General features: G+C 40.6%; 3 protein-coding genes across 5 annotated transcripts; all 3 read right to left on the reverse strand.

Moving 5' to 3' along the window:
• Positions 1–18,927: 18,927 nt before the first annotated feature.
• Positions 18,928–26,840, reverse strand: LOC104061340 (histamine H3 receptor). The gene is made up of 3 exons (XM_009563270.2): positions 26,446–26,840; positions 23,955–24,121; positions 18,928–22,296 (listed from the first exon to the last, which is right to left on the reverse strand). The coding sequence occupies exons 1-3, from the start codon at positions 26,690–26,692 to the stop codon at positions 21,511–21,513; spliced, it is 1,200 nt and encodes a 399-aa protein (XP_009561565.2). The 5' UTR covers positions 26,693–26,840; the 3' UTR covers positions 18,928–21,510.
• Positions 26,841–29,490: 2,650 nt separating this feature from the next.
• On the reverse strand, positions 29,491–37,974 carry LOC104061339 (histamine H3 receptor). Of its 3 annotated transcripts, none has more exons than XM_054060480.1 (4): positions 37,569–37,974; positions 36,682–36,952; positions 33,878–34,044; positions 29,491–32,965 (listed from the first exon to the last, which is right to left on the reverse strand). In XM_054060480.1, the coding sequence occupies exons 2-4, from the start codon at positions 36,926–36,928 to the stop codon at positions 32,174–32,176; spliced, it is 1,206 nt and encodes a 401-aa protein (XP_053916455.1). In that variant the 5' UTR covers positions 36,929–36,952; positions 37,569–37,974; the 3' UTR covers positions 29,491–32,173. The 3 variants fall into 3 exon arrangements, with proteins under 3 accessions (XP_053916455.1, XP_053916454.1, XP_009561564.2); XM_054060479.1 differs by having other exon boundaries at positions 36,682–36,970; positions 37,569–37,641; XM_009563269.2 differs by lacking the exon at positions 37,569–37,974 and having other exon boundaries at positions 36,682–37,202.
• A 2,072-nt stretch (positions 37,975–40,046) lies between these two features.
• On the reverse strand, positions 40,047–59,851 carry IMPACT (impact RWD domain protein). Its single transcript, XM_009563268.2, has 11 exons — positions 59,708–59,851; positions 57,965–58,093; positions 57,322–57,374; positions 56,266–56,328; positions 53,177–53,262; positions 51,370–51,498; positions 50,992–51,086; positions 47,874–47,947; positions 46,640–46,730; positions 42,121–42,255; positions 40,047–40,251 (listed from the first exon to the last, which is right to left on the reverse strand). Exons 1-11 carry the CDS (start codon positions 59,741–59,743, stop codon positions 40,180–40,182), a joined length of 963 nt encoding a protein of 320 aa, XP_009561563.1. The 5' UTR covers positions 59,744–59,851; the 3' UTR covers positions 40,047–40,179.
• Positions 59,852–61,588: the final 1,737 nt, after the last annotated feature.

Below are 61,588 nucleotides of genomic sequence, written 5' to 3' on the forward strand. Positions count from 1 at the left end.
ATAACTATCTCCTTTTGCTAAAAACACTTTTGGAAATTGGAAGTTTGTCATCTGGACAATAAGGATTTGGAGGAAAAAATTTGGTGCCTACTTTATGTTTTAAGAAAGGTAGGAAATTTCACATGAGAAGAACAATCTTGACATCTCTACAGTTAATCTAAAACCAGATTGGCGACTGGCAGTTGACTGCAAAAGCACCTTCCTTAAAGCACACATGCACAACAGTTTTGTGTTGGACTCTCAGATCTCAAAACCAGTCCTCATCTGAGAAGGAGTTGTGCTCGGCAGAAATATTGGGGATGAGAGAAGAAAATTACTTCTCTACTGCCTCTCTGCTGCTCCAGCCCTGCAGTCTGCTTGGGCTTAACTTAGAATCATAGAATCATGGAATCATACAATAGTTTGGGTTGGAAGGGACCTTAAAGATCATCCAGTTCCACTCCCCCTGCCATGACCAGGGACACTTCCCATCAGACCAGGCTGCCCAAAGCCCCATCCAAGCTGGCCTTGAACACCTCCAGGAATGGGGCATCCACAACTTCCCTGGGCAACCAGTTCCAGTGTCTCACCACTCTCATGGTGAAGAAATTCTTCCTTATGCCTAGTCTAAATGTGCCCCTCTGCAGTTTATATCCATTGCCCCTTGTCCTATCACAACAAGCCTTTGTGAACAGAACTTGTTCCGATACAGAGCAGGAGTATTCACGTGTTTGCCCAACATTTTATTGGCTGCAATTATCCACTCTGGACAGACCCACAGGTCCAGGTTCACTGCTGTTTGTTGACTGTTGTCTATGCTGAGAGCAGCAAGGAACGCTTCCCAGCTCCCTAACTGGGTATCCCAGTTACACCCTGGGTGAGACCAGTCACACGCTGCTTCGTGCAGGCTTTGCTTGCCCTGGGAAGTGAGCACAGGCTGGGGGTGATGTGCTATTCCTGGCCCCTTTCCCAGCACCCTGCAGCTCAGCCCCCACACTCGCTGGTCCCTGGCCGGACTCCCTCTGCCCTCACACCTCCACATGCAGTGAGAAGGGATTAAGTGAGCGGCCACAGGAAATGTCAGAGGCATCCTAAAGCTGCTGCTGGGGGGGGTCTTGCTGGCTATCTTGTTTGGACTGGCTGAAAAGAGGCTCCGTTTGGGACGGAGATTCATTGCCCTGGTTCTTCACCCTTTGTGTCTACTTCATTTTTGCAGGCTGTGTGCCAGGCAGCTGCAAATCCTCTGAACTTGTCCCCAGCCCAAACCTGTCACTGCAGGGAAGCCCTTTCTGTCCCGTAACTCAGCTAATTTCATCACGGTTTCCTTACTGGATAAGGAACAGACTATCACGAACGAGGCACAGCCCCAGCAGGGCACAGCCTGGGCGCTTGCAAAATGTGGTACCCATAGCATCCCTAACCCCCACCCACAGCATCCATATGGAATCGTTGCGTGAGACAGGACTGCTCAGAGCCGCTTAAAGCAGCAGCTCCCGCAGAGGGTGTGAAAATGTGTGCCGGTTTGCAACCCCATCTCCTCGCTGGTGGCAGCCGGGGGATTTCTGCGGGACAACAGTGACATCCAGTGGTCGCAGAAACCCAGCCGAGCCGTGTAATTCTTGCTGTAGCCTTTACTCGGGAGCATAGAGACGCTTTGCCTTCGTTGAGCAAAAACAAACGAACAAAAAAAGATGCGCAAAGTACTGCCAGGCTGGTGAGACAGAAGCCTTTTCAGCAGCAAATCTGCGCGTTACTAAAGGCAAGTGAAAAAGAAGAGCCACAGTTCAGCCAGGGAGTCTTGGGATCAAACACTGCGCAAACAATGCAGACTGAAATATGTGAGTGAGCTGGGAGAGAGGATGTCTGGAAGGGAAAGGTCACCTCCATGCCTCTGGTTATTAACCCCTAAAACCAAAAAAAAGTCATCGGGCGTAGCCCCACATCAGCAAAATTGCCTTGGGGTTATTTTTCCTTCCCGTTGTTTCCAGCTTCACAGCTGTGGTTGTTATCTTCCAGCCATAATCAAGGGATTTTCTGAGAAAAAACAAATGCTGTGATTCTCCTGATATCTGCCCACTCCTGGAACCTTGGCTCCAAAACAGTGAGTACCAGGAAACAGGCAAAATCAAAGGGTCAGTGATGCTGCAACCTCTCTGACTTCTTTTTCCCCAACAGTCCAGCTTTAGTGTAAACGATGACAAGAGCTACCCTTACAAAACCGACCTGAGGCTAAATCTGCACTGGAAACCTCTATCTGTGGAACCACATTGGTTTAAGCAGTGACATTTTTATTCCTGTTTTTCGTTCCTAGTAAATCCCTAGAGCAGGATTAGCTGTAGTAGCAAAAGCTCCTGTGAAGGAGTGATGGGAGGCAAGTTAACAGGCAGTAGTCTCCACTCACTAGCAGTGCCTGGGGCATTTCAAGCTCAGCTTCAGTGTCCTTTCCTCCTCACCCTCCTCCCTCTGAACCACAGCCCATTGCTGTGCCTGTGCTGGAGGGCTCTGCGGCTGCATCAGCTTAGCTCTCCTGCTACAAAGCATCTCTTCATCAGCAGCACTGCCTGTAAGATCCCTTATACAGAAACATCCCAGTATTTTCAAAAATATTAATCGATTACAAGTGCTTCAATGCAATTTAACCCAAATCTTACACCCAATTTTCCTCTCGTAGGATCTTTAATAGTAAAAATACTCATCAGGTGGGAAAATGCCATTATAAAGGAGGGAGAAGGGCTCCATGCATCTGAGTTATTGCTTGTGCATTAAAGATTAAGGACTGGTGTAACTACATGAGAAGCCACTTCCCAATGTCATCATCCTTGGCTGCACTGTAGATATCATGGCTCTATCATTTAAATAACTTACATGGATGCTGAGAGAGGAATCCATGACCCATGAATGTTACCAAGTGGCTTCTTGTTTCCTGAGAGGAAAGAAAAATAGATAGTTAATTAAAGTAACTAGTAGCTTTATTTCTAACTTTCCCAATAGCTCCAGGGCTGTTCAGGACTGTCAGTGAATTGGAAGAAAACCAATAACTAATTGAAAAGTAAGCATTCACTGCTACAGGTCATCTCCTGCACCCTTCAGCCACAGAAGGGGAACACTGTTCTTGTAAGATCTGCAAGCCTGGGGTTGGTTGAAGATATTGGCAGAATGCCAGCGTGGCCACCTCCTCCCACCACATGGTAGATCCGAGGGAGGATAAGATTCCCCCTTGGGGCCTCCAGCTACAGCAGGAGGCTGCAACCTCACTCCAAACCATTGCCTGTTTCTCCCATTTGTGAGCCACTCACAGTGGTGCCTGGGACATCTCCCCTTGCCCCAGCCTTACTCCAGCCTAGCTCAGGACGCTTAAGAATCGCTTTCTTTCCAGAAATCCTGGTGGTGGGTTCCTTACTAGCAGTGAACATATAGAGGTTGCCATGGGACACTTGAGCAGAGCTGGAGCTGTCTTAGATGAGATGGCACTAGCAGATGACCGATGACACACGAGAGCCTGCACAGGTTACACTTCTAGAGGCGAGTCTGTGCGTGCACACCCAGGACATGAACCCCTGCTCCTTTTCAAGGATAAATCCCACTGATCTCATGATGATAAAATGGTTTTTATCATGGCCACTTTGATTGTTACTGTTGCTGGCTGCCCAGTAGATATGCTGGGCAGAGGGATGTGTTGTCCATCCTCATCAGGGAGATGCTCCAGTCTCAGGTCACCCACAACTGTTCCATGTGTGGAGGGCAAGGAGGAGGATGGACTCTTCTTTTCCACTTCTCACTCTGACCTGGCCTGTAAGCAAAACCTTCTCACTCAAGTTGCTTGTTTAACAGTGCTGGCTACTGCTGCTCTCTTCCCCCTCCAAATCTAACAGAGAAAATCCCACGGGAAACCAGCTGCTGCTAGGTGCACAACAGCTCCAGCGAGGGTCCTGGGTCAGCGATAGCAGTGGTAATGTGCCAGGACTCCTGGAGACAGGGTACAGCTGTCAGCACAATAGGTGGGTGCCAGAATTACACCAGTGGCTCATTAACCCGGAAAGGCAGCTCTGCGCAGCGGAGGAGGCAGGGATGGCCGAGGAGGGGGAGGCCAGGCTGCTGCTCAGGTGTCAAAGAACAGGCGATAATTGACAGCTCCATGCTGGCAGGCAGCAACGAAGGAGAAATCTGTAGACTTGTCCTCCCAACGTGAGGAAAAAGCTGTGTGGTTCTCTAACAACCTCACTTCAGCATCATCTTCCTTTTCATGTGCGTAACAGCTAGCAGCAGCATCTCTTGTCAATTGCTGACAAAGGATCCCACCTGGCACCATGCAGATGCTGCCTCATGAACAACAGGACACCAGGAGAGCGGTGCTGAGTGTTGGAAGATTTATAGGAATCGAACTCTTTGTAAAAGAGAAGAAATGTGGGTGGCAAGAACAAAAAGGATGGGAATATAAAAAAGATGGGGAGGAAAACCTGCTGTGATGAAGTACAATAAGAGAAAAACACTATAGGCAGTGAGATGATGGCGCAGCCTGGCTGATGTGGTGAATTGTAGTGACGTGCTGGTTTTGATTCCCACTCCTGGTTTGGTCTTGAGCTGATGCTGCTTATTATCCTTCAGAAACAGAAGTGGGGCTATAATAAAACCAGAACCAGAGTGGGGCTTCCACTAAAACACCGGTAAAGTTCATCACCTGTCACTCTTTACCACCACAATCCTACTGACTCCTGGTATGTTTAGCCCAGCAGTGCTTCACAAACTCGGGATATCCCACTGGGGTTTGGGCAAGGAACTTGAAATTATTCTTCTGTAAATAATAACTTGCAATTCTTAAACACGTCCATATTGAATTTGATCAGGTACAGGATGATGCTACAGCAGTTCTGTCCTCTCCCTAACTCCCTGCAGCCAGCAAAAAATCTGCAAATCTGCTGGCTTCTGCTGTTCTTTTCTTTCAATTGTAAACTATTCCAGGATCTTCAGTCACAAATACTGCCTTCTAGATAGAGATCTGAATTCTCACAGATAGCTCCTATAACTCTTTTTAACTCATAAAACTTTCAAGTGGTTGTCATATTCCTTCCTCCAGCAGGGCCCAGTGGGTGAGAGGAAAGACTTAGCATTTTACCTAGTGGCGCTTTACCCAGATACTTCTCCATCCTTTCTTCTCGTGGATTTAAGTTCCAAATGTGCTGAGGGCCTTTCCTTCACTCTAAACGTCAGTGAGTATTACTGTCAGGTGCCCACTGCACCTATGGCCTCAGTCACAGGTCTATAATATGTCTTCATTTTTCACCTTTTTGTTCTGCAGAAGCACAGCTCCTCTTGCTCACCTGGCAGACTGAGTCATCTGACATTACATTTGCACCTTCCCAGAGGCCAGCAGGCTTCAGCTACTAAGCCATCACCATCTAGCCTCCCCCTGTGGGCATAATATGCTAATTTATACCCACAATCAAGCATCTGTGATACCATTTGTGCTGCAGATACTGTGGAAGCAATTGATGATTTTCCAGATCTTGTGTTAACTGAGGAAAAACTGATTTATTTCTCCACTGAGCGGAGCAGCTACTAAAACCAGTGTGGGTGAACTCTCCTTTGTCAATGTGCCTTGGCTGCATGCTAATAGTTTGGAGTCTAGGTGACTCATTCATTGGAGAAACTTTGCTCCCTGAATTATTCACTTATTCAGCCTACTAAGCCAGATAATAGGAAATGGCAAAACCTTTCCTTACCTCTCAGGAGGTATATTAATATCTTTTAAACATTCATACTCTGCCCAAATATATATATATATTTCAAGACCTATTTGGCCCTACAGACTTTTACTTTAGTCAGTTTGATACTCTTTTGTTCTAATTTTTGCTAGGAATAGAGCTGTCCTTCTATAAGAAGAAAGAAGACTGGTTTCCATTTTTACAGACATCTTGTGTGCGAGGATGCTCAGTATTTACTCCCTATGATGGGAAAAACCCTAACACCATTGCTCTTTTTCCTGCCCTATAGACATTGACTGTGTCCAAAATACGAACACTTCAAATTTATTTTAAAACACAAATATCTTCATCTACATGATTGAATCCTTCAGCATCATTTACATTGATCTCAGTAGATTTTCTCTGAGGCAAAATCCAAGTCACACTTTACTTCTTGTGTCTATTTAAAACAGATCTCATTATACATTTGTAGCTCTCTGCCCTTTTCCTTATGCTGATCCCCATTTTGAGTTCATTCACTGTCTTACAGTCTTTTGTTGCACCAGGGTCAAGCTTCCAGATGTGCAGACCATCTCTGCCTGCCCTCTTCTTCCTGAGGACCCCACTCCTCTGTCTCCTTTGCTTCCCATTGGAGTCACAAGCAGCAAATAAACCTATTGCTCCCTCCTCTCTCTTTTTCACACTTTCTTTTATGCGGATCCCTTCTCCTGGAGCATGCCCTTTACACCACAACGCTGGTCACTCACTGGGTAGCTAAGCTGCTCCCAGCCTCTCCAGCAAAGATAAATCACCAAAACCCCACATCAGGGAGATTCAAGCACCAAAGAGAGAAAGAGAGGTACCAGAAGTCCATCCGTGTGGTTCCAGTGCTCCACTGCCCTCTGGGTGAAGAAACTTCTCCTAATATCCAGCCTAAACCTCCCCTGGCATACCTTCCTGTCACTCCCTCAGGTCCTAATCCTAGACACCTCTTTAAGACCCAGTTTTCCTATGATCCCTGAAGGTTGAAAAGGGGTCACAGATGGCTGAAGTACTCTTCATCTATATTTTATTTTATTTTATTTTATTTTATTTTATTTTATTTTATTTTATTTTATTTTATTTTATTTTATTTTATTTTATGAATATCAAGTTCCTTAACAGTTTTTCAAGCAAGGGCCAGACTGTTCTGTGATTACACAGCACCTTTCACAGTCAAATCTTTGTCCAGCTTGTCTGTAAGTCTCCAGTTTTCAAATCGTGATAATATCTGATTGCATAACTCTTCTTTTGTCCTTCCCTTGGAGCACCAGGTCAGGAAGTCAATCAGCTTCCAAGTTACCCCTTGCACTGTCTACTGCAACAGTCTCCTGTCCCAAGTTCCTTTCTAAAACTAATAAAACATAGTAGTCTATGGAATGTCTTTACTCATACTGGGTTTTTTTTTCCCCATTTACTCTTACTATAGAAACTTAAAAAGGTCACCTCTAATAATAATGATAATGAGATTAGGCATAATTTTGAACATATATTAGGGCAGTTTCTGATCACAATAAGGTGAACCAGATATTTTTTTTTTTTTTTGCTGCTGAGGCCTATTTTCTCCGAGTCATTATTTACCTCTGGCTCTTCACGATCCTGCTGTGCTAATACTGTTTCAACAGAGATTTTTAACATTTAATGAAGGCACTACGTTAGCTTTTAACCGACTGATTGTTACATTCTGCATTGCTGAACTTAATTTTTCCCCCTCACTTTTTTCAACCTAAGCATTACATATCATCCCAACCAAGTCAGTCTCTGAATGGCCCACATTTAAATATCTGCAAACTTTCTTGTGTTTTCTCCATTCAGGGATAGTAAAACAACATATGAAATGAGTGTTTTTGAAGGTTAGTGCTGAATGACACACTGAGAAACAAACACCACAGACTGTAATGGATGCTGGAAAGAAATGCCATGGCGAGTGCAGTTTTAAGAAGAATTAACTCTTCCAAGAACAACAGGAGACACACAGAGACTATGCAGGGCTCATGGATGTGAGCATGGGAGAGACTCATAGAAATTCCTTCTTGCACACCCAGTGTAAGTCGTAGCAATAACCTTTGTGTCTGCTTGCTCTTTGTAGGGTAGAGAAGCAGTGAAAATCCAAAGCATATATATATATATATATATATATATATATATATACACAAACACATATAGACGCTGGTAGAACCAAAATGAAGAGACTTTCCTTGGTGGTATTCAGAGTTCTATGGGTCCTTCCTACTATACTATGGAACTCAGAGCAATTGCCATTCCTTTACAGCAGGTGAATAAAGGAGAGATAGAGTTAAATTTTCTGATATCCACTTTAACACATCTTCCATTCTGGGACCTTAAGTATATCCAGGTGGTATCCAGGTGCAATTGTCTGGACTATCTCCACTGGACACATTTGCTAGGTTAATAGTCTGATTGGTGGGGGTTTTTTCATTATAGAAAAATGCGTTCTCCTGGCCATTCATTATGGGCTTCCACTCCTCAATTTTTCCCTATGTCCCCAAACTGAATAACAGCTAGTCAAAGGCATAAATAGAAGAATCCCTATTTGACAACTGAGAATACTTATAACATAGTTTATACAATATGCTTGACCTAACTGGATTTTCCAAAAACCACAGCAAAGGGATAATTTAAAGCATGTGATATTCTTCAGATGAACATACTTGGGGGGTTTCCTTTTTGTCGTTCAGAACACTGAATTTCACCACAAAATTTTAAAAAGTAACCTGAATTTTATGAGGCAGTTATAAAAGAAGGAAGCCAGAGTAAGAAAGAAAAATGGCACCAATATACAAGAGCTTGAGGACAAAAAAGTTACTGTCGGGCACAAAGGCATTTTCCGATGATCAGCCCAACAACCTCACTAAGGCTGTTCCAGATGTTAGTGCTCTCAGAAATGTTATTGTGGCAACTATGACAGCCTAGATATAGGTTAGCAACTAAATGCTTCTAATAGTAGTATGGTCTGCCAATATCATTAGTGAAGCCGGCCAAAAAGAGTGCTAATCCTCAACAACCATCTTTCAACAAAAATGAGATGCTCATACTCTAGACTTGGTCTTGTGCATACCAGAAGAACTATAGAAGACAACTGATCATAGAAAATAATTTTTATAAAGTTGTTTATCTTAAAGGCGAAACAAAGCAAAAATGTTTTGCAATTTAGATCATTGACCTCAAAGACCAAAATTGCAAGTAATTCAGCCAAAATGAATATCAAATACAAAGAAAATGCACAGCTTTCCTTAGACAAAGGGAATACTCCTACAGGAAGGATGAAAAAATATCCTGCCTTAAGTCAGGAAAGCTCCACCACAGAATTTTTCAAGTCTGTTAGTAAATCTCTTTGATAAATGGTCAGTTTGTGGACAGTGCCATAGGACTGGGGAAGAGAAAGAGTTTGATCTGCAATTAAGAAGGTGAAAAAAATGACCCATGTTTCTAGGCCTATTAGAGCCACTTGATTAGCTTGCTAGGTTTTAAAACAGCACTCTGTGGGGAGTCTAATTAATGATGCAGAGATAGAAGCAATATGGGATAAAATGCAATATGGGTTTACTGAAGGTAGACCTTGCCAGGCTCGCTCAATTTCTTTTTTTGAAAAGGTAACTATGAAGGCTACAGGGAGGTATTTCCCATAAAAATAGGGAAGCATTCATGTCTTTGTATGAGGCCCAAGTGATACCATATGGAAAACTGCGTACAATCCTGGTCATCCACATTTCAGGGAAATACCTTCCAGCTGGAAGAGGCACAGAACGGTCAGAGGGAAGGTTAGGAAAATCGACATACGATGTCTGGCTGTTCTGCCTTGTGAAGGGTGGCTGACTGGGAGTAAGGCTGCAAGAAGCAGCATGAGGAAAGGAAACCTATCTTAAATAAAGCACAATACTGGCACAGAACCTAAGTATACAAAGTGTTCAAGAGTAAATTTAGACTCTAAGGAAAATGAGCTGTAAAGCTTCGTAGCTCAGGCAAAGGTTTCCAAGAAGAGTTGTGAGACAGAAAGTTAATTACATCTCAGGATGTACAGTGGATATTTGAGAAAGGATGGCCCAAAAAAGAGACCAGAGAACAGAGAACTGTCAGACACTCAGGAGTTGTCTTTATTTCTTCAGTTCCCACCTGGTGCTTTCCAAAGACCATTGCTATGGTTTTACATAAAATACGTGCTCTGAACCAACTTTCAAGTCAAATTATTCAAATTAGATCATGTTAAGAAATACAGCATAAAACTAGCATTATTACTAAATTTGAAAAATGGCAATTAAATGTAAGGTTACTTGAGAACCAATATAAGTGGGTCATTATAATACTTCACATAATTTGTATTCAAAATTTCCTGTAATTAAATGACAATGAATATTAAATTTAATTAATCACATTAATAATAAATGTAGGAATATAAATAAAGACTGGCAGCAATATATTGTTATTGGTATAGGTATTGGCTGGATGTTACTAGCCATTAATATGGACTTTCCATGTGAGTAAGAGAAGGTGCAAATTGTTTCCAGTTAAATCAGCTGGCCGAGAGTCAAGCACTCTCCCACTTTTTGGTTTGGTTTCCTTGTCCATAGCACTGTAACAGGGCATGACATTTTCAATCAAAACTTCCCTAGGGCTGACCAGGTTGCAAAATAAATTGTGATGAGTCATAGTGCTCTGTAGGTGCACAAAATCTGGGAGACACTGACGTAGTAAATGGAGTCAAAGCGCTGGGAAGAAACAGAGAACAAGGTTGTTTTCATGTTATGATGTCCACTACCACTTTTGTTACTTGCTACTTGGTTTAATGTTCAGTTTTCACCAGGCACCTACTATGTTATCAAGTAACTAATGCACAAAGTAGGACCTGTCAGCAGTGATGGACAGGATGTGAGGTGGCAGGAGGTTTGGCTGGCTGCTCACAGAGTGCCTGGACCCATAACTGCCCATTTCACCCTCTGATGGGGCAGGGTGCAGCTGGGAGGAAGTACCTCACTGTGGTAGATCCTATGCATACTGATTCCCAGTTTGCTGCTTCAGAAACATTCCCCATCATTTAAAGTTTGTGTGTCTTTAGAAGTCTCAAATAGGAAAATAATTGTGAATTGTGCTTGCTGTGCTTTCACTTACTATTCACTTTCTCAGAGAACTAGAAGAACTGACACAGAGCAAAAAAAAGATCAAAAAAGGTAAAACTTGTTTACACATTTAAAGTGTTCTGTCTTGAACTAGATGACCTTCACAGATCCTCTCCAACAAAAATTATTCTGCAATTACATGAAGTGTTGCTACTGGCCCCTTCAGCCTCTTTTCACAGCTGACCATTACCACAGAAGCTGGAGACAACAGGGATCAGGAGAGCACCATTCAGGGCCAGGTACTATCTACCTACAAGTATGACACAGCAAGACCAGACATAAGAAAAGTGCTTTCAGCATCCCTAAACCCATTAATGTTTTGGGGAAACAAACTTTAGTTAACAGTAATTTCAGTGACACAGATCACTTTGAGAGGGACACAACGCATAATCGAGTCAGCTTTGAAACATGCTGGACTTGAAGCAGCACTTGAATCTCTGCAGCACAAAGAAGACTTAAAATGTTTAAAATGCCTGAGGGGTGATCTGCAAAGCTGCAGCTAAACTGCGTTAAAGGTTTAAAGACAATTTATTATTTTCTACTTATCTAAATCCTTAAATCACCTTAAACTCTTAGCTCACCTAAGATCTTAAAATAGAAGAACTTAAACTCCCTGTGTCACTGTATCAAGAATTAATCTGATCAATATTTGTTAAACTTAAGTATGCAAATGGAAGTATAAACTTTATAGCATTAAAAAGTTGCGAGTTTTTAGAAATGTCATGACTGCATGTGGCTCTCAACTTACTTCACAAAGGCGGTCTGCATTTGTGTGAAAGTTGAAACTTGAGAGATAGTTTACTATCCATATTGTAGACATCCCTTAAGTCTGGGGACCCCCCTTTGCCATTTATGATGTTGGGGACCACTAAAAAGGAAAAATAAAACGATAGCATTGCAATTTTTTGTATGACTCAGGGGTGCATCCCACAGCAGTTGAAAGTTGTATGAACAACTGAACTCTGTCATTTTTCTTCCTTTAGTGGAGTTTCAGTCACATATTGCACAATGTTTACCAATATTGTAAAACGTAAATAGGCTTGCAGTTAGTCTGCTTTCTATTTTAAATCTTCCCTCATTTTCAGACAAGCTTTACTTTCCCTTCTCAGTGTTAGGTAGTCACGTGCCCCTTGTACTTCCTCCTGTGTCATGGTTTAGCCCCAGCAGGCAACTAAGTACCATGTGATGGCTCACTCGGTCCTTCCCCACAGTGGGATGTGAAGGAAAATTAGAAAGAAAAAGGTAAAATTTATGGGTTGGGATAAAGATAGTTTACTAGACGAGCAAAGTAAGAGAAAAAATGATAACAATAATAATTATAATAATAATAAAAGAATGTACCAAATGAGTAATGCACAATGCAGTTTTCATCACCTAGAAACCAGTGCTCAGCACGTTGCAAGCAGGAACTCAGGACATCCTATTATATCACCTGTTGTAAATACAAGGTAGCTCTGTTTCTTCTTTCTGTTCCCTCACCACAAGTGCAGGGATGGTGAGAGAATTTGGCTCTGTGTGTGTCCAGAGTAGTTAAGAATGAGCAAAGGAAAAGAATGTGTCTTTAAAGGACTAGCAACTCCAGCTACTGGAGCCACTTGGGACACTGTGGGAGGGGAAATTTGTGGCTTGGAAGAAAAAGGGGTTACAGCACCTTCATGTACCCCAACAGGGCAGCAATTATAGGGCAGCCTAAGGACCACCTTGTTTGCTCAGACAGAGGTCTTCCAGGCTTGCCCTAGTCTCTGCTTCACCCTTCAAGCAAACACCTCAACCACATTCATTCTTGAACAGTAAATAAACAGATTGTAGCCTAGATACCTCCTCAAGGGTATTAAAGAGAAGTGCATTTTTGCTATAAAATGGAGCAGGAATTAAACAAAAATTTGCAGGCAAGAAAAAAAATTTAAAGGGTGGGTTTTCGGTGAAGCCTGAAACTTAGTGAAAAAAACAGAAGAATCAGATGTCATCGCCCAACTTTGAACTCACAAGCCTGATGAGAGTCCTAAGTTAGGTAAACCTGTCCTTGATGCTCGTCACATGCAAAGATTATTTAGAACTGGAGGCCCTGCAGGCTGGGCCATCCAAGTCCCTATGCACAAGGCACTCAGCTCCTCAAAGGTACTTTTTGGGCATGGTGCTGTGCTGCCTACCTGACATCTCTGCCCTGCTCTCTCTGGGGCAGGGCACAGCTTTCGAATTTGTCTCATAGCTGTGAGGTCCTTTTTGCCTATAAGAAAAGCTAAATTGGATGCTGAATGCCTTGACTGTCAACAAAGCACAGCTGGTGGCAAGATCCACCAGGGCAGTCTGAAATGCAGAACTTCTCTTTGCAGTCTGCTGCCCCACTGGAGGCTCCCCAGCATCCCTTCAGGTGGCTGGGCCATAATGGCAGTTTTCCTTTCAATTAATAAATCTAAGCCAGGAAGAGCCATGGAGAGGCAGGAATTATGCAGAGCAGTCAAAGGGGATAAGGCAAAGGCTAATGGCCTGAAGCGAGAAAGACAGACAATCCAAGATGAAAAGATCCTAACAGCAAGGTCTGCTAAAAAGCACCCACAGGAACTCATACACTGGTGATTTGTGCTTTGGGAGGATCAGGAGGACGAAGGAGAGTAGGCAATGGCCTATATGAACACTTCATGACTTCAAGTGCAAGAAATAAACAGGCTTGCTCCAGGAATACTAATCACTACAGAGAGACTTTGAGTTGGTCTGCTACGGGTGAGGCAGCTCCTGCTCCCTGACCTAACCATAAAGCTATGATATTATCATCAGCACAAAAGTCCAATGCACACTCTTCCACTCTGAATATTTCTTCACACTGCTGACACATCAAAAATTAGAGAAATCATTTTTTTAACCCCGGCAATCTAATAAACTTAACCCATATTATTAACAAACTTTTTAAAAGACACTTACCTAAAAACCTAGCAAATTTAGGGGTGGAGAAGATGTAGAAAGGTGCTATTGATCTTGTCAGATCACCTCCAGACCAGAACTGGATATAGCACATCACCGAATCGCACCGAATCGTTGCTCTGCTGGTTCCCTTTCTTATGAAAATCACATCCAAAGAAGTCTGCTCAATCTCTCTGTGGTAAGCAGAATCATAGAATCACTAGGTTGGAAAGGACCCACTGCACCATTTAGTCAAACCATTCCTAACAATCCCCAAACCATGCCCCTCAGCACCTCATCCACACATTCCTTAAACACCTCCAAGGAAGGTGACTCAACCCCCTCGCTGGGCAGCCTGTTCCAGTGCCCAATGACCCTCTCTGTGAAAAATTTTTTCCTGATGTCCAGCCTGAACCTCCCCTGGCGGAGCTTCAGGCCATTCCCCATTGTCCTGTCCCCTGTCACTTGGGAGAAGAGGCCAGCTCCCTCCTTTCCACAACCGCCTTTCAGGTAGTTGTAGAGAGCAATAAGGTCTCCCCTCAGCCTCCTCTTCTCCAGGCTAAACAACCACAGCTCTCTCAGCTGCTCCTCATAAGACTTGTTCTCCAGCCCCCTCACCAGCTTCGTTGCTCTTCTCTGGACACGCTCCAGAGCCTCAACATCCTTCTTGTGGTGAAGGGCCCAGAACTGAACACAGTATTTGAGGTGCGGTCTCACCAGTGCCGAGTACAGAGGGAGAATATCCTCCCTGGACCTGCTGGCCATGCCGTTTCTGATACAAGACAAGATGCCATTGGCCTTCTTGGCCACCTGGGCACATTGTTGGCTCGTGTTCAGTCGGCTGTCAACCAACACCTCCAGGTCCTTCTCCTCCAGGCAGTTTTCTAGCCAGTCTTCTCCTAGTCCGTAGCACTGCATAAGGTTCTTGTGCCACAAGTGCAGGATCCAGCATTTGGCCTTGTTGAACCTCATGAAAATGATTCATCTAATCTTCAGACAGTCTTTTCTAGCATCTAAGAAGCTATGTGAGAATAGACATTAAGATATAGCTGAAGGTCTTTACCAAAATCAGAGGAGTTTTGCTGTTTACCCTTTTGATAGACAACTAACTACATTCCCCCACATCTCCCATTTGGTCCAGGATTTTCCTTCCTGCCTTTCAAGATCTGTGTGGTCCAACCAGAAGTATGGCAATTTAACGGATTGCATTCAAGCCAGCAGTCTGCGTATGCTAGTCTATGTGACTTTTATTTATCCGTGAAAGACATTATGTATTTCTATCCATTGGAGCACTGGAATGTAAAATGCACTGCGTCACTCCATCTTCCAGGTCAAACAATTAAAAAAAGTAAACAATATTTTTGACAAATTAGGAGAAGCAAATCTCCCCTGGAGCTGACCAATGGTACTGGATCCAGCATACCACTGCAACAGGAACAAAATGCACAATCACTCCTCAAATAGAGCTATAGATTGTGTCATTCTCCTTCCATACCCTAGTGTCACTGGAAGCCTGAACTTCCATTAGTATGAGTGCCAGTAAAATAATTGAATTCAGCCTGTGAGCCCAATCAAATTAGACATGAGTTTTTCCCTAATAAGCCCTGTTGTGGTCAGCAAGAGACCAGGAGAAATCTCCTTAGCTCCATCTGAAAACTCACTGCCCTCTCCAAGTTGCCCCTCATTACAAGAAACACATTAAGCTGCTGGAGCACATCCAGAGAAAACAACAAAGCTGGTGAAGGGTTCAGAGAACAAGTCTTACGAAGAGTGGCAGAGGGAGTTGCGGTTGTTTGGCCTGGAGAAGAGGAGGAGGCTGAGGGGAGACCTTATTGCTCTCTACAACTACTCAAAAAGAGGTTGTAGTGAGGAGGGTGCTGGTCTCTTCTCCCAAATAACAAGTGATAGGATGAGAGGAAACGGTCTCAAGTTGTGCCAGGGGAGGTTTAGATTGACTATCAGGAAAAAATTCTTTACTGAAAGAGTGGCGGAGCATTGAAATAGTTTGCGCAGAGAAGTGGTAGAGTCACCATCCTTGGAGGTGTTAAAAAAAATGTAGATGTGGCACTTCAAGACACAGTTTAGCAGGCATGGTGGTGCAGGACTGATGGTTCAACTTGGTCTTACAGGTCTTTTACAACCTTAATGATCCTACAAGTTGGTCATAGGTTTATTCTATACTTTAAATGACAAAGCAGCTCAGCATCAGACATTTTTCCAGGTTTAGTACCTCAGTGGTTTGCCCTCCATATTGGCTACCCAATGGAGTTCAGGTCTCTGTTTTAAGGCTCAAAAACTGGAATAAATTTAATCCTAATCTTCTGCTTTTCCTCCCTGTCCAGATGTGTCCACAATACCAAGAAGCAACAAATCTAGTGATTTCTCAAGAAATAACTTGCACAGAGACTCCAAGCACTCGACATAGCAAGAATCGCTGAAGGAAATTAAAGCATGTTTTTTGCCTCGGTTTTGGTTTAAACTCTTCTTTATTCGGTCTTTAATACGCACAGATACTAGTACCATGGAAGACATAAAAACTGCATACTAAATGGGAGGAATATTTTAAAAGGTAATATTGCCATTCTTTATCAAGAAAAAAATAACAAGCATTTACACACAGCTCCTCAAAGGATCCTATTTCCAGTTCCTCCAACATGATAGAGAGGAAGGGTACAACACTAGGTGCACGGTTGTAAAGAGGCCAGAGGGCTGGAGAATCTCCCCTTTGTGTACAGGCTGAGAGAGTTGGGATTGTTCAGCCTGGAGAAGAGAAGGCTCCGGGAAGACCTTATAGCAGCCTTCCAGTACTTAAAGGGGGCCAACAGGAAAGCCAGGAAGGGTCTCTTTACCAGGGAATACGTTGATAGGACAAGAAGTAACAGTTTTAAGATGAAAGAGGGGAGATTCAGATTAGATATTAGGAAGAAATTTTTGACTGCAAGTGTTGTGAGGCACTGGCACAGGTTGCCCAGAGAAGTCATGGTTGCCCCATCCCCAGAGGTGTTCGAGGCAAGGTTGGATCTGGCTTTAAGCAGCCTGGTATAGTGGAAGGTGTCCCTGCCCATGGCGGGGATATTGGAAGTAGTTGAACTTTAAGGTCCCTTTCAACACAAACCATTCAATGATACCGTGATACCCAGCCCAATGCAAAAGAGCAAATGCATGGCAAAGGAAATCTGATCTATAATAATGAAAAAATTAACAAGTGTGCTGTGCCATTAACCAGTATGAATAACCCATTGATAGAGAGCAGAAAAGAAACAGTGTGCCTGTCAGTATAATACCAGAAAATCCAGGCGATAAGTTAACCTAGAACAGTGATAGCAGAACAGGTTGAAAACTGATCGATCTGCATACATTAGAAATTATTAATGAAATATAATTCAAATAATGCAAACAGTTAAAAGAGGCTATACCCATTAACTTCCATGGCATTATTCCAGAAATTAATTTGGATCGTGTCCTGTAACACAGGCATTGGCACTCACATACTGTCTTTGTATATTCTTGAGACTGACTCTGCCTGCAGTCAGTTGTCAAAAGCAGCACAAACAGTTGAATGCAAATGTCTCAGCAGGGAATGCCACTAATTTTAACAGTTGCAGACAGTTTCTCCCATACAAAGGACTTAAGAGAGAGCAAAAGTTGCTAAGACCCTTACCATGACAGGAAAAGCAGTGGAACGGAGATCTGTTTGCTGGGGAAGTCCCCCCATCCCCTAAAGCCCAGCTGAAAAGATTCCCTTGAAGACATCCACCTTACAGATCAGGCAAAGTCCTACTCCATTCTATTTCTTCACTACTTTGCTAAAGTTGCTGGAAGTTTACCAAGACAGCCAAGCTAAAGCTCAGATGTGCAGAAAATGACTGAGAAACAATCCAAGTACTCATATCCAAACCTTCATGGTTATTTTAAGTGGACCCAAAAGTAAGTTGCTGACAAAGGGAGAGGTCTCACCTCTTCTGTTACACCAGCAGCTAACACCTATGATAACACCAGACAAGGTACTCACCCTCAACTAGCCAACCACACAGGAAAAGTTACTTTTCACCTGGATTGGCCCCTAGACTGAATTTCCTGAGCAACCGCACAAGCCCCCACCCAGCACACAGGAAAGCAGGACCACGGTGTCAGGAGCTGCAGCCAGAGCAGGAAGGGTAGGAGAGACAGACTGCTGCTTTTTTAGCTAAATAGCCTTAAAGCAATCATGAGAACAAAGCCTTTTATATCAAGGGAGAAGACACATTTCTTTCAATGAGCCAAAGCTGAGGACCCCCTCTCAGCTTGGTACGACTCTCCTTTTCCAGAGGTGAGAGAGGGCTGCACTTTAAATGCAGAGCACAGGGCAATTTCTACACAGGGCACCATAGGAAGAAGTCTTGCCCTGACTTCTGATTATCTGTATGACTATAGTCTTCCTTTCTTTGCCAAGGTAATAAGCCCTTCCCCTAATCCTTTCTGCAGCAGAGTAAATATTAGATGTAATATAACAGATCTGGTGGCATTTCTAGCAGAAAGGTGCTGGTGTCATATCATGCAGGACTGTAAATACAAATGACACCTTTTGAAAAGCCCAGATTTGCAGGGTTTTAAAATACCATGTAACACTAGTGACATCTGCAGGAGCACATTGTTTGAACAGCGAGAGGAATATGCTAAGAACAGTCTGGCTTCTGCGAGAATCTCTCATAAGGCAAACCAGCAGATACATTCAGAGTACCTGCTTTCACAAGCCTACCTGGTGATGGATAGACCCTCTCAACTTGCTGTCTCAAGAGATTAAGTCAGACCCCCTCCTCTAAATCACTCTGGAGGAGCTTGTCCTTTTATTGGCAATCCAGGTGGTCTGGGAAAGCTGCCCCCCTCATTCACAAGGCACCTCCAAAGCAGTGTAACTGTCCTACTTTCTAGGAGTGAGAAGCAAAACTCGATCTTCAGGGGAATGTTGTGTTGCTCCTTCAGTCAGACCTAGGTAGGGTGACCAAGAGACGCCGCTGTGTAAGGGACAAATACAAATCATTGCACCTTGTCCTACAGAAAATAGAGGAAAGGGAGCAGCTGATTTCAAATGTTTCCACAGCTTAAGAGAGTACATTTGTGACTATGGGCTATATTGAGCTTCATTGCAACTGATAGGTCTAATGAATGGTCTTCTTTGAAGATACAGTGATAAGTGAGAGTTCCTACTGAAAAAAGAAAGCGTACTCAAGATAAAAACTTTGGTTGGAGTTGCTTAGCAAGGAGAGAAAATGAGTGAGCAAGTAGGCACATAAGTGAAGATCAGAGCACTGTGAAAATGCAAAGGCAAGAAAGTCTGATCCAGCCTAAAATATGGTAGACAAAACCTGAAAAAAGAGGTAGAGGGGAAAATTCTTGGGAGGGCAATATCTAGATTTGGTGATGTAAGGACTGTACAACAAAGCACAGTAAAAAATTTAACTTCATCTTCTCTCATTATATGATGTGGTTCCAGTTTTGCCATACACAGATCCACTCAGTCTGCTTTATAACACTTTACATGACTTACACCAGGAAAGCTATTTCTAACTCACTTCATTAACATTGCTGTTGAAACACTGATTTTAAACTTGACGCACACAGGTAGAAAACCAGAACGAAGAGGAATTGAATTTTTCTTGTCTGGACATAGCTGTTGTGTTTCTTTGCTTAAAATTTATTAATTTATGAGTTTGGTTGATTTTTTTTTATTTTAATGTTTGTCTAAAATAAAAATTTTGCATTTTACATCATGTTTAATCCTAGTTCTCAAAACCCTTACAAAAAGTGAGCCAGAGCTTCCACATTGTCAAAGGGAATCAGCCATGATTATTATTTATATTTGGTAGGAGCACAGGTCATTAAGTTTTGGCATTTATAAGATAAGGCAATATTGTTGTTCTAGTAATGATATGTGAGAATCCTGTGTTCTACCCTAAAATTACATCAGCCTAAAGCAGATACACTATAAATGGTAAAGTTTGTACAAGGTAGGGGGAAGTATTTATGGCTGTATTAGACTTCTAACACTTTAACAACAGGTTTTACTCAGGGAATATTTAATTTCTGCATAGATCTCTTAAAAAGAAAGATATTTTTACAGTACAGGAAGCAAGAAAGATAATGATAATGTGAGTGATAACAGAAATGAGATCTATGATATGTTTACTGAAAGAGTTGTATCAATATGACCAAGAAATTGCTGAGAAAGGAGCACTGAAATATGTGCTGTATAAAATCTATAGCTACTACAATATGGAGGAACATGAACCACACAATGCAATATGGGAAACCAGGTACTACAGGAGTGTAAGAAATGTGGTGAAGTTGCAAGGAAAAAAACAGTGTTGAGGGATGCATTAGTAAAGGAAGACTGATATAATAGTAAAGCAATAAGATAGCACTGCACGATGTGCCATGCTAACCTGATAAAAATAAATAAAAGGAAAGGGTAGGATCTGGAATTGTTTGGAGGGAGGAAGAGCAACAGACTCTTGGCAGTCAGAGCTGAGAATCTCCTGGGGAGCCTCTGGTCAGACTGGAATTGTTTGGAAATAATTTGTATGAGTTCTTTCTGAGAGACAAGTGATATCACAGATAGTCTTCCACTATGGAATGTTTTAGTACCCCAGATATGGCTAGAGAAGATCATCACACAAACATGAGGTAACAAGCTGGGTTCAAGGCCAAGACCAAGTCCAGCCAACACCTCAAAAGAAAAATTCAAAACAGAGAGCTAAGAGCTGCCTACAGGCACTCACGTAGCTCAGCCTAGGACCTCCCCCTGAGTCTCATGTTCTCCAGGACCAGAGGCTGATGTTGGTAGGAGGGGATCCAGGTGGTCATGGCAGGTCATGGCCTATTGGATGCCCACAGCACCCTCACACAAATAGCAATAAGACTCAACTTTTCTTGACTAAGATTTGCTCAGCAATATAGCCTTCCCATCTTACACAGAGTTAAGGGTTTTTTTGCTTTTCACACTGCTCTGCCAGAGAGCAGGCTGGGGGGTACGAAAGAAGCTGGAAGGGGACACAGCTGGGACAGCTGACCCCAACTGATCAAAGGGATATTCCACACAATGTGACATCAGGTTCAGCAATAATACCAGGGGAAATGTTGACGGCAGGGGAGGCTGCTGCTCAGGTATTGGCTGGACATCAGCTGGTTGGTGGTGAGTAATTGTTTTCATTTGCATCACTTGTATTTTTGAGGGGCCTATGTCTCTCTATTTTTTAATTTTCTTTTCATTACAGTTTTTATTATTATTATAATTTCAATAACTAAACTATTCTTATCTCAACCCATGAGTTTCATCACGTTTACCCTTACAATTCTTTTCCCCACATACTGCTAGTGGGGAGAGCGAGCAAGTGGCTGAGTGGTGCTTAGTTGCCAGGTGGGGTTAACCCATGACATTGACCTTACAACAAACACCCACCTTTATTGCATTTGTAACTACTACTATGAATGAACAAAAATATAAGCCGTGCTGAAGGTGAAAATAGTATCTTCAACAACCAGAAAGAAGATAATGTGGATAGAATACTACAGTAAGTCAGACAGAGGCAATATCTTTGAACTGGCCAGCTGAAATAGCTGGAAAAAGCACACAAACTTTGGGCATGGATGTTCATCTGTCGGAGGACATACTTCACAGAAGGCTCATCTAGGCTTTCAAACTAAACTGAACTCCCGGCAGACACTAACTCTAATTTGAAACTCTGGCTACTTACATCCCTCATTCAGCTCCTCTTCAGACTTTTTTTTCCCTTTTTCTTCTAAAAAGAGCCTGATCTCAATGCCGCAAACTTTTTGGGACATAGTAGTTTCATGAAAGCTAATCGAAATTTAACATGACAGAGTGGGTAAAGAAATGGATTCAGAGAAGAATTAATCCACAAAAGCCAAAAGGTTATTTCATACAGGGAGCTATGGACACATTTGCCTTGGCAGGCTCCACGAATAATCATTAGTAAAGTGTATGGGGCCCAGCAAATGGCAAAGACACATACAATTATGGCAAGTGACTTCGCTATTTTCTTGTCCTGCTGCAGTTTTGACCTGGTCCTTGTGCAGAAAGAAACAGAGAAGTCATTTTCCCGGATTACAGAATTGCCTCTGGATGGAGACGAGTTCTCAGTCACCAAAGACTCTTTCTTTGGCCTCATGGAAGAAGAAACACTGTCCTCTGCTTCTGACGGTGGAGAAAACACTCCTTCCCTCAGCGAGAGACAAAATCTCCAGGACAGGTTGCTGCTCCTTGGAGACTCACAGTCCTGCATGCTGCCACATCGCTGCCGCCTCTGGATGTTGTGGAAGATATGCACATTGAAGTAGGTCACCGAAAGCAGCGGCACAAAGAACTCCAGTGTGGATGCACACAGGAGGAAGTACCAGTTCTCAAAGAACTCGGCGTAGCACTGATCCACTGCTACCACACTGTGGCCAACCACATGCTCCCACAAAAGGACTGCTGGGCAGTAGAGGAGGAAGGCAAAGACCCAGACAGCAACCATCTTGATTACAGGGTTGGACGTTATTCCTTGCTGGGCTCTGTAAGATACCTGTGAAGGAAAAAAGAAAAGGGTGCATCTGTAGAGACACATTTTGGGATAAACAAAAGTAGCAGGAGAGGAGCTTAGCCGAGTACTTGGTAGTTTAGAACTGCAGCTATGCCAATCAGCTGCAGCCAACCCAAGTATTCATTGATGTTGACATGACATAAGGTGTCTCTCTACAAGTTAATCTAAGTGTGCTAGGATCCTGCTGCAGGTGATGAAACATTCATCATTATCTAGTAACTTAGTGTGTCTTGTCTGAGACATCTGTGGTCTGAAATGTCAGAGTAATTAGCATTTTATAGTTTTTCAGAACATGACTCCCATTCATTGAGAACTGCACTGCATTTCACAGCATTTTACAAGCCAATAGGACTATATGCATCAGAGTCATCAACAGATAATGTGGCACATAAATTTAAAACCCACCTTTGCAGTCTTTAGCTGATAAAACCACAATAGTACTCCTTTTATTTTCCATCTCCCTGACTCTGGGGCCTGTACATATATTCCTCTATACGTTGCAGAACAGACAAATAAACTATAGTTAAAGTCCTAAACCACCCCTTTCGCATGAATACAGAGAGATTGTGTAAATCTGAGAGCTTAGATATTGAATTGAAAAAAAGAAAGTAGGAGTTAACATCATCAAAGACTGTCATATAAATGTCCATAGGTCTTAATTACATTTGTGCAAATGGTCTTAATTTTTCACTTTGTAAATGCTAAGTCTTTGGCTTTCCAGCGTAAAATTTCTTATATGCAAAATGTTTTGGTGTTAGACTTCCCAGCTTTTTTCCTTAAAATAAAATAATAAAAAGGAAATTATAATAAGCTGAATTAATTGCAATTAATAAAAATAATGCTGGAATTCTATCATATGACACCATATTGACATTCTCAAACACCACCAAGGAACTGGAGCCTCTAGCTCTCCCTGACACTTCTCTGCCTCTTGAGATAGTTTCTCAGTAGCCTGGCTAGTGAGAAATGCTCGCTTCCATCCTTAGCACGAATCAAGACATAAAGCACACATACGGTGGGTAGCACGCTCCGCAGAAAGCTGAGACATAGAGTGTGTCTGAAGTTTGAGGTTCTACCACAGGTACCTAGAGGAGTTTATTTCCACATGTGTACAGGCAGTCACTGCAGTTTGTCTTTTGTCCCAGTCTATGCCCCATTTGCTGTTGCTCTCAATCTTCTCCAGGATCATCTGGGGCCATGATTCAGGCCTAGACATCCTTCTTGGAATTCATCAATTCATTGCCCTACCCTCACTACCCTTACCCTACCCTCCTATGCCTGCTTTTACATCCAAATCCAAACTCTATTTACTTTGAATTTCCTCTTTCCTTGCCCCATTTTTACCAGCCTACTTTAACCCTCACTCTGCTTTCCCTTGAGCAGTAACACCATAGAAACCTGCAGCAGAAATTGTGAGAAAAGTCGTGTTTGAATGGCTCTGGGCTGGAGCATGCTCTGTGCAGAGTATTCTCGAAAACTAGCTGCTAATATCTAAGAATCTTCACATGCCAGTACGTTTTTGAGGGCTATTATCTCATTTAAATTTGGGCTTGTACTCAACCAACATGACAAAGTTGGGAGAGTATAATCCATCGATGATCTTGTGACAAAGTCAGAGAAGTTATAAACAGAGTACTTACAGCTTTAGTAACTGACAGGAAACGGTCATAGCTGATAAGAACGATGTTAAATACTGAAGCTGTGCACAGGAGATAGTCCATAGCTAGCCAGAGCTTGCAGACACCTCTTCCTAAGTGCCATTTTCCTGTGAGACTGTAAGGGATGTAGAGTGGCATGCAGAACACACCTATGGAAAGCAACCACAGAAACACTACGTGGTTCATATGGATTGCAAATGGTACTCCTGGAAGCAGAGAGAGACACTGCTCTGTTATTTGTCTAAAAAAAAAAATAAATCTGTTATCTTTAACATATAATTTATATACAGAAATTCTTACACTCTCATGATACTTGACAATTATTTTCTAGGTACTAATTCTTAGTGTATTTGTGTATACTGATGATTAGGAATAAGTGCAGGGCAAATTAGAAAAGAAGGATCTACTGGAGAAGTAAGCTACAATCGAATCAGCTTATAGTTTCTAAAGATATACAATCAGTGCTGCAGCATATATGCACTCCGGTTGTGTTCTGACTAGTAACCTTATCACTGTATCTCTTTTATCTGTGTTTGCGTTTTCCCCCAGTGACCTCTATAGTTGTTGCCCAAGTCAGTTATTAATATAAGATTGGTTAGCATTTGTAAGGTAGAGACGATATATTGGACAGTTTTCATGGTATCTGGAAATCTCTTCTACCAAAGATAAAGCAAATATAGCAGAGGTATGGAATGTTCTCCTACTTTTAACAGGTGTTTTAACCTCATGCTGGTTCTCCAGCTGACATTAACTCCAGAACTATTTTTTCATCTATTACATTTGGGTTTTTTTGAGCTGACAGACTGTTATCAACAGGGAAATGTGCACAGAGCTTTCAATACTGATGACCTGTTTTAACATCTACCTTAAATACAAGCAGCATCACTCTCGTACAAAATAGTCATTTTTCAGAATTGCAGGTGACAACTACTGCTTTCATCAACTTCAACAGAACCAATGTTTTGCACGACGTCAAAAAGTAATGAGTGCTTTCAGCTATAGGTATAAATACAGATGCAAGAACCAGGTTTTAAGCATTTATATTTGGAACTATACTCACTTTTACTAATTAGTGGATGCTAAAGACTTGAGTTACACGCCTGGAAAGATTACAGATTTCTAAGAAATTAAAACATACTGCAGCACTTCAGAATATAAAACATTTTCTGACTTATTCCAGAGATGAAGTATTAGATTTACCTGGTCTATAGGTCAAAATAATACTGATAACTGTCATTTCCCCTTAGTTGATTTAAGATACCATGCAGCACCAGCCACAAACAAGAACTGATGTAAAAAGTAGATATTTAAACCTCTTGACTATACTGTAAGACAGGAGAGGAAGCAGACTTTTGCAGAAGACCTGAGCAACAAAATAGCAGTTCTAGAAAACTGTCTGCCTGGAGCAGGAAAGCAAAGGCTCTAGCACACACATCATTTGATTCTGCCCTATGGTGTGAGCCCCAGAATTAGGCACCACACACTGTAAATTGCGTAAATGAAGGGCAATATTAAAGGTGTAACTAATACACTTCACTAGAACTGACAAATGAATAGTAATTAGGGGGTCCGATATTGCCAGTAGTGGAGTAGACCAATGTGTGCTATTTCCTTCCTTGTGGTTTAGTGAATTCTAGTCTTTGTGACTGTCCTAAAGAGGAAGAACTTCTATGCAGAAATACCTCCTTGCTAGCCTCAAGTCAAAATGGATCATCTTCCATGGGATCACGTTTTTGTCAGGCTTTCTCTGCTGTGGGGTCTGCGCCCCTGGGCTGAGCCCTGAAGGAGTGTGGCACAAGGCATTCACATCCCTCGTCCTCTCACTTGGAATCACCTGCCAGGACTGTATCCGTGGCACCTCCAGGGGCCAACTCTCCTGGACTTCTGAAGTGACACTGTGGGAAGAGGGGACTAATAAGGAAAACAGATGGGAGATGCCAGCAGTATGTTGCTGGTATCAGCAAACCATCTGATCTCTAGCCTGCATTGAGTTGAATCCAGTAAAAAGTCATAGCAGTAAAGAATTCTGTTGTAGTGTAAGACACTCATGAGCCACTAGAACTATGTAGTGAAGTAATTAATTTACCTGGATGTACCACAGATAGCTGTATAAGTAAACAGTTACACTGTCAAATATAAGGATGTTCAGAAGCTTGCGATGAACAATCTTACAGGAGGAACAAAGGTGAATCAAAACATCTTTCCTTCAATTTGTATTCACATGCAATGATTGATCCTTTTTCCTGTAGCAACCTTACAGTAGTTATATGAAAAAGGATGCATTTCTCACTATAACATATTATTTTAAGAAATAATAGGCAGCTAAAGCACTTCATGCAGCTTCCACCATTCCTTATCCTTCCACTAAAGACACAGCTGGGAAATAGTTCTCTTTGAAGAAACTAGCCAGAAAATAAATCCCCTTGCTTCTCCTAAGACTCCTAGGACAAAAATAGTACACGCCTCTACTTACCCACTGCAACGTCAGAAATAGCAAGATTGAGAAAGTAATAATTACTCCGATGCCTGAGGTTCCTGTCCATGATGAAAGCAAGGATCACCAGGACGTTTCCAAGGATGGTGACCAGAGCTAGAAATACCATGAGGAAAGCCAGCAGCACCAGCACACCCAGTGAAAACTGGGAGCTCAGTGGCTGCATGGATGAAGTCTCATTACAGTTTGCAGTCATACGCAGAGCTTCAGCAGTGCTGTTGTGCATGTTGTGTATCCAGGTCAGTTCAGTCTGGGAAGAAATTCACATCTGGCAGGGTTATCCAAAAGCTTCAGACAAGTCCATTAACAGGCCGGGCCAAACACTGACACTTTCAAAAAAAAAAATTACAATATCAATATAATGGAACATAAGACTTCTGTAATGTTTCTTGGTCAGAATGCACCTACTTACATGAAAAAAAAAAAATCTATAAAAGAGATGCCTTATAAGCAGCAGTAAGTGCATACTTTAAATAAGTTCTCTGGTTCTCTCCTGAACGTTGATCCTTATCTACTGAGGTTAGAAAAGTTAGTTTGAAAACACCTCTTTTCACAGTCAAGTTGTTTGCATATTAGCACTGTGTAAGCATTTTTACACACTGAATTCTGCTGAAGCTAAAAACAGATCTCATTTTCACTTCCCCAGTGTTCAACAGGATTTAAATTATTACAATTCTTTTTCTCTTACAGTAAAATGTAGGCACTGTTGTGCTTGCTGCTACACCACCTGCTAAATTTTACAGTTAAGAACAGATGTGTATTTCTCAATGCTGTTGGCTACAGAGCATTTAGAATTCAGCTATACACAGCAGCAGTATCACTAATGTCTTTACAGCTCATCTAAATCTGCAGTAAGTCTAGCCCTGGGCACAGCAAACCTAATACCTGGACTTTGGAAGACCTTATAAGCATAGCCCATCTAATTCTCCACTTCTCAAGTAATTCCAGGTAAACTCCCACTCCATAAAGTGCCAAACCTTTAGCCCTTTGCAGATATGTGAAGGCATATCTCTTCGTCATCCCGATTTCATTTGTTTTGGTAAGAGAGCACAGAAGTTGACAGACCACGGCTGTGACTCATGCCTGCAGCTCACGGGCTCCGTAGCACCACAGGACACTCTGCAACCGGCTTTTCAGACTGCAACCATAATGGTAGATGCTTGAGAAAATGCAAGGCATGAAACCAGGAAAGAGGAGGTGGATAGGAATTGGGAAAGGGAGGTGCAGTTGCAGTGTTGCTGCAAACCTTAGGGAACAAAGGGAAATATATTGTAAATAGTAATAAAAGTAAAAGGTGTAGGACAGGAGGAACAGAAAAGACCTCAGGAATAATAAAACATGGCAAACAGACACCTGACTCAGACGCATGTGCACAAAAGCAATTGGGGAAGCACATAGGAGGAATCAGATCTCCCTGTGGACTCACAAAGCCACCAGTCACAAAGCCAGTGACATGGGATGATGTAGTGCCAGGAAAGTGTTGCACAGCACCTCAATCAGGGTGAGGGAGATGGTGAACGTTTCTTTAAGGAAATCCAGTAAGCCTCACAGACATTGCTTCTTGCATGGGACTTCAATGTTCATTATGTTTGCTGGAAGGACAACACAGCAGGTACAAGCAGTCAACAACTTCCTGAGGGTGTCAGGAAGAACTTTCTAGTACAAACACCGAATGGGCCAACAGGGGTGACACACCTAGCTTAGCTGCTTACTGGTAAAGAGGAGTTGGTTGGGGATGTGTGATCAATGGCAGCCTTGGTTGACTATGACATAGTAGAGTTCAAGATCCTGAAGGGAGTGAGGAGAGAGAGAGTAGCACAGACCATGGACTTCAGAAGAGCAGACTTCAGTCAGGAGGAAAGCAGTCGGTGGGATACCATGAGATGCAGCTCGGGAGTGCAAAGGAGCTCAGAGAACCTGCAAAACTCTAAGGACAGCAGCCTCCATGCACAAGGAGAGTCTATCCCAGTTCTCAAGAAAACAAGATGCATCAAGACACTGGTTGCCAAGGGAAGCTATAATGCAAAAAGGCAGCACAGAGGAGTTTGAAGCAGGGGCAGACTACAAAGGAGGAATTTAGAAATGTTGCCTAGCCATATAAGCATGACATTAGGAAAAACAAAGATCACCCAGACTTGATGCTTGTTAAGGATATCAAGGACAACATGAAGAACTTCAGCCACTCATTAACACTAAACTGCAGAATAAGAAAAATGCAGGCACTTAGTTGAACAGTGCCAGAGATCCAGTGACCGATACACATAAGACTGAGGTACCCAACACTTTTTTTCACTCTATTCTTCACTAACTAGGTCTCTCTCTCCTCCATGCTTCTTGAATGAGTTCAAGGAGGAGACCTGTCAGGAGCAGGTGAGAATAAGACAGGGATTACTTGAGAGGACTTGACCCATAAGCATCCATGACACCAAATGGCTGCACCAAATCACGCTGAGTGAACCAGTTATCATCCTTGCAAGGCCACTCTCTATCCTCTTTGAAAAGTCATGGAGATGAAAGGAGGTTCTCAACAACTGAAGAAAGGCAAATGTTGCAAACATCTTCAAAGGATGTCACAAGGACAAAAGGTCAGCCTCCCTTTGGTCCCTGGGAAAACAATGAAGCAAGTCCTCTTGGAAGACATTTCTGAGAACTCAAGGGAGGGAAAGGTCAGCATGCCTTTACCAAGGGTAAGTCATGCCTGAGCAACTTGGATATCTTCTTTGATAAAATGATTAGATTAGTGGACAAGGGGAGAGTAGTCATTGCTTTTAAAAACTAGGGAATAAATCAAATGCTGAAGTTTTAATCATAGTTCTTCATGGGGCTGAAAGAGAAACCTATGTGGCTTCTCCTTCCTTCCTTCCTGTAGAGGAAAACCATAGCCTAACATAAAGGAGGAGACAGTAGGAGAATCATTAGGGATAAATATTTGTGCCACAAATAAACAAACAAAAGACAACACAATTTATTCTAGCATTTATTATTTATTATTTGTGGAGTTCTTTAAGACCTGAGAGGGTCAAGTTAGAAACATACTGTTGTGGTTTGAGTTGAACCTCATTGAATCATATGCCTATTGTCATCATGTATTTACAAGCCCTACTGGACATCTACAAAGACAGAAGAAAATTCAGGGACATGAAATAATGAAAAGGATGATTGAGTTGATAGAGAAACCTGGCTTAGAAATCACTTTGTCAAGCAAAGCCCATTTGTGTTGCAGCATGAAAGGTACACCCAAGAACAAATACTGAATAAATATCTTACCATAACCCTGCAAAGTTTCCAATAGGAAGGAGAAGACTTGGAATGCCACTTTGACCAAGACAGCTTTAACGCAATGAGCACAGCAAGTGCTTTACTTACCCTAGGAGCATAAGCAAAAAAATTCAGCTTTTAGAAAAATAAAACAAATTATTAAAATATACAGGAGTGGTGTGACAAAACAATTCCAACACTGTATGTGTGTTATAGAAAACATCAAGAACACTGATCTCTAGTAGCCTTTTGTGGCTTCAAGTTTGCTGTGCATTGTGGTCCCAGACAGGCTCTAGTTTTCCATTACTGCAACATGTGGATACAGTTTATCTAGTCAGAATTTTTGTAAGTCATTTTTGCAAAGTAAATAACACATTCTTTAATCACAAAATGTACACTGAATTTTAATACTAAAACCACAGGAATAGAAAAGCAGACAACTCAAATGCTTTCCCATTTTGGGCCTACCTGCAGTTCCTCTGTTTAAAAGATGTTTATTTAGTACACTAGCTATTCTATAACTATTTAAACATGTATGTGTGTTCAGTTTTTTAAGCCTCAGAGAAAAACGAACAACATGAAATCTACGCCATCACCCTAGCTCATGACAGTGAAAACTGTTGTGCCAAATCAATGACCTCTTCCTAAAGCTATATGAGTCTTAGCAATGGGGCTCACAATCCGTAACACTACCCATGCAAGGCAAGGTAGCATAAGGAAAATGAGTGGTGAAAGACAGTCTTCCACAAGCATGAAAACTGGCAAGAGAAGTTTTTGGTTCCAGACTACTGAACAGACTGATATTTTAGGTCCTCCAAGCCATCAGATTTGTGCTATGATTAAGCTGTTTACTTGTATTTGATTTGTGCTTACAAAGGAGTATTCTGCTTTTGCAACACTTCTACAGCCGATTTCAAATCAGATAAAAAGTATTATTAAATTGACTATTGTTCTTCACTGTCTTGTGCATCAGATTTCTCTTTCCGCATTTCATACGTTTCCATATATATACAAAGAAGAAAGAAAATTACATAAAAGGAGAGGAAAAAACATTTAACCAGTGACTCCCACTTACCTATCCATGAAAGCCTTCTGGGTGAGTTGCAACACCTTACACAAGGCAAGAAAGTACGGCAAATGGAATGAGTTATAACTGAGCTCCATTGCCTTCACCCACTCCCTTCAGCACCACATGTTCACCCGCACTGTTTATTAATAGCTGCTCAAGACACCTCTATGTCAGCTTTCAGATAGACCTCTGCGAATCTCTATCTCAAGCAGTGAACACGGCCCTTGTTCAGTGACAGAAAAAAATCCAGTTTGATACTGGTTCAGTGGCAGAGAAAATCCGTATCACGTAACAGTAACAGGACACAAAGAACTGATCTAGTACGAAAATCATTCTGTCAGATCAAATTTGTTCCAGACATTTTGATGGAATATCTTTGCAATTGCAAAGCTTTACATCTGAGAGAGTATTGTCTATTCTTGCACAGCCAGCCAAAATCAAAAATCCAGCATGAACTTTGTATTGCTTGCTCTGCTAATTCAACAGGGGTGTGATCATGTGCCCAAACCTGGCCTCTCTTTTAGGCAATCAAATAATGCACAAATTCGGCACTAAATATCATTCAAGCATGACCAAAGAGGCAGCCACTCTCAGGAAAAAAGAGAGTTCATGTGAAAAGAATAACAACTATTCATGTCTGTGACAATTTTGACAACGAACCTCAAAATTCCATTACCATGGGAACTTTCATTCTTGAAAATCATGCAGAATTACTAACTTATGTGTACCGTGTCCTGCAACACCAGGTATATTAAACTATATTAAAATCAGAAAAGGACAGCTATGCTGGATTAGGCAGTCCATTCGCTTACATATTTCTCACTCTGGGAATTACAACAACTACATGGCACTATCTTGTTTTCGTAACAGTTTACAAAACAAAATTATACTGCTCCTGTGAACATTTATACCACTTTTCTAAAACTTTGCAGAACTGCATCTTCACTGAGAGCTGTAAGTTCACAAATAGGATGCAAATTTTAACTCAACATGTACACGAGCAGGTATATCCCTCCAATGAAACTCTATAGCGGTATCTATAGAGGAGTTCTTTCATAGTATCAGCTCTATATTAAAAAAAAAATAGTAAAAAAAAGTAGAAAGAAAAAAAGTATCTCAAACCCACCAACCATGAAGGACATCCCACCAAACTTGTTATTCTTCTAATTGCACTAGGTGATGTTTAACCTGGCATCATACCAACAAAACCAAAACCCTGAAAACTAGCAAAATCAGGGCAAATATATGCTGCTGCAGCACTCTTACCCAATGCCATTAGTAAACAAAAGCTTTTTCTCTATTTCTGTTGGAGATACACATGAAAATACAGCACCAAATAAGAGAAGAATCTCTTATCTGTAAGTCATTTATTTTAAATCTCTAAAACCCAGGTGTGTTACGTGATGTCAATGTTGCAAACTTTTTGGGACATAATATTTTCATGAAAGCCATTTGAAACCTCATATGACAGAGAGGGTAAAGAAACGGGTTCAAAGAGGAATTGATCCACAAAAGCCAAAAGGTTATTTCATACAGGGAGTTATGGATGCACTTTCCTTGGCAGGCCCCACGAATAATCATTAGTAAAGTGTATGGGGCCCAGCAAATGGCAAAGACACATACAATTACAGCAAGTGACTTCGCTATTTTCCTGTCTCGCTGCAGTTTTGATCCTGTCCTTGAACGGAGAGAAAAAGAATATTCCTTTTTGAGAGTCCTGGGATTGGTTTGTGTTGGAGATGGACAGCTAACCATCACTGGTGGTCTCCATGACCTCGTTAATGATGAAACACTGTCTTCTGCTTCCAATGAAGAAGATATTCCTGGTCTTAGCAAGAGGCAAAATCTCCAGGACAACTTGCTGCTCCTTGGAGACTCACAGTCCTGCACGCTGCCACATCGCTGGCGCTTCTGGATGTTGTGGAAGATATGCACATTGAAGTAGGTCACCGAAAGCAGTGGCACAAAGAACTCCAGTGTGGATGCACACAGGAGGAAGTACCAGTTCTCAAAGAACTCGGCATAGCACTGATCCACTGCTACCACACTGTGGCCAACCACATGCTCCCACAAAAGGACTGCTGGGCAGTAGAGGAGGAAAGCAAAGACCCAGACAGCAACCATCTTGATGATAGGGTTGGACGTTATTCCTTGCTGAGCTCTGTAAGATACCTGTGAAATAAAAGTACATATCATGTATTCAGATAAAATTTTTGATCAACTGTTGCAATCTCAAAAACATACAAGCAAGTGAATCAAATATTACTATTTCTTTAAAAAAAAAAAAAAGCAACAACCAACCCTAAAACCACAACAGTGATGAAGAAGAGAAAGAGATAGAGAGGTTAGGCATTGTATCAGCACTTCGCAAATGATAACCTCCCAATCTAACACAGCTGGTGTCACTCAAGCTACCAGACTCACAAAAAGCAAAGCATATTCATCATCTTCTATTTGGACCAAACACCAGGTAAAGCTTAGAAAAGGTGAATGATAATATTTACTACTGGATTCCTCAGATATCTTCTGAAGCAGAAGAATGATAATACTCAAGAAACACCTCTTCCCTCTCCGCATAGTTTAATCCATTCTTCTTCTTGTTTCAAGGGATTAGTTTCCACCCAACTGCTTGTTGGCAGCATGTCATTCACCCTCTGCAGTAATGCAGACCCCATCTGATCTTCACTCAGTCCATCCCACATCTCTCTCCACATTCTCCTCTCTTTTTAAAATTTATCCCAAGCCTAAGCACATCCTTGACTCAAATGAGTTTCACTACCACTCTCCTAATGACCAAAGCCTGAGTCCTCCAGACTCCTGCTGCCTGTTTTGTACTTCGACCTCCCCATCTCCTCTGTGGTGCAATTAAATAGTTTCTAATTCAGGTGGCAGAAGGGAAACATTGAAATCATAGGCAAGGCATTTTCTTATTTCTAAGTCCCGGTGCAACACTGATGTATTAATTTTTCTGCTGAAAATAAAGGTACAATAATTAATTTAGCTTCTAGCATTATTGTGAACACTGAGTTTTATGGAAATCTCTCTTTATATATACAATGGAATAATTAGAAATGTTCTTCTTACAGCTTTTGTAACTGACAGGAAACGGTCGTAGCTGATAAGGACGATGCTGAACACTGAAGCTGTGCATACGAGATAGTCCATAACTAGCCAGAACTTGCACATGCCTCTTCCCAAGTGCCACGTCCCTGTCAGAGCATAAGGGATGTACAGAGGCATACAGAACGCACCTATGGAAATAAACCAAATGCACACATCAGTCAGCACTGCAGGCAGTGCCTGTGGAAGCCTAGAAGCATTTCTGCAGTATCTGATAAAGCACAATACTGACTGGAATTGCCATGTAGAAGGCTTTGTATTCTCATGCAGACAATGAACATTTGACCACCACGTATGCACTAGTAACATTCTTATCATTAATACCTTTCTGAAAGCTGTATCGCGTTTATAGTGTATCATTCTTACTTCACCTGTTTATATCACTTGCTAAAGGAAGGAGCAGCTGACTTTTCTATCTGCTGAAGTAAACATTATTCTGTATTAAGCTAATGAAATTTAAAAAAACCAAACCCCATCTTCCCCCTCCCACTCCCGCCAATGGAATTTACTATCTGCTTTTACATTAAATGATATAATTTACATGCTTCTATCCTCTTGGAAGCATAACATAGTGTCTAGATGTCTTCCAGAAGTAACGTTTATAGAAACACAATATGAATTTCAGACTAATCTTTAAAACAATCTAATCAGAAGGCTGTCAAAAACTGCACAGTTAATTAAGTACACACAGTCTAACATTTCTTCTCATCATAATCCTTGATCATAATCACTTTTCAGTGGTGAGTTGATAGGGTACGATCTATGAGAATTGGTGGGAGCATACATAAGTGGCCCACACCCATGGCTATATAAATTTAAACTGTCAAACTCAAATACTGTGAAAGTGCTGATGTGGTCTCATTTTAATAGATTTCTAGGTGATTACACTACGCACAGTCACAGTGCAGCCCTGCGAGGCTGAAGAGCTAACGGCGTATTTCACTGCAATGCAGAACTGCAGTGAACAGCATTGACGCTGAAATTAAATGGAATCTCTGCATCTAAAGAGCAACTAACAGTTGGTCCTTCCAACAAAAGTTTATATTATACATTTTAACATTCACAGGGAGGGGGGAAAGGGTATTATTTCAACTTTAGATTTACTTGATGTGTGTTCTCCTGCAACAGGTACTGAAGAGTATCTTGAAAGTTTCCATTTCCCTATAAATCTTACAATTCACATTATTCCCACTCCACTAAGAATCAAGAGATCTCTATTCAAATCCAGCTAAACAGAGATAGAGCAGAAGTTGTTGAAGATCAAAATCAGACAGATTAAATATAGCACAAGATTAAGCAAAGGGTTTGGCAAGCATGAAGGTGTGTGCTTTTAGCAATTAGGATGAAGTAGAAATTAAGGATAATCTAAGTATATCCTCAACCTAAACAATGTAACTAGAGAACTATAAACCAGTTTGACTCTAAAGTATGCAAAACTTTAGACTAAATTTAGAATTAAAAACTAGATATTCAGGAAGACATGAAAATAGAATATGAAAGTTAAATAATGCCAAATAAATTCTACTTCCTTCTTTGACAGAGGACATTATTTACTATGTACTTCTCAGCTAGATGCTGGTGTTTGTTCAATATGGCGCTAGATTGTAAGCAAGACCACAGAATACCCCTCTGTGCCCTGGTTTTCTGTTCACTGTTGTGTTTTTTTTCCCCTGCGTATTGTAGTCAGAGAGCAGGCAGCAAGAGCTTTGTGGCACAACAAGGCATTTATGGGTTGGAAGAAGTCATCCACATGGGGGAAGGGATCAAAACATTGTACAAGGAGATCTGGACGTTATAAAGACCAGAGTATTAGAAGCCATGCCCTGTAACAGAATTGCTGACACTGGCAATAAATTTTAAGAGCAATAACAGTTTCTTGAGTTCTTTCAGGATCCTTTTTAAATGTGCAGGTAAATGAGGTAGAATAAAAACAGTTTCAAATGATTTTGTTGTAATGTGACTAGTCAGAATAGAGATTTCATCAAATGGCCACACTTGTTTAAAAACAGCCTTCTGCCTATTGAACGATTAAAACAAGGCTTTCATCAGAGACACTAAACAGTCCACAGAATATTTCAACACATCAGTCGGCAACTGTCCATCACACTAGCATTGTAGTTGTGCTTTTTCTCAGTACAAATTGTAAAATAAATTGTGATCCTATGTGTAAACAAATAAATATATGTACAAATATGTATACATATAACATCAAACTTCTTATAAAACCTCTTTGGTTTGGGTTTTTTATTTACCTATACAAACACATATTCCTAAAGTGTGACTCTAGATAGAGAATATACAGTGAAATGTTGAAAGATACTATTTGTCACTCTTTAGTTGGAACTTGAAGTGATTATCTTATTTTGTGTGAGAGTAGATTGAATCAGAAGATATTAACCACGCGTGCATTTCTGCCAGATTGTATGTGCTGTATTCAATGTCCACCTAGACTTTAGTCAAGACTCTTCACGAAAAACTCCCATTTGTTATGCCACACAGCTTCATGCACACTAGTATTTTTTTCCTGAAGCAATATTATTAGGCACTACCTGTTTACATGGCAAAGGATCCCCTTCTTATGATAATACAATTCTGAAAAACAGTAGGCTGCCAAGACACTTAATGCAGTTGCCACCATTCCTTACCCTTCCACTGAAGACACAGCTGGGAAATAGCTCTCTTTGAAGAAACTACACAGCAAAAGACCACTTTTTTCCTTCTACGATTCTTAAGATACAAATCAACATGCCTCCACGGCTGCAACTTACCCACTGCAAAGTCAGAAAGAGCAAGATTGAGAAAGTAATAGTTACTCCGATGCCTGAGGTTTCTGTCCATGATGAAAGCAAGAACCACCAAAATGTTTCCGAGGATGGTGACCAGAGTTAGCAATACCATGAGGAAAGCCAGCAGCACCAGCACACCCAGTGAAAACTGGGGGCTCAGTGGCCGTGTGGACAAAGTCACATTACAGGTTCCAGTTGTATGCGGAGTTTCAGCAGTGCTGTTGTGCATGTTGTGTATCCAGGTCAGTTCAGTCTGGGAAGAAATTCGCATCTGGCAGAGTTATCCGAAAGGTTAAGATTTATAAGGAGTATAAACAGAACAGGCCAAAAATCCAATAAATAACCAAAAAAGATTACTCAGGAAGGGAAAAAATTAAAAGGTTCTGCTGCTAGATAAATCTAGTTTTCCCAAGACTTTTTAAACCATATAGATCTCTAGAAGAGTTACTAGTAAGAAATATGTTTTTTCCAAGCTCATATTTTAAAATGCAAGTTTTGCTTCATGCAACCCGACCCTTATCTAGTGAGGTCAGGAGGGCTGAGATTCTCTACTTGCTTTCCTGCCTCCCTTCCTCCTCCCCTCCCTCCCTCACAACAGTGTTTTCTTGCTAGCATTATGTACAATAACTTCTTCTTTTCTTAAACTTGGGTATCTATCTTTATGAGAATTTAAGCTACTTTCTAATTTCATCCTTGTTTATCTAGTGTCATCATAGTTCAGCAAGTTTGTGGTCCCTCTCTACTGTGTTACAATTTTTGTTGACCTAAGGCCTGCTCAGCTTCATTGCTGCTGTTGTTTCTCTTTCTGTGCAGCCTGGGGCTAAAAAATGACATGCTGTAAAGAAGCATATATATATATAATTACTTACCAGAGCAGTTAATCAGTAATGAAAGGCCCAGACCTCAGAGATCAGTTGCAAAACTCCCACTGAAACTGGTTTCAAAACTCTTAGTGGCCACCACAGTGACTCAGCATCGGCTGCTGCTGTCCCAGAACCAAGGCACAATTTACTGACTCCCTGAATGTGACTGAGAGATTCCACAGGTGTAAAAATTCAATCGTTTTTATTACGGGTTCTGAAAACACTTTGGTGTCTAATTTTAAATACTTAAATTTGAAAAACGTTGGCTGTCATGTCTGTGCTTCTGTTGTGGGAAATAAATTCATTAGCATTTGCCAAGTGCTTTTACTAAATATTTGAATGGCAGCAGTGCAAAAAAATGCAAACCTCTATTATCCATACAAATATCTTCACAGCACACAGATCGATTACTGCTCTAAGCTTTATTTAGTTTCCAGGTAATGCTGTAAATGTAGAAACCACTTTCACAATGACTACTAAGTAATACCACTAGCCTTTCTTCTCCTAGCAATACTGAAACTGAGCTACACGAAGTTTTTGAGGTCCAAGCTATCACGTGCTTGAAAAGAAAATGAAGTGGTGAACAAAAGTGAGGTCAAATTAAGGGTTCAGACAACTGTATATTCCGTCTCAGCTACCTGTGGCTGAAGGAAAAATGTAAGAACATGGTAAAATACACTGCCAGTGTGGTCCCTATGCCTCCGTGGTTATTCAAGGTGCCAATATGGTGACATTTCATAGTTTTACTTTCACTTCATCTTCCTAACAGTCACCTTCTTATCCCAAGAATTTCTGCTTCTGCATTTTATTGATAATAAAAGACATCGCAGGGCTCCTATAGGCCTCTAAGGCGGGTAACAATCCTTCTGTTGTTGTTTCCATGCATTCAAATACAGAGAACAGCAGGAAAATTGCCACGGATATTCTCCTATCATTGATCCTACGTAAACTGGTACCATGTTCCAATTGTACTTTTTCTTCATCACACCTAGTGCAACCAGTCCTTTTCGATTGGTCTCGCCTATGCATTCAGAATGACAACCCCTCAGGAAGAAGCACTGAACCTAGGGCAGCTCGCACACACACACACAAGATACTTGCTGCAAACATTCATAATGGGTGCTCAGAAATTGCACTGAGACACATAACCCAGAGGAAAGTATGTAAAATGTTTTCTTTTAGACTTCGGGGTGCTTGGCCTCAGTCCGGAAGAGGCACTGGACGGGATTTCCCCATACCCATCAACATCCCCTCTTTTTCAACTGTAGAAGACTGGAGAAGACCCAAGCTCTTAAGTATTCTTTACTACTGGAGACTTTCAGAATTTTTTCAGATATTATTCCTAAGGAACACCTCTGTTGCTATATCAAACTCTGGAGTAGTTACTTTGATGAGATAAAGTTTGCCTTGGGAAAAGTCTTCCAGGGCACCCCTACTGGAGAACTATAACGACAGTTCAGTGTAAGAACACAGTGGCAAAAAGATGTATACTGAACTGGTGGCCAAATAAACTAGTCCTACAATTCCACCTTTAAACCATGCAAGTGTCATTAGAGAAATAACATCAAAAATAGTCACAACCCTAACATTGCTGCATGAATAACCTATACAAGGTAGACCTGACCTAGGAAGGTACCTATGACTCAGCTAGTAATTAAGAGAATCCAAAGTTCAGAAATTAACTCAAGAGAAAAAAAAAACAACGGATCATTAAAGACCATTCTCCTCAAGTGGAAGATAGAGAAGGAAAAAAAAAAAAAAATCTAAATATCAATATGATAATTAACAAAGTTATGTTAATTTTTTTGTTATGCACTAGACAAAAGTCTGGAAGGTATTAAAAAAGGAGTAGAAAATTCAAGTGTTTGCAATCATATAGTTAACACTTGTTTTTTTCTCATTCTACACCAACAGAAGGCACTTCAGAACGTGACTACTAATGTTCTCTACTAGCTGTAATAGTTTGATTTCAAAATCCCCGTATTCTTTGTTGAAATCACAGGTTCCTTTAATTACACAACACTTAATTCTCAGCTTTTCAACAGGCTCCTCAAGTCCAAACACTCACAGAACAATCCTCAAATAAATTCTGAAATAATTGCATTACATTTCTTACTTCGTCGTCCACATTCAATCTTCTTTGCGACCAGGCAGGCGCTACCTCGAATGATCAAGAACTCCACAGGCACAACCAGGCTCTCCAAGGCCACATGGCACTGGGCCATACACTCTCATTTTAAATATAGAAAACCTAAAATTTTGTAAGCGATCTTGTCTATGAATGACTCCAGTCTGACCCTTAAGACAACAAACCATGGAATTCAATTTATAATATGAGATAGATGTTTGAACTCAAGTGGGAGGGGATGGGATGGAGAAATGGTGTTACAATGCCCTCATAACAAGGATTTGAAATGCATAAGAATGCAGGAAACTTGTGTCTAAGCGCTACATCAGAAGAGCAAAAGAAATCACAGAACAAGATAAAATATATCTATAATTTTACTGAGTTTTCTTTTGAATACAAAATGTCTGTTGTACTGGATACGGCGTTAAGGTCCATGTTTTCTTTGTATCAATATGTGCAAAACAATCTTTCATAGTTTTTGAGAATAAATTAATGTTCTGTTTTCTTCTTGTTGTCCTTCTTTAACTTTTTGCTCTTTCCTGCTTGTTTAGATGATTCTTCCTGAAATGAGAAACAAAAATTTAACGAACATTCTTATATACCTTAAGTATTTTCTCAAGGTCACTCATGAGAATTATTTTTAATATGAACAGCGCTCATAGTTCATTGGCATTTATGAAAGTTTTGAACTCTATGATATTTATCCACTCAGTTTCACTAATCTGTCTGCTTAGCTTCCTATTTAGATACTCCTATATGTGTTCAAAAAGTGTGCAGTTGTGGCACTTCGTGACATAGTTTAGTAGGCACAGTGGTTTGGACTGACAGTTGGACTAGATGATCTTAGAGGTCTTTTCCAACCTTAATGATTCTGTAATTCTATGATTCTGCCTTCAGCAATGACAAGTTATAGACATAACTATAATCTAAGCCATTCGCACTCAAGGAAGAGGTTACCAGTACACGAATACTTCTACACCATACCGCAAAACTCCTAGAGTGGATGTGGCCTTATCAAGAAATATACTGTACATCAGCACGTTAAAACTGCTCCTCTAGGTGAAACAAACCTACACTGGGAAAACCAAATTTTTTCCAGTCTTGCTGGATTGACATCATAACGTACAGCTTACTTTGACTGTCAGTCCTGAAAACCAAGACTCTTCTTCAGTAGGTATTCATCACAAGCATTCCTCCAAATGGTCAAAGAACGTGCCGCTACATCTGACAGAACCTGGGACATTTTCATTTACTCCCTCCTGCCTCTTGCTCATTGGAGGGAAACGGACCCTAACAGGGTGTTTGAACACTGTTATTCTAAATGATCTAAAAGAATACTTTTTCCAAGAGCCACATTCATGGTACTAGAATAATGACTACCTTAAGTTCCATCTGTTATTTTTCTGATGGACACTGGTAACAAAATACATTTGTTAAATCAGGCTGTATTTATTATGTGTTAAGTCATTAAAAATAGGGAAAAAAAGTAATTTTTGGTACTAAACCTTCTCTTGAGGGTTAGTGCTTAGAAGTCTTGTTAGTTTCTTTTTATTTTATGAACAACACTTTCAAATAACAGAATACTGATAAGAAAGTAAATCAATAAGTATATACAAGCATCACTCAAATGCTAAAAACAACTGAAAATTGCAGGGGGAAAAATGGGAAAGAATGCTTAGCTTTCAGCCACACTAATCTTGGATACTTTCACACAAGAAAAACTGACATTTGCATACTTTTTCAAGTATCCATTAGTAGTTACTTCCCACTGTCTTGAACTTTGCAGTTAGAAACTACATAATACAATGTACACAGATATATCTAACATGCTGTTCTGAGGATGAAGAAAATAAAGGACACTTGGAAGTTTGTCTTCTGAGCTAGTTAAACTCCCTGGAATCATATTCCTTCAATCTTTCTTATAACAGTAATGTTAATTTGTTTGAATTATTTTAGTACAGATTTTTTTTTTTTAAATGGTGTCTATCATCTGTAATTCTGAAAACTTCTTTGGGTCTAACAAAGCTTCCAATTTGTAAAACATTCACTAGCTACAGCAATGCCCAAGCTCAGTCTCCCTACACACTAGAGCTGGTGGCACAGCATGAGAAGCAGCAGCTTCCAGTTTTCTGAACACACAAAAAGAGGCATTTCCCCTTCACATCCTCTCTCAACCCTTAAAGCTGTGTTCTGGACCAATGCCCTCAACTGCTGCCATCCTTCCATCACACACCTCAACACTTACAAACCAAACTAATTTCTCTGGAAGTTCTTCAAAAGTCTTCACGCTAATCCTACGTAGACTATGAGTGTACCAAAGCAACCAGAGGACCACAGAGGTAGTATTACTTTCCTTCTGGCTTCATCTATCAGCAACCATTTACACAAGTTCAGATACAAATGCTTTCATTCTAAGTGGCAGAAACTTACCACTGAATGTACATAGTTATATTCCACAAGTATATTTCTTGCACAATTGTTTATATGTTTAAAACGATCTGGCCCCAATAGAATACCTCCATACCAGCGGGATACCACAACTAACACATTTTGGACATTCAAAATCTGTTTAGGAAAAAAGAAAGACGACTTGTTATTTTTCACTTGAATTGATTTTACTGTTGACAGCTATTTTAAACACAGGAAAAGTCTACTATATTGTATTTTTAAGATGAACTTTCAGCCAGGTCTGGGTGACACATATGATACCAGAGGGTAATAATGAGAAAGTCAGCAGTTGTGGCAAGTTTGCCTCTCCAAGATCCTACCCAAAGGTAAATAAATTCAATGTAAAATGAGTCAATATATCCCTCAGAAAGGGCACAAAGCTGTCTCATATGCACTACAGATGTTAATTCATGTGTCAAATGCTTCAGGCATTACTTAAAGGGAAAATTACTGAGTTACGTTTATTATTCTTTGACATGATGAATTATTATTTCCAGAGAACCTCTGTCACTAAGCAGACTGTCTATCCACATTTTGGAAGTGTTGGTGGATGAAGTATTATATGTGTGGATACTAAAATGCCATAAGCTAGCACTGTTGCCATGTGCAAGACTTAGCTGGATAACACATGAAACCCTCTGCATTTTCCAGGTCTGAGTCTCAGTCCTTTACAACCAAGCATTTGCTTTCTGAATTCAAAAAGGCACATACAAAGTCCACACGAGATTAAATAATTGTGTTAGTAAATAGGACAGAAAGGAACTAAACAACCTTTGTACAGCTTTTTTAAGACTCTAAGTAACAAAATCAAGTAGAGAACTAAACAAAAATGATTAAAGGCAAGAAACAAGGCAGCCTTCAACAACTTTGCTTTTCACAAAATCTAAAGATGATGTAATAGACTTGAAAACTAGGATTTATTCCTCCTCACAGCAACACTGTGCTCAAGTTCTCCCTATCATCAACAAGCACAGGGAACGCCAACTGACTTAAGTATCAGAGAGGAACACACATTCTGGCAAAATATAACATACACATTACTGCCTGCAAATGTGTACTGATAATCACCAGTTACTGGTTTTGCTCAAATTAGTCTTGTGTGATTAGTGACCGTGATCCTGAATTCGTCCCTCAAACGAAGGTATCTGAAATCTCCGTGGAAGGTCACACAGATGGCTTGGAGCCAGACAGAACAAACACAGCTTTATTTGCATAAGGCTGAGTGAAAATACTGTGGTCTGCAAGATATCGGGGTGATCTGGTAGAGGAGAAAAAAGTCCCTTAAGAGGTAGCTATCAAAAAAGCAGGCTAACAACATTCATTGTTTCCATAAAGGAGAAAAATACACATATTTGACCAATTTGAGCAATACTAATAGAAAAGATTCTATCATCCTGAACACAGAAATATTCTTAGAATTTTAAAACAAAGAGGATAATGGAGAAGGAAGAAGGAAGAAGGAAGAAGGAAGAAGGAAGAAGGAAGAAGGAAGAAGGAGGAAAAGAAGGAAAAGACGACGAAGGAAAAGGAAAAAGGAAAAAGGAAAAGGAAAAGGAAAAGGAAAAGGAAAAGGAAAAGGAAAAGGAAAGAGAAAGAGAAAGAGAAAGAGAAAAAGAAAAAGAAAAAGAAGGGAAAGGGAAAGGGAAAGGGAAAGGGAAAGGGAAAGGGAAAGGGAAAGGGAAAGGGAAAGGGAAAGGGAAAGGGAAAGGAAAAGGAAAAGGAAAAGGAAAAGGAAAAGGAAAAGGACCAGGGCAGGTTTTGTCACAGGCATTTTCTACTCTACATTTACACATTGGCCATAAATTCTTATGTATAGCAACTGTTCACAGTAAACAGGATTTTTTTTAACTCTAAGTTCAAAAGAATTGATCTAAAATACTATTTGTTCTAACCAGAAAGTGCTATCTTGACTGAAGTGCTAGGTTTACCTGAACTATAAACACAGTAACAATAAATGTAAACAGACTACCTAATTTTAATTCCTATATAATAGAATCACTTGGGTTGGAAAAAACTTTGAAGATCTCTAAATCTAACCATAAACCTAACGCTGCCAAGTTCGCCACTAAACCATGCCCCTAATCACCACATCTACAAGTCTCCTAAATACACCCAGGGATGGTGGCTCAATCACTTCCCTGGGCAGCCTGTTCCAGTGCTTTACAATCCTTTTGGTGAAGTAACTTTTCCCAATATCCAATCTGAACCTCCCTAGTGCAAGAATTAAAATAATTGAGGCCATTTCCTCTCATCCTATCACTTGTCACTTGGGAGAAGAGACCAACACCCACCTCACTACTACCTTCTTTCAGGTAGTTGTAGAGAGTGGTAAGGTCTCCATTTAGCCTCCTTTTCTCCAGACTAAAAAACCTCAGGACTCTCAGCTGCTCCCCACAACACTCGTGCTCCAGACCCTTCACCAGCTTTGTTGCCCTCCTCTGGACACACCCCAGCAATGTCTTTCTTGTAGTGAGTGACTCTAAACTGAACACAGTATTTGAGGTGTGACCTCAACAGCACCAAGTACAGAGAGATGATCACTTCCCTACTCCTGTTTCTGATACAAGCCAGGATGTTGTTGGCCTTCTTGGCCACCTGGGCACACTGCTGGCTCATATTAAGCTGGCTGTTGACCAGCATCCTCTGGTCCTTTTTCACCAGGAAGCTTTCTAGCCACTCTGCCCCAAGCCTGTAGTGTTATGTGGGTTGTGGTCCAAGTGCAGGACCCAACACCTGGCTTTGTTGAACCCCATACAGCTGGCCTCAGCCCACTGATCCAGCTTACTCACACCCCTTTGATCCAATCTGTTCACATCCCTCTGTAGAACCTTCCTTTCCTTAAGCAGAACAACATTCCCCTACAATTTGGTGTCATCTGTGGGTGCACTCAATCCCCTCATCCAGATCACTGACAAAGATATTAAACAGAACCAGCCCCAACATAGAGCCCTGAGGAACAGCACTTGTGACTGACTGCCAACTGGTTTTAACTTCATTCATCACAACTCTCTGGGCTCGGCCACCCAGCCAGTATTTTACTCAGCAAAGAGTATGTTTGTCCAAGCCCCAAGGAGCCAGGCTCTCCAGGAAGATGCTGTGGAAAACTGTGTTTCAAAGGCTTTACTAGGTACACAACATCCACAGGCTTTCCCTCATCCACTAAGCAGGTCACCTTGTCATATTAGGAGATCAGGTTGATCAAAGCAGGACCTGCTGTTTCTAAACCCATGCTGACTGTGCCTGACCTCCTTGTTATCCTTTAAGTGCTGCGTGATGGCACTCAAGATGATCTGCTCCTTAACCCTCATGAGCACTGAGGTCAGAATGACGGGCCTGAATCCTCCTTCCAGCCCTTCCTGTAGATGGGTGTCCCATTTGCTAATCTCCAGTTGACCAACACCTCCCGAGTTAGCCAGGACTGCTGATAAGTGATGGAAAGTGGCTTGGTGAGCACCTCCTCCTGCTTTCTCAGTACCCTTAGGTGGATCTTATCCTGTCCCATAGATTTCTATGTGTTTACATGGTGTAGCATGTTACTAAATATTTTCCCTTGGATTATTGGGGCTCCACCCTGGAAGTGTTTTTATAAAGATGAGTAGAAGTGCTTAGAGGCATGGTTTAGTGGTGGAACTGGCAGTGTTAGGTTCACAGTTGGACTCAATGATCTTAAAGGTCTTTTCCAATCTAAATGATTCTATGAATATGCAAGCAAGCAAAGGATAGGAAAGCAAAAGCCTTGTTGTGAAGGGGACATCAATCTAAAAATCAAAATAAAACCCAATAATTTGCGTGGTGATAGAGCTAAGTGATTTGAGGCACTACACAAGACATACTCAGCTGTGCCCTGTAGTTACGATATTTTATGGTTTTACTGGGGCTTGCATCATGCCAGTCAATCAAAATTTATCAATGTCAATTCACATTTAGCAGAAACATTGCCAATAGCATATTATGTCAACACTTGAAAACTAATACATACTGTGAGTATGAGGACTAAGATCCCAGAACTGGAAACAGCACGAAGAAACAGATTAAATTATCAAAACAGCTTAACTCCTTCACTCCTGCTACCTTTTGCATTTGAAGTTCTACTCTGCAAGTTCAAATATAAGCGTCTCTTTTTCACAAACATTAGAAGAAGCTGAATGAAAGGCTGTTCTCAGGTCAGTTGTTATGTTCTATCAGACAGCTTCTTCCAGTCTCCATTATCTAAATACCTTATACCACCATAGTAAGCATAGGAATCAAAACTTATTTATCCTTTAAACTGTTCAAACTATTACTACCAGCTATGAAACACTACTTGTTTCTATGATACAAGACTTGAAAATCCCAATGAATGCAACAGTCTGTGTTTTTTATCTCACTTTTGAGAAAGAAAACACCTATTCTGCAAAAAGCAGAGCAAGAATTAAAATAATCTTCAACAAATTTATTTACATTTTAGTGATGTTTAAAATCTGTTCAAGAATTCCAAAAGTCAAAGATAAATTTCTATAACCTGCATAAGATGAAGAAGACGTCCACCTGCTGCTGTCTCCCCATCATCTTCACAATCCTGTAAGAATGTCTGCTTATCTTCACAGTATATTCTTAAAAAGAAAAATAAAGAAAAAAATAATGTAAAATAGATTCAAAAACTATCAATCAACTAACATTTTTACATGATTAATGGTGTCTCAGAGATTTTTTTATACACGCATGTAGCAATTCGACTTCTCAACCAACGGACATCTACATGAAAACAGAATGAGGCTTAGCGTAAACCACATTTATCTGAACAGAACAAGTTTTGAGAGGCTCTTACATAGACTTTAGCTACATCACGTTAGGTCCATTACCAGTGTTAGACTCATTACCAGTGTAAAGTCCCTAATAAGAAAAATCCTTACGTTTTTAGCCTAACAGCTATGCCTAGCTGAAAGCAACTCAATCAGATACAGGTTCAAACTATGGTAAGCAGTCACAAGCTAAGAGAACTCAGGGAAAAATATTATGAATAATTAATCAGGTCTACATTTCAGCAGCAGCGTGAGACTACTACTGAAATTCACCTTCAGGTTCTCCATCACATCTCCTTCCTCAGGGGTCTTGTGGCACACCTTTGCCACTGCAGAATTAGTCTCTGACATGAGGGCACTTTAGGAAACTTCGGAGTGTATTGCTTCATATAAAGGACAGCTGTCCAGGTCTAATTTTCCAGAAGTAACACTCAAAGGTTTACTCTTTGTTTCCAAATGATTTCATAACTTCCAATCTCAGCTAAGACACAGATGACACAATGAGGCTTCTGGTAGTAGTGGACAAATATGAAGAAATAACTATGTTTCTGTGCCTTTTGCTGAAGTGCAGTTAGATTGTATCAGTGAAAGCACCCAGATCATCATCAGAATCAACAAAGTTCCTTCTTTTCAGAAACTTTTTACTTTACTTGACTTTTTAGTAGAGTAAGCTTTCACTTGCTCTTACTTTATGTTTCATTAGGATCACATCAGGACGTGCACAGATCGACCAGTGTCTACACATGCTTCTTCTGATGACTGGTTCCTTGAGTAATGAAAGGGGATCTTTTTACTGTCACTTACATCCCCTCAGACAACCTACATCACTAACTGGACTCAGATCAATTAATTTCATGTGAGCTACACTCAAAATTTGCCAGAAACAGACCACTGCCTAACTCAATTTTGCACGGAAAAAAAAAATAAATTAAAAAATCACTATTCACCTCTCACCTGTATGCATAAATGTTGTGGGTAGCGCTTGCAATTTTCTTATTCCCATATAATTTTTCAAGAACTCTTTTTACCTTTAAAAAAAAAACACAAAAAAGCTTCCTTTTACAATGGGAATTCATACACACCGTCTAAATATCACTGCTAAAAAAAGGTCTCCTTCTTAATACCATAATGAAACAATTTTACACTTTGGTATAAAATTAATTAAATACTCAGTGTGATAACTCAAGAAGTGGCTTCTCAGTACTGCCATGCTGGTTTCAAATACTTTTTTCTGGGATACTGAAAAGAGCTGCTCCTTGAAACTGTACATTGTATACATTCACATTACTGCTGAAGATGTAGAACTGTCAAATCGCTTTACTTAAAAAAAAGAGAGACCGTAAGATCTAGAAAACATTTTAATTGGTATTAAGCATCACTTAGACCCGCTTAATTTTTTCAACTATAACATTAAGCTGGTATATAACACAATTTGACATGCGTTTTCCCATTACACACTGCTTTTTCCTATTTCACAAAAGCATGTGATGTTTAGAAATCTCTACCTTTCATTTTGAGTTTCTTTTTGCCTCCTCAAACATAGTTTCTTTCAGAGCTTCCATTTCACAGAAAGAATAAAAGCAAAAATAAAAGTTCTCTCATGGGTCTGAAAGTGTCAAATTGTCCCAGAAAACAAGTATTCCCACCATGTCCACCCCTCTGCTCTTAAGAAGTACCAAATACAAAACGTTTATTAATACCAGTCCATCTTCCATTTCTAATTAATCAAGTAACCAATTGTTCAATTCTTTCCAATTTGGTCTAGCAAAAACAAGAGCTTTGATTAAGACATTAAAATTAACACTACTTTGAGCAAAACATTACTGAAGTTGTGAAAGTCTGGGAAAACATGCTTGCTATCCACTCCAAAGAAAAATGTCTGAGGAGTAATCATTATACATATTTAGTATCCGTCTTAGCTATACTGTGCTATTTCCAGTTCCTCTGGAAGAAATTCAGTTTACAAAAATCACCTCAATTACTTTCACTTTGCAAGCAGTTAAAGAATAGCTCAAAAAAATTCAAAGGTGCAATCAAAAAAGCTCAGGTTGTATCCAGACAGAGAAAAATAAGATAGATTACGACAGAGATGTGAAAAGCACAGAACATTTTTGAAGGTATAAAAATAAAACGGATAATTTTTTTTTTCAAACACACAAGAAGCTGAAGCTTATCAGGGATCAGTACTGCCAGCAGAGAAATATACTACATATATAATATAAAAGAATCATTTAAAGAAGATACAGCATTCGCACAAAATGTTCGCACTAAATGAATGTACAGTATTCATGAACTTAAAAGGTCAGGCAAGGATGATATAGTAGAGCCTTAACACAGAATAAGGTTGAGCCAGCCAATAAAATCAATAAAACAAATCAGCAAAACTGGATCCTAAATACATAAAAGTTTAAAGGGCATTGGAGAATGAGGTGTTGAACTATAGATAAAGTATCTAACCTACCAGGTAAAACTGCTTCTGCAGCAGAGGGTGACTGATGTAATACCAACACCTCAGAAGCATTCCAGGAAGGATCCAGGGAACTAAAGACCAACAAGTCTCATGTTCATACTAAGCAACTAATGAGGGGGAAGCAAAACCCCCAGAAAAACAAACAGCTTAAAACATAACAGCTTTTGCATAGGGAAATAGGCCTCAAACCCCTGTCAAATCTGTCAACGTTCTTTCAGTCACTGAGCATGTAGTAGATCCTAGCTCATCTGAAACTTCACAAAGCATTTGACAAGATCCCTTGCCAAAAATTCTTAAAATAATGCTAGAATTGGATAAAAGGAAAGAGGCAAATTCTCCCCAGGTTTAATTCTCAGTTAATGACAAGCAACCTTAAGTAGATCAGTAGTTTCCCTAAACAGAAATCATCAAAGGAGACTTATGTTAATACATGCAAAGTGATGTACAAAGTCATTCGAAACTAGTTATTAGCACTTGCGAAAAGAGAGCTCAGGGTTATGACAGTCATTTCTACGAAAACACCAGCTCAGTGCTCAGTAGAGGTCAAAAAAGTAAACTGAAAGGCATAACTAAGAAAAGAATATGGAAAACAGAAAAACTCTTCAAATTGCTCTGAAAAGCCTTGAAGTGATTGCATCTTCAGTGTTGGTGTACGGTTCCAGTCTGCAACTCAAAAAGGTTACAGCATACCATAAACAAACCAAAATAGACCTGGGGGTCTTTAGCCTGGAAAACAGAAAACTAAGATCTACAAAACATGATAGATGTCTTGAAACTCCAACTGCACAGAGAATGCAGAGAAGAACAACAAACTAAGTTATAAGTGACTGATGCACAGCAAACACAGGAAGGCACATTTTCATACAATCCTGTGGATAAGTTAATTATAGTGCAAGAAGCAACGGGACAAAGTCCATAAAGGGTTTAAAAAAAATTAAATAATGGTAATATAAACACAGGGATGAATTCTTTCCCTTGTTTTAAACTGCTGAAAGACAGGAAGCATTATGGGAAACAAAACATAGCTGCCCTTTTCCAGCACTCTGTCTAGGTCTACATTTACCAATTATTCCAATAAGAGACAGGAACCAGTGCAGACATTTTTTCTAGTTGCAGGCAAATACAACTCTAGAAGCACACTTAGCCCTTTCACTTAGGTCTCAAGAAAGATTTACTTATGTATTATCCAAGCGTAGTTTTCAATAGAATGCCTTTTGTAAGGAGTGAAAACATTTATAAATTCATTTTAATTCACTTTCCAAGTAATGTGTTAGACTCTGTAGCGTCCAAATATGATAAACTTGCCAACATCCAAAAGCCAAATTTCCATGTTCTTATTCTCCCTCTTACATTTAGCGCACTTAGTAGTAAAGGACAGCAATATCTACCCACTTCAAAAATAAAACTAGAAAAATACGAGGACACATTGCAGAGCTGATATTTAGAGCTATGTAGCTGATAGACAAAGAGAGAAACTGATGACTACTCAGACAATAATAGCACACAAAGATGCAAGACAGAGAGGCATATTCATTTAAACCCAAGTATTTCAGCAATATTTTGTCAAGCTCAGTAAAGACAAAAAGACTGATCCCTACTGACTTGTCTGGGTGTCACCACAGGAGCCAGATGTGCCTGGAAAGTACTCCTTCGATCTGTGATTGGGTTTCCGTGATGTATGGGTGGCAGTTCTTCATCTACCAATCACAAATAAGGAACTGTTTGCTTTCTTTTAAGGGTACTGAAACAATGTATATAGCTACATAAGTAAAGAATGTCTCAACTTTAAAAAATGGATTTGTTAAAATCAAGTACAGATGAAATACAGAACCACCAAAAATATTTTTTTACAATTGTTATTAACCTTTATTATAATTTTCATGTTATTAATTTTACGCAAAAGCAGAGCAGAAAATCAGTATCTCACAGCCTCTATCTTCCAAATTATTTCATCAGAATTAACAAGGGAATATTTTTTACCTTCTTGACTTTCAGATGTAACATAATTTAACATTTTAACTGGATCTTCCTGAAGCGACTGACAGTCTTGGAGAAAATCATCTCCATCATCTTCAACAACTTCTTCACTGGTTTTCTTAATATCTGGTTCTATTAAAATACAAGTAATAGAATGTATTACACTTTTTTTCTGTGAGACAAGTAATACAGAATTACAAATTCTTCTCTTAAAAACCTCTGGCCTTTCAGTTGAAATCAGTTTGCCATTAAGAATTATGACATGCAGAATAGTAACATTGATTACAACAAAACCCAGAAATCTTTAGTTCAGTATTAACTAAGATCTTGCTTAGATTTAGGAATACAATTCTCATGCCAAGAGACCCTCACATAGTATTTTCTGTTTCAATACTAATTAACACTAAGAATTTTTAAGTAGAATAATTTACCATTTCCATTAAGCATTTACGATGCTATCATTAATTTAATCTGAATTTAGAGATTAAAATAATCTGAGGTTTTACAAGAACTCCAGTCATTTACTGGTCATTTGGAGAAAAATATAGAGCTGCTGTCCAACGCTACTTAATAAGGTAATAAAATCAGTATATTGGATCATCTCTCTGGACATGCTTCAAGCATGCTGGGATTCCAAAAATCTTATTTTTCTTCACACGCAGGACATACAAAAAATAGTCAACAGCAGAAGAGTAAATATCACAGATAGTCAGTGTTCTGGCAGCTGGATTTAGAGGGAATCAATCACATAGAGGATTACCACAATCTAATTTCCTATTTAGAGGGCCTATAATGTGGTGATGATTCTGTTTTTGTAACACAAGTATTTTCAATAAAAAAAGCAGAGGACTGATACTGTGTGTTCAAAAAGCCTAGAATAATGTTTATATATATTAAGTAGAAGCCTTAAGGCTGCCATCAAAATACCCAACTTCCAACGTTATCTGTAAAACTGATTTCTCAGTATCCATTCCTTTATTCATCTCGATGAAAAATTACTCTTAAAATTTCTATGATACGGGAACAGAATGCAGTTTATTGAAAGACTAAAACTAAACCTTATCATGAATAATCATGAATAGGCACTGAAAACAGAGGGTTTTTTGCCTCTTCAGGAATAAGCTAACACCCATGACACAGCAAAATAGCCCATTTCCTTTTGCCCCAAGTGCACGCATGCATTTCACTCATGCATTTCACAGCACTTTAGCATTTTAAGGCATGAAAAAAAAAAAAAACACAAAAAAACTCCACCACTTTTTGAAAGAACAACTGTGAACGTAAACAAACCCTATCACTACAAGAGTCACAGCAGAAGAATCACTGCAACTTGAGTGCTGATGCAACTAGATGACCTCTCACCCCAATATAGTAAAATGAAAGTATGATGGAATACTTGGTCACTTGTCTGCATATTCCACTGAAGTTTATCTTCTCTTGAGGAAAATTCCAATCCTCCAAGAGTGCATTCAACACCAAAAATTAGTGATATGAACGATACCTTTGCAAAATGGAGGACAAATCATAATGTACCTGTGTGAAGAACTCTTTTCATGCAAGTATTTAATTCCTGAGAGAACTGAGGACCTTGTTCTAGTTCACTGAGGCCATCCCCTTCCTTTTTTTCCCCTACTGCTTCTTAAAAAGGGAGGCTATCACTGTAAAACAATAAGCCAGGACACTGAAGACTGCTGTTTTCTGTTATTTAGATCCAATGCAAAACTGAGCATAAATCTTTAACTTGTAATGAAAACTTACTTTGCAGTTGAACAAGAAGCAAACTGAAAAACCTGTGTATTTTCCGAAGTACCTGGATCTGATGATTGTGCCTTTTCTATCAGAAATTCTCGTATCTTCTCCACCCATAAATAAAGTATACTTTCACCAAGGTTCTGTCTGGAAGTTAAAATTCACAGTGAATGAATAATCATTTTTATGGATTCCACTTGGAAAATATACCAAATGACATACAGACTTCAGACATGCAGAAATAGAATGTTATAACCTAGTGAGATAAAGAGCCTAGACAGGCTTGTGGAAAGTCCTGTCTCAGTACTTCACTGGGTGAAACACATGATATCTGCATCATTATATGCTCTCTTTGTAGCTTGCTTTTTAAAAAGAAACAACAAGCATTAAAAGTACCAATGCAGGAGGAAAACAGGCAGCTGACAGAAACTTTCTGGCCACTAAGAAAAGGGAAAAGCTGTGAGAAGAACAAGTTGGACAGTCTGCAGTATTTTCAAAAGAAATAAGCTAAGGATGTCTAGCCTTAGAGCTTGCTCTGGATCAGTCTTCTCTACAGGAAGTATTGTACTGGCAGTGGCGAGTTCCTCCAGCCACTCTGTGGCTACAGAACTCTTTCCCTTCACATTTGGGAGAGGGGTTCTTCCTTGAACAGCCCCATTTCTCTTATCTCTCAAGCTGTCGGTGCACACACAGCAGAGGTTGATCTCCGTGGACTGTGATATTGGGTCAGTAGCTGCAGACGTGGTGGAGCACCAGACTGCTATGCTAGAGTCTGGGTAACAAGCAGTCTTATAGGACTGGAAAGCAACGATTTAGGTCTAGGAGTCCTTAGTCACGGGTCACAAGTGTATATTAAAGCCCTGGGGGAGGATGGGATAAACATGATTTTTACATGTATATTCAGAGTTAAGAAAAGCTGCCTTAATGTGTAGCAGGACCCAAAGACCCCAAAATATATTTAAAATTATGTCCCGAAAAATTGCCTTTGTAATATATCTTAACATGTTTATGAATTGCGCGTGCTTATCTCAAAAGCAAAACTAAAGATTTAGAGCTGTAGTAACTCATTGTTTCTCATTAATTTTATTCGTACTGCCACTGTCTGGGACACCACATAAATACATCTCAGTGACAGAATTACATCTTTAAACTCTTGCTTTGTTTAATGTATACAGCATTATTCCTGAATGCAATCAGAAATTCAAACAAACATACATGTTTTATGACAAATATTCACTATTCAAATATTCAAGCAAAAATAAGGAATTTATAACCTTGTAGCTCTGTCTTCAAAATATGGACACTCTCCAGAACAATTCAGAGCCCTGATTTCACGCTGCTCCTTATGATACAGAAGCACTCCTTTAATATGTGATGAACTATAATTGTTTTAATGATGGAATGAGAGACAATAGACAATGAATAATATTTCTCTGTTGTGCACAATTTCTTCAGCTACAAGTTAATTTCAGTTTCTGACCAGTTACACTAACTTCTCAAAGGTTACCTTTCTATGCTGCTGTTTTTCTTGTCACTTAAGTCCAAGTCACAAAACAAAGCTTTGTACTGAATAATCTTACAGAATAACATCTGGAGAAAATAAAATAAAATCCAAATATGTACTACAATTTTAACATCTAAGAACTTAGGGTCTCCCAAAACAGACTTGTGATCTCCAATTATCTGTTTTTCCCGCCTTCTTGAAATGGCAGTGATGGGACAGTATACTTCAGAGTGGTTTAGATTGCAGAACTAAGGAATTTAAATTCATCAAGGACTTGAAACTTTATAAAGTGCACATTTTAAATGATGCAGAGTACCTCTGTTTACCCGACATTAGACAATGGATAGACAAAGGACCTTCACAAACACTGTGCACATCAGTGACTACACCAGTCTAAAATGACATATATGGCCTGAAATACAAATATGTTCATTTCCGCCTGAACAAACAAAAATGACGAGAGACCAGTGAGGGCTCTGGACAGTATCCCATATAAACAGAATGGAGCTGCAAGGGACTGATCTAACAATTTAACAACCTACAAAACTCCAAGGGGAAAATTAAAAAAAAAAAGGGGGAAAAAACCCTGCTTCACAATCATGCTACTCCTACAGAAACCCAGGACAGTTAGGGAACCACATATAGCAGATCCACCCCTGGTAGACTCCCAAAAATCCTATGAATCTAGACAGTGTCTGTCCTGTTGGCTACACTGAATAACTATGGTTAATATGATCCCACAGAAGCTTTCACTTAAAATCCTTGTGCGCTTTTAACACTTCAACTTCAATTTTGCCTGCTTAAGTTATCTGCTGCTAAATTAGTTTAAAAACCCTCATGTAAGCTAAGTGCTCTCTTCCTTTTTTGATGGCATTAAAAAACATTCCTTACGCAAGATGTTCAGGTTTTGGTACTTCAGGCATGACTGTGCTTCCTCATGACATATTTTTATTTTGTTTAGTTTATATTACCTTTGGGATCTGAAAGAATTAAATAAACCACATACAATGACTACATTTACTACCCCAATTTCACAGCAATTCAAGAACATATAATATGAGTATTTCTAAATGTTCCATTTATTCTCATGCATTCATTATGAGCTGTTGTCAGCTGCACACTGTTATAATGAACAGTCCGCTATGTTACAGATTCTAGTTAATAGGTTCTACATGTGTTTAATTTGATCTTAAACCTACATATCCCTTAGCTATCTTTTAAGAAAAACTGTTCTGACACTTTATGCTCCAAGACACAAACAAATGTTTTCCCAGGCTGCAGTTTCACATTCAAATGCAGAATAGAAGCAGAAGTCTCATACTTCAGAGCATCAATTCATAAGTAATCTCATAAATTCTAAAGCGTGACATACTAGGAGCCAAAATGAAGACTTCTATCCTTATAGAAGACCACGTCTCTACATTATAAAAGAAATTTGTCAAAGCTACTTGTTCTTGCAAAATGTTTAGTAAATACACAGCTTCTTTACTGTTAGATTTGTAATATAAACTTGCTGTTTTATGGCTAATTGCTGCAATCACTTCACAACTACTAGTTTATGGAGGAACTTAAAAACACACATGGAGCAAGGAATGAAACTGAAAATATATTGTCTCCATTACTATATCCTAGAGTCTCTAACTTACAGGTATATTTCTTCCAAGCTATTTGCTAGTTCCATATAATCTTGTCCTCGAAGCCATGGGGCACTAGAATGAAAAGAAATACATTAAAAATGGCACTCAAATACTAATTCCATCATCCCAACAAACTTTCTTTTTAAAATAAATGTGATAAACACCCTGAAAATAAAACACTGTCAATCATTCCCACTTAACAAAGTTCCAGTTGTAAACATCTCAGTAAAAGCACAATCACCTAGTTTTCCTTCAATATTCCTAACTTGGGCTGCCTTTTCTTAGCGCAGGTAAGAAAGATGGACTCTTCGTGGTAAGCCATTGTCACTCCAGAGTCACCTAATGTATTTTTAGCTGACCTTCCCAACTTCTTCAAAACCATAGTATCTATTCTATTTAGAATGACCCTTCGCTTCTGTACCTGTATCCTCCTGGTCTCATGTTAAACTATAAGCTTTGCCTTAAGTTTACCAGCACAGTTTTGTATTGCCTTGTTAATACTGCTAACAAAAATTCAGTAGACATACTGTGTGTTATGCCTTCCAGACCCCTTTATCATGCAAATCAGGGACCTGACTTACTCGTCTCCATTTCCATCTCATTTACACATCAGGAGACAAGGGGAGAGCAAGAAAGGAAAGTAGTAAAACGGCACGTGCCATGGTTCCATCCCAACAAGAGTCAGTGATTAGATGAAAAGCATGACTTAAAATCTGAAACAAGGACCCACACAAGATGGGTACACCCAAGGAAGCGATGGGACGTCACTGTCCAACTCAACTGGCAGCAGTCACCATAGCCCCACAGTCTAGTTGCTGCCTTGCCACAAAATAATGCTGCAAGAATTACACTTGAGGGAAGAGAGCAAACTGTGATAGGGAACTCCACGAAGCTAACTCAGGAGAAAGAATAGAATATTCTTGCTTAAAACATGCCCCATGCCCAGTACAGTTTAATTCAAGGAGTCAACTAAACTTCAGCTTACACTGTAAACAATTAACAGTGGTAATTGAGAAAATACAAATGTTTGAAAGAAAATAACTCTCAGCAAGAACCTTCACTTACTTTAGTTGATAAATAGGTGGCTCTGCAGTTGGATATCCTGGCGGCAAAATTACCTGAAAGAAATTCAGCATAAGTATTCACAGGGCTACTCCTCTCAGCTAAGCTGTACTGACAGACTGATGTTGAGCACTAGGATTACAATCAGTGTTACAAATGAAGAAAATAGTTGGCTATATTGTTACAGAGCAACAAGAAAACCTGAATATCTGTATTTAGGATTCCAATAATGGTAATGCATACAAATATTATATTTCATAATGCAATTTTTATGGATGCAAAACAAAGTGCAGAAGACACTTGAAAAGAACAGCATATATGGTTATTTGACTTATGGAAATGCAGTGCAGCAGAATCACTGAGACATCCTATACAAAGGCAGTGTAAGACATACTTTAAAAATTATTCTTTGAAAAAAAACACTGAAATTAGTTTTGTCAGGTATGAAACTAGGTTATGTAACTACTGAAAATATCACAAGCACATTGATGTGTTACAGGAACAACCACTGAGAACTCTGTGATATATTCCAACCCAAAAGCTTCTGAGTAGACAACAAATCCTATTTAAAAGGGCTTCATAGAGGTGCAAGATTTTGCCTGCATCAGCCCAATTGCAAATTCTGAGCCAGACTCCACCACTATACCTGCAGACAGAGGGTCCATTTCGGTTGATCCAGACAATCATTAATCTTAATGCAATAGATTTTTTCACCTTCATCAACAACGCACCAATCTTCACCATATATAGATGAAAGGGCTTCAATTTCATCGATCTAGAAAGAACATTACGCAAAAAATAAACAGACCCTCCCAAAGAATATAACTTTGTATGCCAATCACAGTTTTAAGTCTTGCTCTTCTACAGCTTATTTAGAAATTATAGAATCATTAAGGCTGGAAAAGACCTCTAAGATCAGACAGCCCAACACCACAGTACTCAACCATGTCTCAAAGTACCACGTCTATATGTTTTACGTGTTTTTTGAATGCCTTCAGCAAAGTAGACTCCACTTCTTCCCTGGCCAGCCTGTTCTAATGCTTCACCACCCTGTCAGTAATTAAATTTTTCCCACTATCTGATCTGAACTTCCCCTGGCAAAACTAAGGCCATTTCCTCTCATCCTGTCACATGTTACTTGAGAGAAGAGACCAACACCCACCTCACTACAATCGCCTTCCAGGTAGTTGTAGGAAGCAAAAAGGTCTCCCTTCAGCCTCCTCTTCTCCAGGCTAAAGAGCCCCAGTTCTCTCAGCTGCTCCTCTTAACACTTGTTCTCTAGATCCTTCACCAGTTTTGTTGCTCTCCTCTGGACACGCTGTGACAAGATTCACTGCACTGGAAGACTGTAAGTATCAGGAATCCAGCCTCGACTCACAGCATAAGTAAACTTTGCCAAATTCTCTCATACACACACCAGCTTTTGCACTTCTATGGATAAATCTGCAATTCTCTGCATTAACAAGGTAAGCAAAGTGACACGGAGCAGCTACCACACACCCTTGCAGCTCCCAGTCAGTGCCACTCCTGGCTGGACCATCCCTCAGCACAAAAAACCCCAAGGCTCTGGCACTCATTCTGTCTAAGACTGAATAAATTTATCTAGCAAATTTCTGTTAAGGCAGACAGACACTTTCCACCTAGAAATCACCTGAGTGCAAAGCTGTGGTCAACCGTCAGTGACTGAAGGAAGACAACTGCGCTGGCACCAGACAGGACCACATCCTACGGGTGTTGAGCTCCTCACAAGGCTGGGGCTTCCCAGAATCCCACTTCTGCTTTTGCTCTCATGAGACCCCACCTGGACTGCTGCATTCAGTTCTGGAATCCTCAACATAAGAAGGATACTGAACTGTTGAAACGGGTCCAGAGGAGGGCCATGAAGATGATCAGAGGGCTGGAACACCTCTGCTATGAAGTCAAGCTGGGAGAGTTGGGGTTGTTCAGCCTGAAGAAGAGAAGGCTCTGGGGAGACCTTATAGAGACGCTCCAGCACCTGAAGGTACTGCAGGAAAGCTGGGGAGGGACTTTTTACAAGGGCATGGAGTCATAGGACAAGGGGGAATAGCTTTAAATTGGAAAGGGGAAGATTTATATCAGACATTAGGAAGATATTCTCCAAGCTGAGGGTGGTGAGGCCCTGTCACAAGTTACCCAGGGAAACTGTGGATGCCCCATCCCTGGAGGTGTCCAAGGCCAGGTTAAATGGGGCTTTGAATAACCTGATGCAGTGGGAGACGTCCCTGCCCACAGCAGAGGAGTTGGAACTGGATGGTCTTTCAGGTCCCTTCCAACCCAAACCACTCCATGATTCTACAACCGCCGCCCTCGCCGCGGCGTCCCCGCTGCCTGCCCCAGGACAGCCCTGTCGCCCTCCGCCGCCGCTCACTTGCTGCTGGGCCACCTCCACGCCGCTCCCCGACATCGTTACCCGAGAGGGTCCCGGCGAGAAGGCGCCGCACGCGCATGCGCCATGGGAGGCAGAGCCTGCGCAGTAGCGGCGGTGAAGCCACCTGCCCACCCTTCCGCCAGGCCAGCGCCTCGCTGGCGGGTTCGCGCATGTGCAGTGGCGCACAGGGGAGTGGGGTCCACGTGGGTGCTGGAATCTTTGGGTTGGAAAAGAGCTTAGAGATCATCAAGCCGAACCGTGCCCGTCCGGTACTGAATTGATAAGTGGCAAATGTTTAACCTTCTGTATTAACCAATAGCAATTGTCTCAGTTAAAGCACATGTAGGACATGGAGATGATTAATGGCAGCCAGCATGGCTGCACCAGAGGCAAATCCTGTCTGACCAGCTTAGTGGCTTTCTATGGTGGGGTAACCGCAGCAGTGGACACGGGTAAACCGATGGATGTGATCTATCTGGACTTCTGTAAAGCCTTTGACACAGTCCCTCAACAACATCCCTCTCTCTAAATTGGAGAGAGATGGATTTCATGGGTGGACAGTACGGTGGATAAGAAACTGGTTGGATGGTTGTATTCAGAGAGAAGTGGTCAATGGCTCAAAGTCCAGATGGAGATCTGTGACGAGTGGGGTCCCTCAGGGGTCGGTACTGGGACCAGTGCTGTTTAATATCTTGATCAATGATATTGACAGTGAGATTGAGTGCATCCTCAGCTTGTTTGCAGATGACACCAACCTCTGTGGTATAGTTGCCACAATAGAAGGACAGGATGCCATTCAGAGGGACCTGGATAGGCTGGAGAAATGGGCCTCTAAGAATCTCATGAGGTTCAGCAAGGCCAAGTGTAAGGTCCTGCACCTCGATCTGGGCAATCCCCATTTTCAGTACACAATGGGGGATGACGTGCTTGAGAGCAGCCCTGCAGAGAAGGACTTGGCAGTGCTGGTCGATGAGAAGTTCGACATGAGCCAGCAATGTGCCAGAAGGCCAACCGTATCCTGGGCTGCATCAAAAGAAGCATGGCCAGCAGGTCGAGGGAAGTGATTCTGCCCCTCTATTCCTCTCTTGTGAGACCTCATCTGGAATACTGTGTCCAGTTCTGGAATCCTCAATGTAAGAAGGATATGGAGCTGTTGGAACGGATCCAGAGGAGGGCTACAAATACAATCGGAGGGCTGGAGCACCTTCCATATGAGGACAAGCTGAGAGAGTTGGGCTTGTTCAGGCTGGAGAAGAGAGGGCTCAGAGGAGATCTTATAGTGACCTTCCAGTACCTGAAGGGGGCCTACAGGAAAGCTGGAGAGGGTCTAGTCATAAACGCTTGTGGTGATAGTACAAGAGGGAATGGGTATAAACTGGAGAGGGGCAGATTTAGACCAGACATTAGGAAGAATTTCTTCACCATGAGAGTGGTGAGACACTGGAACAGGTTGCTAAGGGAAGTTGTGGATGCCCCATCCCTGGAGGTGTTCAAGGCCAGGCTGGATGGGGCCTTGGACAGCCTGATCTAGTGGGATGTCCTTGCCCATGGCAGGGGGGTTGGAACTGGATGATCTTTAAGGTCCCTTCCAAGCCTAACTATTCTATGATTCTCTGATTCTAAGCTAGTATGTCTTACAGTGGTACATGTCTTGAGAAATGTGGGTTTTTTTCTAAAGGTAGAGTGATGAATGGCAAAGGTCTGAAACGGTGTCTTCATCTATAGCAATTGTCTAAGTTTGTATGTCCCATAGTGGTATGTGCCTTGAGGGATGTTTATCTAATGGAGCACCTGCTGCGCAAGGAACAGGCATCCTGCAAGATAAAGATAAGGAAGCCTGGAATCCACACTGCCGGGCCAGCAGAAAAAGGACTGTTGATT

Source organism: Cuculus canorus, chromosome 2 (assembly GCF_017976375.1).
Source record: "Cuculus canorus isolate bCucCan1 chromosome 2, bCucCan1.pri, whole genome shotgun sequence".
Lineage (NCBI taxonomy): Eukaryota > Metazoa > Chordata > Aves > Cuculiformes > Cuculidae > Cuculus > Cuculus canorus.

Bases quoted from the DNA above. Each gene is read 5' to 3' on its own strand.
- LOC104061339 (XM_054060479.1), bottom strand. From the start codon at position 36,970: ATGCGAATTTCTTCCCAGACTGAACTGACCTGGATACACAACATGCAC. The intron at 34,045-36,681 runs GTAAGTTGCAGC...TTATTTCCATAG, and splicing joins TCTTTCTGACTTTGCAGTGG to GTGCGTTCTGTATGCCTCTG. The intron at 32,966-33,877 runs GTAAGAAGAACA...TTTATTTCACAG, and splicing joins TCCTGTCAGTTACAAAAGCT to GTATCTTACAGAGCTCAGCA.
- LOC104061340 (XM_009563270.2), bottom strand. From the start codon at position 26,692: ATGCACAACAGCACTGCTGAAGCTCTGCGTATGACTGCAAACTGTAAT. The intron at 24,122-26,445 runs GTAAGTAGAGGC...TGCTTTCCATAG, and splicing joins TATTTCTGACGTTGCAGTGG to GTGTGTTCTGCATGCCACTC. The intron at 22,297-23,954 runs GTAAGTACTCTG...TTTCCTTCACAG, and splicing joins TCCTGTCAGTTACTAAAGCT to GTATCTTACAGAGCCCAGCA.
- IMPACT (XM_009563268.2), bottom strand. From the start codon at position 59,743: ATGTCGGGGAGCGGCGTGGAGGTGGCCCAGCAGCAA. The intron at 58,094-59,707 runs GTGAGCGGCGGC...TGTTCTTTCTAG, and splicing joins TGGAGGTGGCCCAGCAGCAA to ATCGATGAAATTGAAGCCCT. The intron at 42,256-46,639 runs GTTATAGAAATT...TTTCCTAAACAG, and splicing joins GTCTTCTTCATCTTATGCAG to ATTTTGAATGTCCAAAATGT.